At 43.3% G+C, this 72,089-nt stretch overlaps 3 protein-coding genes across 7 annotated transcripts in view; all 3 read left to right on the top strand.

Moving 5' to 3' along the window:
- The first annotated feature begins 5,983 nt into the window (after positions 1-5,983).
- Positions 5,984-35,390, top strand: LOC137363929 (myelin-associated glycoprotein-like). Its single transcript, XM_068027431.1, has 10 exons — positions 5,984-6,198; positions 10,333-10,689; positions 12,924-13,247; positions 15,253-15,513; positions 16,554-16,814; positions 30,296-30,553; positions 31,066-31,356; positions 32,144-32,237; positions 33,026-33,071; positions 34,402-35,390. The coding sequence occupies exons 1-10, from the start codon at positions 6,150-6,152 to the stop codon at positions 34,615-34,617; spliced, it is 2,157 nt and encodes a 718-aa protein (XP_067883532.1). The 5' UTR covers positions 5,984-6,149; the 3' UTR covers positions 34,618-35,390.
- Positions 35,391-46,716: 11,326 nt separating this feature from the next.
- Positions 46,717-56,562, top strand: LOC137363935 (myelin-associated glycoprotein-like). The gene is made up of 7 exons (XM_068027439.1): positions 46,717-46,973; positions 47,612-47,992; positions 48,682-48,939; positions 51,085-51,372; positions 52,182-52,275; positions 53,044-53,131; positions 56,197-56,562. The coding sequence occupies exons 1-7, from the start codon at positions 46,931-46,933 to the stop codon at positions 56,311-56,313; spliced, it is 1,269 nt and encodes a 422-aa protein (XP_067883540.1). The 5' UTR covers positions 46,717-46,930; the 3' UTR covers positions 56,314-56,562.
- A 6,500-nt stretch (positions 56,563-63,062) lies between these two features.
- LOC137363948 (uncharacterized) overlaps positions 63,063-72,089 on the top strand; it is a 15,128-nt gene continuing 6,101 nt past the window's right edge. For all 5 annotated transcript variants that reach the window (XM_068027453.1, XM_068027454.1, XM_068027455.1 and 2 more), the window contains exons 1-3: positions 63,063-63,147; positions 65,434-65,790; positions 66,973-67,281. In XM_068027453.1, coding sequence (XP_067883554.1) covers positions 63,096-63,147; positions 65,434-65,790; positions 66,973-67,281 — 718 coding nt within the window. In that variant the 5' untranslated portion in view covers positions 63,063-63,095. The remainder of the gene's footprint in view (positions 63,148-65,433; positions 65,791-66,972; positions 67,282-72,089) is intronic.

Here is a 72,089-nt window from a genome sequence, read left to right on the forward strand (position 1 = left end):
GTCAATGTAAATTTCTTCTCCAATGCCCTGCTGCCCGGGCAGTGGAACACCTGTCCAGGCGATGACATGGACCACATGTTACCTATGAAGAAACTTACCTTCTATACCTTTCTCTCTGAAATGTTACTTGTCTGCTACTGTGAAACAATCAGTTGGCAAGTAATGGGGCAAAAATTGCTTTTGAAAATCAATGATACTTCTGTAGCCATTGCTTGAAATTATTTATATTTGATGGGAAAATAATGCATTAATAATGCTACGCTGTTTAATGCCTTCAAAATGTTTTTGACACAAACCGACGTTTGTAGAAATACCCAAGCGGCACAGTGGCGCAGTGGTTCGCACCGCAGCCTCACAGCTCCAGCGACCCGGTTTCAATTCTGGGTGCTGCTTGTGTGGAGTTTGCAAGTTCTCCCTGGAAATTTTTTCCGGGTGCTCCGGTTTCCTCCCACAAGCCAAGACTTGTAGTTAGGTAGGTAAATTGGCCATTATAAATTGCCCCTAGTATAGGTAGGTGGTAGGGAAAATATAGGGACAGGTGGGGATGTGGTAGGAGTGTAGGATTAGTATCAATGGGTGGTTGATGGTCGGCACAGATTCGGTAGGCCGAAGGGTCTGTTTCAGTGCTGTATCGCTAAACTAATCCCAGTTCTCTATTCATCCTATGGAACAGAACACCAGCCCTTTGAGATCAGAGAAGTACTGGAACACAAGCTATTAAGTTGACTAATAGCACAGTGGTTAACACTGCAATAGCAGATTAATATGCCCAGATGTTTTAATTCATTACTATGGAAGATTTAGAATTTATACTTGGATGGCTCGTGGTGATTATTCACCGCCTCCCCTCTCCACCACCCCCCCCCCCACGATCCACATATATGAAGAAAAAAACAGTGTGCACAATGGCAATTAACGTCTAGACTAGATACAATAAATGTTGGTTCTTTGCATTTTCATTTTTAATGTTTGCATTTGAAACACTGCATTATCAAAACTAGGATAATCTGAGTATCAGTTAGAATCTCACACATTCAATAATTACAATTAACTAAGTTGGCTCCTGCGTTTTGGCTTATCTCATAAGTCCTAGTAGATCATGCGCACAAGATCCATTGATGTGGTCAATGGCACTCACTTTCAACCATAATTTGGGAGCTTTCATAATGTACATCTACAGCTACAGCTACAGCATGACTTTCTGCAAAAACAATCCCATCATGGAATTCCAGGGTAGATGTTTATTTCTCTTTCAATAACCGGGCAAATCTACTTCTTTTTTTTTTTAAGTTAAGACAAATCATCAACATGCTTACAACCAAGGTGGTCGGAGAAGGGCACTGCAGCTATTATTCCAAGTGTGCACTTGCAAAGTTAAAACAAACAAGTTCATAAATTATATTTTAAGCATGTGTTATGTATAAAATGAGACTTTAGTATTCCTTTACAGCTTAATTTTAATTCGCATAACTGTTACTCAAATCATAGAATTGGGTGGCACAGTAGCACAGTGGTTAACACTGCAACCTCATATATCCAGCGACCCGGCTTCAGTCCTCAGTACTGCGTGTGCGGAGTTTGCAAGTTCTCCCTGTGATGGCGTGGGCTTTTGACGGGTGCTCTGGTTTCCTCCCACAGCCAAAAACTTACAGGTTGATCAGTAAATTGGCCATTGTAAATTGCCCCTAATGTAGGTAACTGGTGGGGATGTGGCCGGGAATATGGGATTAATGTAGTATTAGTATAAATGGGTGGTTGTTGGTCAGCACAGGCTCGGTGGGCCGAAGGGCCTATTTCAGCGCTGTATCTCTAAATAAATATACATTTCAAACCACTTTGGCAACCACCACAACTGAAATATGAATGGACTTTACCATCTACTCCTGGGTTTCCTTTGGGCAGAGAATTAAGTCTTTAATTTGTGTTATTGAATGTCATACTCTAAAGTCATTTTAAATACAATTGTCTGAGAAATGCAATTCACAAAGATTTCCAGACTTAAAACCAGTCTGGAAAAATATATATATAACTATAGTACCAGGGGTTTTAGAATGGTCATCGCGGATTAGAGGGCGACAAATGTTAACCCACTATTCAAAAAACGAGGGAGAGAGAAATCAGGGAACGATAATCCAGTTGGCCTGACACTAGCAGTCGGGAAATGCTAGAATCTATTATTAAGGATATAGTAACAGGGAACTCGGAAAATCATAACATGATTGGTTAGAGTCAACAGGGAGTTATCAAAGAGAAATTAGAATTAGAACATTACAGCGCAGTACAGGCCCTTCGGCCCTCGATGTTACGCCGACCTGTGAAACCATCTGACCTACACTATTCCATTTTCATCCATATGTCTATCCAATGACCACTTAAATGCCCTTAAAGTTGGCGAGTCTACTACTGTTGCAGGCAGGGCGTTCCACGCCCCTACTACTCTCTGAGTAAAGAAACTACCTCTGACATCTGTCCTATATCTATCACCCCTCAACTTCAAGCTATGTCCCCTCGTGTTTGCCATCACCATCCGAGGAATAAGACTCTCACTATCCACCCTATCTAACCCTCTGATTATCTTGTATGTCTCTATTAAGTCACCTCTCCTCCTCCTTCTCTCCAACGAAAACAACCACAAGTCCCTCAGCCATTCCTCGTAAGACCTTCCCTCCATACCAGGCAACATCCTAGTAAATCTCCTCTGCACCCTTTCCAAAGCTTCCACATCCTTCCTATAATGCGGTGACCAGAACTGCATGCAATACTCCAGGTGCAGTCTCACCAGAGATTTGTACAGCTGCAGGATGACCTCGTGACTCCGAAACTTGATCCCCCTACTATTAAAAGCTAGCACACCATATGCCTTCTTAACAGCCCTATTAACCTGGATAGCAACTTTCAGGGATTTATGTACCTGGACACCAAGATCTCTCTGTTCATCTACACTACCAAGAATTTTCCCATTAGCCCAGTACTCTGCATTCCTGTTACTCCTTCCAAAGTGAATCACCTCACACTTTTCCACATTAAACTCCATTTGCCATCTCTCAGCCCAGCTCTGCTGATGTGTTGGACATATCAGTTCCGGTTTATTAAGTTCTGACAAGCCGAACTGATAAGAGGGCTGTGGATATTGTTTAGTTCTATTTTCAAAAAGATTTCGATAAGGTGAAACACAAAACCTTATAACACAAAATTCGGGCCCACGGAATTCGGAGCAAAATATTACTGTGGATTGAGAATTAGTTGACGTACAGAAAGTTAAGAGTCGAAATAAATAGGTCTTTTTGGGTTGCCAGGCCGTAACTGGTAGTGTACCGTAAAGATCATTGCTTGGTCCTCAGGTATTTTAAATCTATATCTTTGACATATGTGAGGGAACCATGAGTTTGGTACCAATATTGCAGATGATACGAAGTTGGGAAAGTAAGCTATGAGAAAGAAGCAAAGAAGAAAATACTAATAACCAGATTATGTGAATGGGCAAGAACGTGACAGATGGAAAATAATGTGAAGTTATTCACTTCGGTTGAAACAATAGAAAAGGAGGTAATTTTAAGCCACTGCGACATTCTGCTATTGACAGGACGCTGGTTGTCCCTGTACACCAGGATTGTCCAGCATATGGCCCATGGGCCGGGATTCTGCGACACAAAGGTTTCCATCCGGCCCGTGGATGTATATCAGAGATGAGAGACTTCCAGACAGGCTTTTCAAGAGTAGGCTATTACAAAAACAAGTCAGAACCCATCGGAAAGCCCCGTAACTGTCGAAGTTGGGAAAGCACTGTTCCTGCTGTCAACGTATAAAAAGAACTGACCAAGCACAAACCCAGATAGTTTTTCCAGTTGCACTCTTAAGCTTCTGTGCTAAGCGCCCCCTCTCCCTGCAATTGTCAGAGAGAGAGAGAGAGATCGAGAGAGACAGGGGGAGAGAGAGAGAGAGAGAGGGAGCAAGAGAGAGGTAGAGAGGGTAGAGAAAGAGATGGGGGAGAGAGCGGGTAAAGAGAGAGGGGAAATAGAGGGGGAGAAAGAGAAAGGTGGAGACAGAGGTGGGGGAGAGAGAATGGGAAGAGAGAGGAGGGAGAGAAAGAGGGCAGAGAGAGGGGGAGAGAAAGAGGTGGGAGGAGAGAGAGATGGAGAGAGAGAGGTGGTGGAGAGGAGTGAGAGGGAACGCCCTGCCTGCAACAGTAGTAGACTCGCCAACTTTCAGGGCATTTAAGTGGTCATTGGATAGACATATGGATGAAAATGGAATAGTGTAGGTCAGATGGTCGGCGCAACATCGAGGGCCGAAGGGCCTGTACTGCGCTGTAATGTTCTAATGTTCTAATATACTCTGGAGTATATCCAGTATACTCTGCATCGCGACATCAAGCGTGCAGACAAACATGGACTACTTGTGCAAGCAAAAAAATGTGCCAGGTGTCTCAGTAAATCAGTATCCAATATAGTGACGAGAAAGTAAGTCTAAGAATTAATATTCTCATTTAAAGCTTCTTCACAAAAGTACACATTTGTAGTTGCTTTGATTCTTAGTAAGATACGTTTTTAATGCCTTTATCTTACCGAAATTGTCGCACCAGCCCCCGATGTAAAACAAAAATTGTAATGTGCCCCACGAGTAAACCCAACCCCCATCCCAGCCAACATAGAAAGGTTGGAATCACAGAAAGTTACCATGTAGGTACAGCAAGCATTTAGGAAGGCCAATGACACCTTAGCCTTTATTATAAATGGATTGGAATATGAGAGTAAAGAAGTCTAACAGCAAGTGTACAGAGCTTTAGTGAGAGTACACCAAGGGTACTGTATACAGCTCTGATTTTCTTAGCGAAGGCAAGATCAAGGTGGCTTAGAGGGAGTGGATCAGATGTTCGCTATACTGATTCTTGTGATGAGTGTTAGGAGAGAATAGAAGGCCTCTATTTAAAAGATTTCATTGTAACATAAAATGCTTAAGGGGCTTGCTAGTGTACATACTGGGAGGATGATTCTCCTGGCCAGTGAGTCTGGAACTTGGGGCTACAGTTTCAGAATAGGGGATCAGCCATTTCAGAGTGAGCTGAGGTGAGAATTACTTTTCAGTATGAGTTGTGAAACTTTGCAACCCTCTATCCCAGATTCTCAGTCGTTGAGCATATTCAAGGCAGGGATCGACATATTTTTGAATGCTAGAGATAAAAGGATATGGGGATAGTGCAGAATGGTGCAGTTGAGGCAAACGATCAGCCGATCTCAGTGAATGACCGAGCAGATTCGAAGGACCAAATGGTCGAGGCCTTCTCCTATTTCTTATGATCTTAGTAACAGATACTGGAAGCCATCGACAGGCTAGGATCTAATCGAGGGTACAGGTGGATTATATACAGTGTGACAGATATCCCGGAGTGAATTACAGGCAGAAGTGTAATCTCAGAGTTGGAGTGGTTTATTTATAGAATAACGTATTTGCAGGAGTGAATTACAGGCCTAATACGCCGTTTCAGTGGTCATCTGTGGAATAACAAATACCCGGAAGTGTGTTCTGAGATGGAATCTAATCGAACAGTTGGTGTGTGTCATGTCAGCAATATTGCTTGCACTGAGTTATTGCGAGACGCTGAGACGCAGCGGTTGGCAATTTGAATATTGGTGGTTTCACAACAAAGAGCACAACTAGAAATAGAGACTTGGCGTGCTTGTGAAAGCGAGTGTACCAGAGGGAATGAAGCTGATTTGTTGCATGTTTTCTAAACTCGGCTTTCAGAATTCCTGACATATCTTTCATAAATCATTTTGAAGATTAATGTAGAAAGAGGATATTCCCTGAGATTTACACATGTGGCACATGACTCAGTGAAAAAGGAAGTCAGAACTGCTTTCTCAGCACTTCGACTGCCAGAACAACAGTGGAAGGGGAATTACAGGCACACTTCTGCATTTCAATCCCCCCTTGGCACATTTCCTCAATAGACGCTGTTGTATGTATGGGGGAAGTTTTGCGGCATTTAGAGGAGGCACCATCAGTTCACGGTCCATAGAGAGTGAACTGACATTGTACAAACTGGTTGACCGTCTGTTACCTCGGACACGTTGGTCATCTCCCCAGCCTGACCCCGTGATATCAAAATCAGGGGCAAGAGAACAAACTCTTGTCGGATTCTGAAATCCATGAACTTCTTGGGAATTGGTTTCTTCGCCGTCCTGCAGTTTGCTGAAGGTAAATTACTGATATTTTCTTCCGAAAAACCAACCGAGCAGAAGTAATGGCGGGGGTGAGGGTGGTGGGGGTGGGGGTTGCAGGGGCAGTGGTACTATTTCAACAGTCCGGTTACAGTTTCATGGTTGGGGTCATTTATCAATTCCCCGCCGTTTATTCGGTGGATTATGGGATGAAAGCCGGTGAAAACTCTCTGGCCTTTGGGAGAAAGTTGCTATCGACTCACTGTGCCGGATAGGGCCTCGCTATTCTCCCTCTCCCAGGTGTGTGTTTCCAAGGTGGATTAAACAACCGCCTCGGCCGAATTTCCCGTTACTTTGTCGATAATCTTTACCCGATTTGGCTGCTTGTTAGACCGCAGTGAATAGTGTTTAATGTGTGTCAGAGGTGGCAGAGCTTGGCGATAGGGTTTAGGTGGAGGTTTTATCGACAGTAGCAATTATTCTTGTCATGCTTTGTACGTTCACCAATATCTGTCTTTTCCAAAACTCACTTGGAGCAAGAGCAAGTTAAAAATAGAACCCCAGGTCTGTGATGTGGGATAAGTCGTTTTAGACTGCACAGTTCCTGTGTAAATTCAAGTTGTTGTTAAAACCGCCATATTTCTTGAAAAATTACTTCCGAACCTTTTTGCACGGTGATTGTCCATCTTTTACTAACATACATCCAGGATTCTTTTAACAGTTACATTTAACATGAAAGAAATAGTCAGGATGAATGCGTGGCTTGAGAGATGGTGCAGGAAGGAGGGGTACAGATTTTTGGGACATTGGAACCGGTTCTGGGGGAGGTGGGACTATTACAAATTGGACGGTCTACACCTGGGCCGGACTGGAACCAATGAACTTGGAGGTGCTTTTGCTAACGCTGTTGGGGAGGGTTTAAACTAATGTGGCAGGGGGATGGGAACCAATTGAGGTCAGTTGACAGTAAGGAGGTAGTAACAAAAGCCTGTAAGGAACTAGATAATGAAGTCAGTGTGACTGAGGGGAAGAGCAGGCAGGGAGCAGATGATGAATATAAAGGGACTGGTGGTCTGAGGTGCATTTGTTTTAATGCAAGAAGTGTAGTAGGTAAGGCAGATGAACTTAGGGCTTGGATTAGTAACTGGGAGTATGATGTTATTGCTATTACTGAGACTTGGTTGAGGGAAGGGCATGATTGGCAACTAAATATCCCAGGATATCGATGCTTCAGGCGGGATAGAGAGGGAGGTAAAAGGGGTGGAGGAGTTGCATTACTGGTCAAAGAGGATATCACAGCTGTGCTGAAGGAGGGCACTATGGAGGACTCGAGCAGTGAGGCAATATGGACAGAACTCAGAAATAGGAAGGGTGCAGTAACAATGTTGACGCTGTACTACAGGCCTCCCAACAGTGAGCGTGAGATAGAGGTACAAATATGTAAACAGATTATGGAAAGATGTAGGAGCAACAGGGTGGTGGTGATAGGAGATTTTAATCTTCCCAACATTGACTGGGATTCGCTTAGTGTTAGAGGTCCAGATGGAGCAGAATTTGTAAGGAGCATCCAGGAGGGTTTTCTAGAGCAGTATGTAAATAGTCCAACTCGGGAAGGGGCCATACTGGACCTGGTGTTGGGGAATGAGCCCGGCCAGGTTGTTGAAGTTTCAGTAGGGGACGACTTTGGGAATAGTGATCACAATTCCGTAAGCTTTAAAATACTCATGGACAAAGACGAGAGTGGTCCTAAAGGAAGAGTGCTAAATTGGGGGAAGGTCAACTATACCAAAATTCGGCAGGAGCTGGGAAATGTAGATTGGGAGCAGCTGTTTGAAGGTAAATCCACATGTGATATGTGGGAGGCTTTTAAAGAGGGGTTGATTAGCGTGCAGGAGAGACATGTTCCTGTGAAAATGAGGGATAGAAATGGCAAGATTAGGGAACCATGGGTGACAGGTGAAATTGTGAGAGTAGCTAAGAGGAAAAAGGAAGCATACATAAGGTCTAGGCGGCTGATGAAAGACGAAGCTTTGAAAGAATATCGGGAATGTAGGACCAATCTGAAACGAGGAATTAAGAGGGCTAAAAGGGGTCATGAAATATCTTTAGCAAACAGGGTTAAGGAAAATCCCAAAGCCTTTTATTCATATATAAGGAGAAAGAGGGTAACTAGAGAAAGGATTGGCCCACTAAAGGACAAAGGAGGAATGTTATGCTTGGACTCAGAGAAAATGGGTGAGATTCTAAACGAGTACTTTGCATCGGTATTCACCGAGGAGAGGGACATGACGGATGTTGAGGTTAGGAACAGATGTTTGATTACTCTAGGTCAAGTCGGCATAAGGAGGGAGGAAGTGTTGGGTATTCTAAAGGGCATTAAGGTGGACTAATCCCCAGGTCCGGATGGGATCTATCCCAGGTTACTGAGGGAAGCGAGAGAGGAAATAGCTGGGGCCTTAACAGATATCTTTGCAGCATCCTTAAACACGGGTGAGGTCCCGGAGGACTGGAGAATTGCTAATGTTGTCCCCTTGTTTAAGAAGGGTAGCAGGGATAATCCAGGTAATTATAGACCGGTGAGCCTGACGTCAGTGGTAGGGAAGCTGCTGGAGAAGATACTGAGGGATAGGATCTATTCCCATTTGGAAGAAAATGGGCTCATCAGTGATAGGCAACATGGTTTTGTGCAGGGAAGGTCATGTCTTACCAACTTAATAGAATTCTTTGAGGAAGTGACAAAGTTGATTGATGAGGGAAGGGCTGTCGATGTCATATACATGGACTTCAGTAAGGCGTTTGATAAGGTTCCCCATGGCAGGCTGATGGAGAAAGTGAAGGCGCTTGGGGTCCAAGGTGTACTAGCTAGATGGATAAAGAACTGGCCGGGAAACAGGAGACAGAGAGTAGCAGTAGAAGGGAGTTTCTCAAAATGGAGACGTGTGACCAGTGGTGTTCCACAGGGATCCGTGCTGGGACCACTGTTGTTTGTGATATACATTAATGATTTGGAGGAAAGTATAGGTGGACTGATTAGCAAATTTGCAGACGACACTAAGATTGGTGGAGTAGCAGATAGTGAAGGGGACTGTCAGAGAATACAGCAGAATATAGATAGATTGGAGAGTTGGGCAGAGAAATGGCAGATGGAGTTCAATCAGGGCAAATGCGAGGTGATGCATTTTGGAAGATCCAATTCAAGAGTGAACTATACAGTAAATGGAAAAGTCCTGGGGAAAATTGATGTACAGAGAGATTTGGGTGTTCAGGTCCACTGTTCCCTGAAGGTGGCAACGCAGGTAAATAGAGTGGTCAAGAAGGCATACGGCATGCTTTCCATCATCGGACGGGGCATTGAGTACAAGAGTTGGCAGGTCATGTTACAGTTGTATAGGACTTTGGTTCGGCCACATTTGGAATACTGCGTACAGTTCTGGTCGCCACATTATCAAAAGGATGTGGATGCTTTGGAGAGGGTGCAGAGGAGGTTCACCAGGATGTTGCCTGGTATGGAGGGCGCTAGCTATGAAGAGAGGTTGAGCAGATTAGGATTATTTTCATTAGAAAGACGCAGGTTGAGGGGGGACCTGATTGAGGTGTACAAAATCATGAGAGGTATAGACAGGGTGGATAGCAAGAGGCTTTTTCCCAGAGTGGGGGTTTCAATTACTAGAGGACACGAGTTCAAAGTGAAAGGGGAAAAGTTTAGAGGGGATATGCGTGGAAAGTTCTTTACGCAGAGGGTGGTGGGCACCTGGAACGCATTGCCAGCGGAGGTGGTAGATGCGGGCACGATGGAGTCTTTTAAGATGTATCTAGACAGATACATGAATGGGCAGGAAGAAAAGAGATACAGAACCTTAGAAAGTAGGCGACATGTTTAGAGAGAGGATCTGGATCGGCGCAGGCTTGGAGGGCCGAAGAGCCTGTTCCTGTGCTGTAATTATCTTTGTTCTTTGTTCTTGTTTATAAAGACAAGGGCGGTCAAATTTCAACTTGCACCTCGACATAAAAGTGGCACATTGGCCACCTGTGAAAGAAACCACAGGAATGGTATTTGTAATGGAAGTTAAAATCGGGCGGGTTGTACGCTCGATGCACAAGTCCAATTTTACACTGGAGTGACACGTTTCTGTCCTTTAAAGCTTTTCATGGTTCAAATTTATTTCTTCAGCTGCTCTTGACAGAAAATGGTCTGTGCAGATGCCTCAAAGACTGTCGGTGTTGATTGGTTCCTGTGTGATAATTCCATGTAATTTTCATCATCCATTGGTTGGCAAGAATTGGATGTGGTTAAAGGGAGGGTCTAATCCCAATGATCCAGGTGTCACCATCATCTACAATGCAAAAGATATACTATCGGTTGACGTTGCTTATCAAACTCGCAGTGGAATGATGTCATCTGAAAATCCAAATGATTGCTCCTTGTGGATATCTGCCATCAGGAATGAAGATCAAGGTGAATATTACATCACAGCAACAGTTGATGGAAAAAGAAGTCCCACTGACCCAGTGTTTCTTTCCGTTGTTGGTGAGTGTTCATTTCTCACGTTTTATTCGGTGATGTTTTCCAATTGAGAAAGTGTAATTTTCAAGATTCGTGCGCCAGTAGCAGGGCCGCTATGTAATTCCCGTTTCTACCTATGCATTGATACTGGTAGGCTTTCTTCCACACTTGCTACAAGATATTGTTTTATGAATCTGAATTCTCTAAATTTCATTCTGAATTACTAATCCTGTAACAAAGATACTACACTACCGCGTGCACTTAATTTCATTCGTTCAGGGAATGTGGGCGTCGCTGGCCAGGCCAGCATTTATTATCCATCCCTAAGTGCCCTTGAGAAGGTTGTGGTGAGCTGCCTTCTTGAACCGCTGCAGTCCGTGTGGTGTAGGTGCATCCACAGTGCTGTTCGGAAGGGAGTTCCAGGATTTTGATACAGGGGCAGTGAAGGAACGGTGATATAGTTCCAAGTCAGGATGGTGTGTGGCTTGAAGGGGAACTTGCAGGTGGTGGTGTTCCCCTGCATCTGCTGCTCTTGTCCTTCCAGGTGGCAGAGGTCACGGGTATGGATGGTGCTGACTAAGAAGACTTGGCGAGTTGATTTAAGTGGCTTCTGCTCACCAAATCAAAGCTTGGTTAGATTGGACAGCAGCGAGAATAAAAAAGAGACTATAACTAATAAAGAAAATAGCAATTGATAGACGTTCAGTTCACATGATATAGCTATTGTAGTGCTGCTACACTTAACGCTCAGACTTTAGATATGCAAAATTGCAATTATACTGACTACGATATAACCACTCTCACCATTTAAGGTTTTCAATTCGAATCATTTCAAAGCTTGAGAATAAGGGTTTAATTGATTCTGTTGCCCCGAATTCCAACAACGTGGCAGTAAGCAGTTAGGAGGATTGGCCTTCTCATCTGATGGCGGATGTCTATGTTGTGCAAAGCAATACGTTCGATTTCAGTCGCAAAGTGTTAACGAGAAATATTGCCGATCAGTTGTAGCAATGATGAGACACAGATTAGTTGGTCCTCTTCACCAACACAGCTATGTGTGCATCCAAGCTAAAATGCGAATCGCCTAAATTGAAATTAGATCGCCATTCCATTACTGTCACTGGGTTAAATACCTGTAACTCCCCCCGAACAGTACTGTAGGTGTATCTACACCACATGGACTGTAGCGGTTCAAGAAGGCAGCTCATAACAACTTTTTTAAGGGCAATTGGGGATGAACAACAAATGCTGGCCTAGCCAACGATACTCACATCACATGAGAATACAAAAAATGCAATAATTTCCCTCTGTCATCGCACCAACCGAGTGATCTTCACAATTTACCTCAAGTTAAGGCAGCTTTGTGAGGTGAGTCCCTCCAATGTAAAAAGGACTCAAATAGCCTTCCTACATTTCACTTATAGCTGCGGAAGGATGGAGTCTTCCCCCCCCCCCCCGAGGTTCCGGGGGTTCGAATGGGCTTGAAGGGTGGACTGGCCTAATAACATTCTTATGTCTCTCTGTTACGCTGAATTAATCATCATTTTGAATTCATTGCACTACGACCTCACCCAATCCCCAGGAATGAAGTCAACAAAATATTGGAGATGTGATATTCCAATGGCTGTATTGTGTGGGTGAGTTTAGAAAGAGAACAGTAAGAGTTGCTGCCACAGCCATGTTGTCACTAAGTTCAGAAACATTGCAGTAACATTACTTCTGATTATCGTGTGTCCATGACCTTCCAAGCAAAGCAGAAATAAAAACAGAAAGTGCTGGAAAATCCCAGCAGGTCTGGCAGCATCTGTGGAGAGAGAAGCAGAGTTAACGTTACAGGTCAGTGACCCTTCTTCAGCACTCAGAGTTCTCCCGCTGCAGTTTCTGCCAGCCCTGCTCAGTTTTTCCAACCCTTTCTGTTTTGATTACAGATTTCCAGAATCCGCAGTATTTTGCATTTATTTATGCAAAGCAGAACGTTTTCCTCGAGTAACTGCACCTAAGGTTGGCACAATATCTTGTTTAGGATTTTTGGTAGGAGTAGAAATCTGCAGCACGCGCCCCACCCCCACTCCAATACCCTACCCCTCCCCCTCCCATCCCCATGCCCCATCCCCTCCTCCGACACACGCAAACACAATCCTTGCACATTGATAAAGTGGATCAAGGCGCTATTTCCCCACATGTCCTATTCATTATTATAGATTAGTACAATTCCATGAAAATAAACAGTAACATGTATTTTACTTCTCATCTTTTAGAAAAGCCCAATATATCAGTATCAGAAGAAATCACTGCTGGAAACTTAGTGACTGTAACATGCTCACTCATTCAGAGCTGTCCTGATGCCAAAATTGATTTAAAGTGGATTAACGGCACCGATTTTGGCGCTGCACTTTCGGACAGTAAATCGAAAGACATCGACACGGGTTTTGATCATCCGGATTGGAAAGGATCACAGGAAGTTTCCGCTGTGCTGACATTCACAGCCTTGCGTCACCATGACGGGAAAATGCTTGGCTGTGAGATTCTGTTGAACGAACACTCACACGGGATTCGGCAAATGGTTACTTTGGACATTCAGTGTAAGTATTGGCTGTCTGCTTGGACGGCGAAAGGCATTTCAGCTTGGGAATGCAAGTACTTTAGCAGGACATTGAAATTCATCCTCTGCATCTGTAGGCAGGAGGAAATAATTAGGAACAAAATAATCTTATTATTGAAAATGCAGCTGCTTGCACTTCCCTGTACTTTGTGTCATTTAGAGCTGTATTCAGGATTCTGCAACCTGACACTAATATATGTGGAAGGCCAATTGCAGTCAGCAGATAGCAATTGCATTACCAGCTGAGTTTTCCTGCCAATTCCACTAAGAATAACGACAAAGGAGCTCTATGAGTAAGTATTCCGATGGATTAATTCAGATAATGATAAGTGCCTAGTGAGAGCAGGAAAAATATGCTTCTCCAACACTGGCTGCAGTCGACAACATAATGGAAGAGCTAGCAGTTTAGCGGCAAATAGTTTAGCACATTGTCTTCAAGGAAACTAACAAAGGCAACATAGCCATAGGCAGCCAAACATGAGTGCTGAAAACGGCAGCCATGGCTGGAGCAGTTGCTTGCAAGCAGTAGTTGATGGTATCATCATGTTATTACCAGAACATTCGTTCCTGTTATTGCAATCAAACTGGCAGGTTCAACTACTCACTAGCACTGTTTGAGAATAGGCATACTTCCAGATTGTTAGGTGCCCTTACCCTGTTGCTAAATTTGAAAGGGATAGAATCTAATATTCTATGGCTATATTGTATTCGATCTGCTAACTTTTTTTTAAGGATGCAACAGAGTTGCGGGAAGAAAGAAAGGAGAGAAGGAGGAAAGTAATAATGATGAACGCAAACTGAATAAACAGTTTGCATTTATATACCACTTTCTGAAGCTTTACAGGACAATATTGAAGTGCCGCACCTATAATGAGTTAAAATGGAAAGACGATTTATTCTGTTGCTTAGCGCTGCGTAATATGCAATACAATCTTAGTTTGACATCCATTGCAGGTTAACTTGTAATTCAAGGTTCACAAACTATCAGAATACTTCAACTTTCAGACTAAAGATGCTTGAGTATTCTGATTTCAGAGTTTGAAAGCTCGCTTCTCTGACCTCTGCTCACAATTAGGAGAAAACTAAGGACATAAGAAAGAAGAGCCATATTGCCCTTCGAACCTACTCAGTCATTTAATCAAGTCATTGATGAACTTCGAAATCAAATCCACTTTCCCGCCTTATCTCAATAACCCTTGTGTCACATTGAGTCAAAACTCTATCGATTTCAGTCTTGAATATATTCAATGACTGAGCCTTCACAGCCCTTGGGGATGGAGAATTCCTAGGAGTCATAACCCTTTGAGTGAAGAAATCTCCCCTCATCTCAGTCCTAAATGGCCGGTCCCTTATATTGATGCTATGCTGCCTAGTTCTAGACATTCCAGCCAGGCGAAACAACCTCTCAGCTTCTGCCGTGTCAAGTCATGTAAGAATTGTATACGTTTCACCAAGAACACTTCCTATTTTTCTTAACTCGAGAATATAGGTTCATTCTTAATTTACTCAGTCTTTCATCACTGGACAGTCTCTCACCCCAGGAACCAATCCACTGAACCTTTGTTGCACCCCATCTAAGGCACATATATACAGTACACTAGATGCGACCTCACCAAAACCCTAGATCATTGTCAGAAGACTTCCTTGCTCTTATGCGGCCACCCCTTGCAATATAGACTAATGCAAAATTTTCCTTCCTAACTGTTTGTTGTACCTGCATGGTAATTTCCTGTGATTCGTGTACAAAGACACCAAATCACTTTGAATCCCAACAGTTCCTCGTCTCTCACCTATTAAAAAAAAAAGATTTATTTTTCCATTCTTCTTACCAAAGTAAAAATTTTCACACTACTTCATTTATTGCTGAATATCACGCGGCAGCTAATGACATCTTGAAAAAATATGTTCATCAAAGCAGTGCAAATGAACGTGCCCATAACCGTCCAAATATATGAACCTTGATCTGCTACACTCCTCTTTTGCAGATCCACCAACGGAGCCTGTACCCACTTCGCCATCTGTGATATTGTTGGGTAGATCTGCATTCATTCGCTGTTCAACAAACAGTAACCCCGAGTCCTGGTTAGAATTGGTAAAGGACGGTATCATTCTTAGCAATTCGTCCTTAAACAATGTTTTGACGGCAGAATTTTCCAGCATTACTTTTGAGGATGAAGGGCAATATTTCTGTTATGCTGCAAATAAACACGGGACATCAGTGAGCTCCATAAACATTACTGTAGAATGTGAGTATAGCATTCTATCAATGCTTGGAAAGAAATATTGCGTTGGTTTTCATATTTTTTTTCAGAAGTGAATGAAAATATATATTGCGAATTACAATATTGCGTCTTATACCAAATGAATTATCAAACGCATGGGTGAAAAAAGAGCGCAGCAGACGCCCATTTTGCACCCGCCTGATTTTGGTTTCTGTTGACTATAATGTAAGGCATGTTCAGAGTGGTGTCCTCTTGCTGGAGTCCCGAAGTAGCTACCTCAAGTTTCACTTTCACCCCCTATAATTTTAATGAATCCTTATTTTCCACTGAGAAGAAAACTAGTAATGTATGCTAGTAGCAGCATGGCAACATAAGTGGCTGCAGCTTTTGGTGTGGTGGTACCTTTTAGTGTAGAGCTGGAACTTGCTCCTGATAGCTTCAGAGAGTTGTAACCGGAGGCCTGAATTCTGAGATGACAGACGGCATGATACTTCAGTTTTATGGAAGTGCGTGCACCCTCTGCACCATGGGGTTTGGGAGCCCAATTGACCCTTCAGCCCTTCATGGCTACTTGCCATATTTATTCACACACAGACATATAATTACCAGTCTTCACATTGCCTGTCAAATTGTTAAGTAGATAACAGGCTCCCTACAACAGAAAGGGCATGTAATGCCATGGGCAAGGTAGCGTTGAATATGTCTGAACAATAGAAATGTCTAAGACTGACAGGAATTAGGACATGATGTCATTCAGAGATCCACGCTGGGGACACTGCGATTTATCACATGTACAAATAAGGAACTGGGGGAAAAGGGGGAAAATTGCACTTCACCTATGACACAGAGCAAGTAAAATTGAATGGGCGTTCCATTTCGCACTCTTGAATGGAATGGAAATCGAGCAGTTGTCAAATGGGGTCCAATTCACGATCACTCATTTTGCACTATCACAAAAGTTCCCGTATTTGCAGATGAAACCAAACTGTGATATATAATGTGAAGGAATACACCGAAATACCATAAGCATAGTTCTTCTTCAAGATTTTATTTCCCTTTGACAGATTCACCCTCAAAACCACAGATCAATTCCTCGTTGACAGTAAGAGAGGGCAGTTCCCTCCTGATATACTGCATCACGCAGAGTAAACCAGAATCTCGATTACAATGGATGAAAGATGGTGCGCCCATTAGCAACTCCTATTCAGGAAACGTTGTGACAAAGATGTTTGCTGACATCAAATATGCGGATGATGGATATTACCAGTGCGAGGCAAGAAATAAACATGGTACTGTGAGCAGTTGGATGAACATCACTGTGGAATGTAAGTCTGAAACCCTATGTTTCTTCTTTGTAACCACGCACGATGACTAATAAGTGTCTTTTCACGATATTCATCTCTGAATCCTTAAGTTCCAATTCATCCATTAAAATATCTGCTCAAAATATTCGTACTAACGATTCAAGCACTCGTGTACTATTAGAACAAACAGCAATTTCTTGGACATATTATCTTTACGAGTCATTGGATTTTCCTTGAAAGAGGAATTATTTCAATAATTACTTGCATTTCTGTTCAATTCCCAACAAAACTTTAGCATTCAGATCTACAAATTAATTTGTCGATTTAACTGACTGAAGGGGGAGAGGGTGAGAAATTAACTCGGTCCAGACATAGAATATTTGCTTCCAGAGAGAGTAGTTACAAGGAGATCATAACAATCTTTGGCAGCGATGTCGGACATCCTCTAGATTGCAACTGATTCAAGAAAGGATAGGAAAGACAGGCAAACAGGGAGGCAACTTATACAAATGCATGGACAATGCATGAGTAAGAATGAACTGTTACTTCAGATGTTTCCAACAGCACGGTGTGCTGAAAGGCATCACAGTGAGGCAGATGTGAATGCGATGTGGAACTCTGCTCCCTTGCACATGAACAGTAACTTTCCCTGCAACGCTTCACAGTGGGTACAGATCTGAATGTAGTGCCGTGGAACAAATCTTTCAACTGGAATACAATGCTCTGTAGGAGGTCATTGAACTATAAGTGCTATACGATACAGAAAACTGAATGACACGACTTTGATACGGAAGAGTAATTATAAGTTTTTAAATATTCGTTCCTGGGATGTGGGCATCGCTGGCGAGGCCAGCATATATTGCCCATCCCTAATTGCCATTGAGAGAGTGGTGGTGAGCTGCCTTCTTGAATCGGTGTAGTCCATGTTGGCTAGGTACAGCTACAGTGCTGTTAGGAAGGGAGTTGCAGGATTTTGACCCAGCAACAGTGAACGAACGGAGATATAGTTCGAAATCAAGATGGTGTGTGGCTTGGAGGGGAAATTGCAGGTGGTGAAGTTCCCAGGCATCTGCTGCCCTTGTCCTTCTAGCTGGTACAGGTCGCGGGTTTGGAAGGTGCTGTCGAAGGAGACTAGGTGCGTTGCTGCAGTACGTCTTGTAAATGGCACACGATGCTGCCACTGTGCGTCGGTGGTGGAGGGAGTGAATGTTTGTAAATGGAGTGCCAAACAAGTGGGCTCCTTTGTCCTGGATGGTGTCGAGCTTCGTGCGTGTTGTTGGAGCTGCACCCATCCAGACAAGTGGAAAGTATTCCATCACACCACTGACTAGTGCCTTGTAGATGGTGGACAGGCTTTGGGGAGTGAGGAGGTGAGTTACCCGCCGCCGTATTCCTTGCCTCTTACCTGCTCTTGTAAACACGGTATTTATATGGCTATTCCAGTTCAGTTTCTGGTCAATGGTAACCCCCAGGATGTTGATAGTGGGGATTCAGTGATCATAAAGTCATTGAATGTCAAGGGGATATATTTAGATTCTCTCTTGTTGGAGATGGTCATTGCTTGCCACTTGTGTGGCGTGAATGTTACGTTCCACTTATCAGCCCAAGCTTGGATATTGTCCAGGTTTTGTTGCATTTCTACATGGACTGCTTCAGTATATGAGGAATTGCGAATGGTGCTGAACACTATGCAATCATCTGTGACCATCCCCACTTCTGTCCTTATGATTGAAAGAAGGTCATGATGAAGCAGCTGAAGGTGGTTGGGCCTAGGACACTACCCTGTGAGATTCCTGCGGTGATAACCTGGGACTGAGATTATTGATCTCCAACAACCACAGCCATCTTCCTTATCGCTTGGTAAGACTCCAAGCAGCAGAGATTTTCCCCACAGATTCCCATTGACGTCAGTTTTGCTCGGGCTCCTTGATGTCATACTCGGTCAAATGCTGCCTTGATGTCAAGGGCAGTCACTCTCACCTCACGTCTTGAGTTCAGCTCTTTTGTCCATGTTTGAACCAAGGCTGTAAAGAGTACAGGAGCTGAGTGGCACTGGCTGAACACAATCTAAGCATCTCTGAGCAGGTTATTGTTGAGCAAGTGCCATTTGATAGCATTGTCGACACCTTCCATCACTTCACTGATAATTGAGAGTAGACTGATGGGCTGGCACTTGGATGGGTTGGACATGTCCTGTGTTTTGTGTACAGGATGTTGATCCTCAAACTAGGGTGTCAACTGACCTGGCGGACAAAAGACACCTGCACGAGATACTTCGTAGAAACACTTTCATTGATACTTAAATCGCTTAGGTACTCGTTATTTCACTTGTGAAACTACTTGTTACTTGTTACAATAAATCACAAGACTCACGGCTTGGACTTAAATACTATCCATTGCGTGGCGAGGTGATCAGTCTCCCTTCGATGGGTTCTCTTCACTGACTCCTGACCTGGTTACCCTCCACGATGGCCCTGCAGTCTTCTTCTTTTCGGGGCTCCTAGCCTCCTCTTTTTATCCAGATGTTCCCAGCCCCGAGAATGTCCTTAGTCATGTACATCCATGACCTGGAGTTAGTGTTAGTTGCAAATCAAACCAAAATACAAGTGCTCTCCTTATACTTGCTTTCTGTCCTCGTCCAGCAGTCTCATCTGCAGCACATCTTATCTCACACACAGCTTATTCAGCGGGGTTCGTTTCTCACAGTTCTCGTGCTTGTGCAAGGCTGGCTATTTTTCCCTTCATGCTCTGCAGATGCTTAGCTGTTAGCCATCCAGCTACAGTCCACCCTTTGATCCATTAAGCATTAGCGAATTGGATCATAAATGCGCCCAGATCATACCCCACCTCGCAACAGCAGATATTCAAGTCCAGGCCGTGTTACATTTACTCATATCTATCATTCGTTCACGTTTTCACACATGCCAGTCTATTTCAACTTCCCTTCCATTTCAACTTTCCAACGTTTCAACGTTATCATATTATACATTTGATCCACCAACATCACAATCATACCAATAATTACCATGTAGGAAGCAATTCGTATCCATGGATGTATCTCTATGTTGGTATCCCAATTCAAAATATCGTCCCAACTGTTGGTTACTTTAATCATTTCAATCTTTTGCCCAGTTTCCTCGGCTTTCTGAATGTCTTTGACAAATGTCTGGTGGGTTTTAGCTAACTGTTTCTTGATCCGTTGCAAATCCTGAGGTAAAAGTCTACTGTTCGTTTTGCAATTTTCAAAATACCTTTCTAAACTCTGTTTAATTTCTTCCGTGACATTAATCATAGTTTCTTCCCTCTTACGTTTACCGACCAGCTCGATTTGGCCTATCCTGGCTGGTAGTTGGCCTTTAAAGCAAAGGGTGGTGCAAGCAGGCAAGTCTGGATGCCATATTTGTATTCCTTTAATGAGGTGGTAACACAATACTCCCCTTTTCCCTTTTAAGTGACCACTTAAAATCAATCTTGTGGGCTCTGGCTTCCAGGGTACAATTCAGATCTCTGTCTGGTCTGAATCCACATAGGGCTTACTCACTGAGGTATATGGGGTAGGTGCAGACAACTATCTTGTCTATTTGGTGGCATTTGGTCAGTGTGGTACCCATCATTTTCCCTTCCTTTTCCACAGTGTAAGGCAGGACATCCTTGTAACTCATCCAGATTCCTAGTTTAATGATACCTATATTTTCCACCTGAGAGACGTTTAGCCCCATCCCACACGTAGCGACTATTGGGAGTCCTAGTACCATGCCCAAAGCCTTGCCCATGGTTCCTCCACAATTCGTATTGAGCCATACCCTGGTCAGATGTCGAAGCTGACAGCCTGATATCACTGAGTGCATTTCCCTAATGGTCAAGCTTTTTTTTAATTGCTTGTCACTTATCAAAGAGGGAACTGTCCCTTGGTTTGCCTACTCAAGGTTTTCCCATAGCTGTTCTAACATCCAACTGCCATAGATACTACACAGAGTTCTATATTGCTGTCTGGCATTGTCGTCCGATTTTCCCCTAAGAATTTGTTTAATAGCTTTAGCCTGCTTCTCCAATATTTTAACTATTTGGATTTCAGCCAGCTTTTCAGCCAACCCATCTTCAGCATCTCGGTTATCATTATCATTCAACTCACATGGGACTTGCTTAATTTTCTGGGTCAAGATTTTGAGTTTACTATCCAAACTTTCTAAATCGAGGATGTTAATAGTGGACATTCCATTCCCACAGGCTGCTGCAACATCATTGACTATACTCCTTTTCCTTCAGCTTTTGATTTCAGGTTCTGACGTCTTCTCATTCCATACCTCACATTCGACTAATCTTTGGGTTAATTGGGTGCAAAAATTCTTAATCTGGGTTGGACACCATTCTGCCACTTGGGTCCATGTTATATTCACTCTGTCCACCAGATGGGGACACGTTTCAGGGTTTCTTGGTGTTTCTATGTTGATTGTATTCATCATTTGGAATATGGCCAGAATGGTAGTGGCAGCGGCTATGGTCGTCAGGGAGGCTGGTTCCAGTAACCATTCCGACTGGATTTTTGTTATTGTGCTTTCACACTTAGACTGTTGAGATGAGTTCAAGGTTTGATCCTGTTTCTTCTGATCTGACGTGGGGTCAGCACATCCGCATTTGGTAAACACTACCCCACCCCACCCCCCACCCCCTAGACGCATACAACTAGTTGAGGTGTTGGCAATTGACAAGGTATTATGGTTCCCAGGCTCATCCTGAATCTGGTCGCCCTGAGCCGACACTTCAATGAACATCAGACTGGGAAATGCTGAGAGATAGTTAATACACACTTGTCTGTTCAATGGGACACTAATGGCTAGTTCAAATTAAATGCCAACACACCTGTTGAATACTGAACCAGGTGCCTCACCATCCAGTTATGGCCCCAGGATTGGCCCATGATATGGATGCTCCTTACTTTCCAATGCATAATTTTCTATAGGGATCAAAGAATATGGGGCAGAAGCGGGAACAGGTTCCTGAGTTGGATGATCAGCTATTATCATAATGAATGGCGAAGCAGACTCGAAGGGCCGAATGGCCTGCTCCTGCTTCTAATTTCTATGTTTCTATCACGAGTTGGTACCACTTTGTGTTCTCCGAATTTTACGACCTTTCCATATAGCTTTTCTCTGAAAGTGCGGGCCGTGTCAGACCTTGGTTCGTTGGTATTTAGCAGTCCACACATCACAAACACGATTAACAGCTTCATTTCGAATCACTTGTAATCTGTAAAACACAAAGTAATTTCAGCTCTTATTTACAGTTTCTTATTATAGCCAAATAACCTGGCTAATTTCAATTTCATCACCCAGGCGATTTAAACGCCTGTTCCCCCATAAGCGAGTCCAGGTCGGGGAGATCGGTATCTGGATAGGCCTTGTTCACCTGTGGACCCGATTCAGGGGTGGTTGTTGTTGTTGGGTCCCTTGAACGTTCCCTATAGCTTGCTCCACTTGCGGCACTTGTGGCAATGGCAGAGGGATAGGGACCGGAGATGATGCTTCGCAAGCGTCCAGCAATACATGTTGCTGGTGGTTATTCTGTTTGCTGACCAATTTTAATTGGTTTACACGATAACATCCGGTCTTCCCAGAGTTCATTAGGACTTTGTACAGCGAGGGACTTGCTTTGCCCACGATGGAGTGGAGGCCGAAATACTTAGGGGACAGAAATGTGCCCGGCTGGTGGACCTGGAGCATAACTTTCTCTCCTATTTCATATTCGACAGGCTTCACCTTGCCGTCGAAATATGCCTCAGTACATTTCTTCTTCCATCCCATTTTGACCGTGGTGGCCGTTTGTGCAGCCTAGACATTGTCCAATAACTGTTGCATGGCTTTCTCATGACTGAGAGCTGTTAGTACAGGATGGGACAGGTCGAGTCCCAGGAGGGTTTCAATTCCTCTCATGGGACGGCCTACCATCAGAACATGGGGGAAAACCTGTTGAGCTTGATCTCAGCATTACGGCAAAGGGTAGGACCACATTCCATGTTGAATTTTTCTGTTGGACGGTCTTCTGGATCATGCCTTTCAAGGTTCTATTTATCTTTTCTACTATACCACTAGATTGCAGATGTTAAGCTATGTGGAATTTCTCATTTATGCCCAAAAGGGCCATTACATTTTGCATGACCTGGGCGGTAAAATGGGTACCCTGGTCGGACTCAACACTGCGCGGGAGTCCCCTTCTGGTAAATACTTGCTGCACCAGTATGTCGGCCGTTATTTTAGCCGCATTAGTTCTAGTGGGGAAGGCTTTGACCCACTTACTGAAAGTGTCAATGATGGCCAGGATGTACTTATATCCCCCCTTGCGTGGTGGCATAGGGCCTATATAATCTATTTGTAAGTTTGCCCAAGATCCATTTACTGTTCTCGTGTGTCGAAGATTTCCCTTGTTGGCATAATGATCAGGATTATTTTGGGCACACACCGAACAATTGTCCACATAGTGATTTACATCCCTGTCAATGTTAGGCCACCAACGCAAGCTTTTAATTCGCTCCATTGTAGTTTCTACTCCTTGGTGCCCCTGGATATCATGGCATTGGTATATTACCTGATTGCGGTCTTGGGTTGGCACCATGTACCGCCCGTCCATAAGGACCAGTATGTCCTAAATGTGTATCTTAGCTCTCCATTTGTTACATGATGCAGGGAATGATCCATCTCGGATTTGTTTTCAATCATTATCCATACCTTGGGCCTGTAAAAGGTCCTCAGCCCTAGTCTGATTGACAGTGACTGTGTTTACTTGCTCATCCACTGGGAGTTGGCTCCCCGTCTCGGGCGCCTTGCTTTACCAATTCGTCTGCTCGTATGCTCCCAGTTGGGGAAGATTTATGGTGTGCTTTCACTTTTATTATACCATATTCTTGTCCTTGGGCTGAATGTATAATGTGTTTTAAGAGGGGCGCAGATGGTAGAGATTTGCCGTCCGCTGATACAAATCCTCTTGCTTCCCACAAGGGCAGGAAATTAGTCAAACTGTTGCATTCATGCATGCTGTCCAAATATAAATCTACTGGTGGGGGAAATCTGCCATGGTGGCTGACCACATACGCTGCCGCTGCTAACTCGGCAGTCTGAGCTCACATTTTAGCTGGCTGTTTTAAAACTATCTCTGCTAGCGGTGTACCTTGATACTCTTCTGAATAGATGCCACATCCTGTTTTGCTCTGTCCATCCTCTACTATGGAGGACCCATAAAGAATTTAGTTTAGCGCCTGATTGCCAGGTTCACATCCCACTCTTTTTTATTTGGCAAATATGGTCCCTTGGGATCATGCACTGTCAAGACCTGTTATTCATTTGGCTTACCGCTATAACTGAGATTGTCAGTGAGAAAAGTGGGTGCTTTGATCCGCTTGACGACAATATGCCGACCCTGCAACATCAGAGTCCGTCGGGCTATACCATTTTGTCTAATGTTACCGTCCATGATCTGTCCATCCAGCAACAGCTGAATGGGTGTCTGCTGTGTGAGGACCATTAAGGGGTCTGTCCAATTATGTACCCAAAATACTGTACCGCCCAGAAAACCGCCAGAAGATGTCACTCACAGGCATAAAACCCTTGCTCTACAGAGGTTTGAAGTCAGGATGCATACGCGACTGGTCTGACTCTCCCTGGCACTCCTGCAAGAGGACCGCTGAGATGGTAGAATCCGTTTTGGCAACCTCCAGAGCACAGGGGCTGGCTGGATTTGACACTTTCAAGGCCAGAGCCTTGGTTCGGGCTTGCTTCAGTTCCAGAATAGCCTGAGTGCGTTGTTCATTCCACAGTCATGGGGCATCTTTCTTTCGGAGCTCTGACAGTGGGGAGGCTTTGGTGGCAAAGCCATCGATATGGTTCCACCAATATCTGACAAGTCCTAAAAAAGATCTGAGGGATTTCACGTTCCTGGGCAGGGGTAATTGCAATATTGCCTCAATACGTTTAGTCTCAATTTCCCGCTTACCATAGTTTACGTAGTTCTTAAGTATGCAACTTGGGATTTCATAATCTGGGCCTTTTAGGGTTAACCTTGAGTACCAAGGAAGTAAGGAGGGCTAACAATTCACTGAGGAGCTGGGGATGTTCCCCTTTAGTGTCTGTTTGGAGGAGGAGATCATCAACCTATTGAATTAAACATTCAGCTCGAGAAAAACTGATGAGTCCCTGCGCTAATGCATGATGAGAGATCGTTGGAGAGTTATGAAATCCTTGAGGCAAAGAGGTCCAAGTGTATTGCTGGCCTTGAAATGTAAAAGCGAATTTGTATTGACACTCCTGTTTCAAAGTAATGGACCAAAATCCATTACTAATATCTAGAACGCTAAAATACCGGGCCTGTGGAGCTTACTTCATCATAGTCTCGGGGTTGGTCAGCGACGAGATCTTATTTAACCACCGGTAATCGATCGCCAGTCACCAAGAACCATCTGGTTACCTAACCGGCCAAATTGGTGAGTTATTTGTTGCTGCTACAGGGCGCAACACTCCCTGCTGTAACAGACTTGTTATCACCTTTACAATTTAGCTCTCTGCTTGCTTGGGAAATCCATATTGTTTCTGTGCCTTTGGATCAGGGCCGTCTGTGACCACTTCATCTATCATCCAACCACAGTCGTGTTTGTGGGTTGCAAAGGCGGATATATGCTTGCCAATAATTTCTTGCATCTCTGGATCGTCAGACATATCCGTAGGTTTAACCCAAAGTTCCCGTTTGTGCAAATTCTTTCGGGGTACACCCCAGTGGAGACATCTACCAGCGCCTCTGCTACTTCACCCAAAAGCCAAATACTGCAATTCACTGGATGAAACGACAAAATACACTTCCTCATTAGGTCAGAGCCGAGGATATGCTCTGCTTCAGGGTGTAGTTTTACTCATATAGCCGGGTGATCGCAGATCAAATTTCCAAGTCTAAATTCTAAGCGGCTAGTTTCAAATCTCTCCTCTGAGTGGCCGGTGAAACCACTCGAAAAGATGGCCCGTTTAGTACACCATGACGGATCTATTCCTTTGGATGTGTTAAGGGTGGTGTCAGAACGTCCAGTATCCCGTAGACATTCGGTGGGGTGCCCCCGACCTCACCTTCCACCAGACGTCGTTCCACACCATCCCATTTGGCGCTACACACCCATACTGCAGAGGTCTGACACCATCATGCACTCGGATTTTGGGAAGGGTACTGAGGCTGCAGAAGGTTGGGACAGTCTGTCTCCATGACTGAGTCCATATGGGCGGATGTCTGTCTCTTTTCCCAAGGTCCCTCCAGTGGTGGAGGTGGTGGGGGAAAATGATTTAGAGCGGGTCCCTGACCTTGGGGATGTCGGTGGATGGTTTCTGGAACTCTCTAACATAATGGCCCATTTTACTGCAATTACAACATTGGCCAGGATAGATATTTTGATTTTGATTTAAGTCTCTACCAACTGGGGCAGCATACGGGGTGAAGGTTACCGGAAATTCTTATTTCCCAGCCCCCCTCGCTCCCCCGACCTTCATTTTTCCATCCAGGGCCTGGCTCTGATTTTTAACCTGGTTCATTCGTCTTTCTTTAGACCCCTGCCTTGCATTCTCCTGTGCCTCCCTTTCCCAGGCGATGGTCATGCGCCTAACTGCCCACTCTTCAGTTTGGCCACTGTCCACTGTGTCAAAAGTTCACATGCTTTTGTATTGCTTTCAGTGGCATGGGAGACGAACGTTCTGACACACCGGGTTCTCTTAGGGGCTTCCAATTCTGCCCAGTTAAGGCCTGGCCCAAGACATCGTTGAAATGGACTCACAATCTACTGGGGAATGCCGTTGGGTGTTCCCCCTTGCGCTGCCTGCACTTACGTAGTAAATCAACGGGGTGCCCTTTGTCATATCCCATAGCGGACAGAATGGCGGTTTTGGTTTCCTCGAAGGTCCCTTCCCCATTAGCTCTATTCTCAGGCAAAGCAATGAGGATCGTTTTCCCCAAACACAGAAGAACTAATTTTTGCTCTTCCCCTGCATCTAAGCCATGTACGTCCCAAGTCTATGACAATGACTAAAGAACTCCTAAGCGTCCTGTCCCGGCTCCAGGGGCGTTATCTTCTTGGCTATTTCCAACAATTGCGCCACAGTAAGGGGAGTACGATAAGAAGTTCTTCCGTTTTCATCAGACGCATCTCTGGTCGTCGTTGTTTTGTTCATTGGTATCGTCTCAGGCGTTGCAGCAGGGACCAGCTACTTGATGATGTATTGTGGTGGTGGATCGACCCAGCCCCAATCACGTTCTCCTTCTCCTTCACGTTATCCATGCCGAAGGACTGATTCATCCAGACTGCCACCATCCACATCGTCATTATCGTTCCCTTGTGTTTCCCGAAAAGCACATATCATACCTCGGTTGGCAGCAAGTTGACATTTTTATCTATCTATTTCTCACTGACACTTACAGTGTTCGACGCCTTTACACTGCCCTTGCCAGTGGGACTGGTGCAGTGTAATTAGGGGCCGCCTGCAAATTGTAACATTTTTCATTTAAGTCGGACACCGCCTTATTAGCTGTCTCTTTCTCCTGCACTGCTCTCTCTCTCTCTGATTCTCCTGGTGCGCCTGTTCAAATTGAGTTTGAAACTGACTCGTATGAGTAACGTACGTTTGTGCTTTACACTCCTCCTCACACGCCCTTTTCCTCAAATTATCTGTCTCCCGCCTGGAGACGTCTAACCGGAGTTTGGTCCCCTCGAGTTCTGCTTTTAACCTACCATTCTCGATTTTCTTTTCACACAATTCCCTCATACAACTGACTATTGCTGTAGCCTTACTAAGCTTAGAGTCGTGCTTCACTTGTTCTTTCGTAGCCTCTTCTCAGTGGTTCTGTCCAATGGGTCACGGAACCTCAAAACTTTTATCAGCATATTTGACCCACTTGGGCCATTTACGCTTTAGATACCCCCGGTGCTCCTTCGCCCACTCAGGACAGGCATCCATCATTTTGCCGTTTGTCTGGCACGTCTTTGGTCGGACATGGTGTGACTTTAAGGTGATCCGAGGGTCGCTAAAATGTTGACCCTCAAACTAGGGTGTCAACAGACGTGGCAGACAAAAGACACATGCGCGAGATACTTCGTATAAACACATTTACTGATACTTAAATCACTTAGCTACTCGTTATTTCACTTGTTAACCTACTTGTTACTTGTTACAGTAAGTCGCAAGACTCACGGCTTGCACTTAAATGCTACCTGTTGCGAGGTGAGTTGATCAGTCTCCCTCTGATGCATTCTGTTCACAGAATCCCGAACTGGTTTCCCTCTACGATGGTCCTGCAGGTCGTCTTCCTTTCGGGGTTCCTAGCCTCGCCTTTTTATACAGTTGTTCCCAGCCTCACGAATGTCCTTAGTCACGTGCATCCATGATTGGAGTCAGTGTTAGTTGCAAAGCTAAACAAAATACATCGTCTGGCCTTGTTCTTGTTTTCTGAACCTTGACTAGCAGTCTCATCCGTAGCATATCCAATTTCACGCACTGCTTATCCGGCATGGTTCATTTCTCACGGTTCTCACCCTTGTGTAAGGATGGCTATTTTTCCCTTCATGCTCTGCAGATGCTTAGCTGTTAGCCATCTGCCTACAAGGAAATGCCTGGTCAATTTTCCACATTGCCGGGTAGGTGCCACTGTTGCAGCTGTACTGGAACTGCTTGGCTAGGGGCACAGCATGTTCGAAAGCACATGTCTTAAGCAGTATTGCCGAAATGTTGTCACGGCCATAGCCTTAGTGATATCCAATGCCTTCAGTCGTTTTTTGATATCACGCGGAGTCCAGTTGGCTGAAGACTGGTATCTGTGATGCTGGGGACTTCAGAAAGAGGTCGAGTTCGATCAGCAACTCGGCACTTCTGGCTGAAGATTGGTGCAAATGCTTCAGCCTTATTTTTGCACAGATGTTCTGGGCTCCTCCATCATTCAGGATGGGATATTTGTGGAGTCATCACCTCTAGTTAGTTGTTTAATTGCCCACCACCATTCACGGCTGCTGCTGATGACAGCCGACAGTGCCTCATGGATGCCCAGTTTGGCATTGCTAGATTTGTTCAACATTTATCCCATTTAGCACGATGGTCATGCCATGCAACACGATGGAAGGTATCCTCAATGTGAAGACCAGTTTTTGTCTCCACCGTGACTGTGCGGTAGTCAAACTACCAATACTGTCATGGAAAGATGCACCTGTATCAGGCAGAGTGATGAGGGTGAGATCAGCTATGTTTTTCCCTCTTGTTAGTTCCCTCACCACCCGCTGCAGACCCAGTCTCGCAGCTGTGTCCATTAGTAATCTGGCCGTTCGGTCAGTCGTTGTGCTACCGAGCCACTCTTGGTGATGGACATTTTGGTCCCCCACCCATGAGACTTCATGGGATCTGGCACGAAGTTGAGGACTCGCAGGGCAACTCCCTCCTGACTGCATACCACTGTGCCTCCACCTTTGTTGGCTCTGTCCGGCCATTGGGATAGGACAGACCCAGGGATGGTAATGGCAGTGTGTCAGAGATTGTCGGTAAGATTCCATGAGGATGATGATGTCAGGCTGTTGCTTGACGAGTCTTTGGGACAGTTCTCCCAACTTGTGTGTAAGCCCCCAGATGTTAGTAAGGAGGACTTTGCAGAGACGGCACGGCTGGGTATGCCATTGTCGTTTCTGCTGCGTAGTTCGATGCTGGGTGATCTGTCCGCTTTCATTCCTTATTGACTTTGTAGCAGTTAGAGACAACTGAGTGGCTTGCTGCAAATACAAATAAGAAATGCTGGAACTACTTAGCAGTTCTGGCAGCATCTGTGGAGAGAGAAGCAGGCTTGTTCAGCCATTTCGGAGGGCATTTAAGAGTCAACCGCATTACTATGGGTCTGGAGTCACATATATCCTCCAGACCAGGTAAGGACAGCAGATATCCTTCTCTAAAGGACATTATTGAACCAAATGGATCTTTATAACAATTGTACTAGCTTTTTAATTCCAGATTGTTATTAATTGAATTCAAATTCTACTTATGCTGTGGTGGCATTCGAACGCATGCCCTAGAGCAATGCCCGAGGTCTCTGGGTCACTAGTCCAGTGACAATACCACTACGTCAGCGTCCGCCGCCCGAACTATGGCAGGAATGGAAAAAAGTAGTCAGCATTCGCAAAGAAATTTGTTGGTAATACATGTTTCAGTTAAACATATTTAATTTACTGAATTGATTTGAAGCCATTAATGACACAACTCCTCAATATTCTGCTCTGGATTCTTTCTAAAAGTACAGCTGCAACAAATCTGGATTCTGTGATTTACATCTAGATCAAACAATGGTGAACAAATTGATTGAACATTTATGGCATTCAAAGTACTGGATCGTTGCACTGTGGCGGGTTGTTTGGTGTTTGCAGAAGTTCTAACAGTCACTACCTCAATGATTATAATGCTAGTGATTTTCATTATAATACATTTTATAATTGTTGAAATCTGGGTCTGTTTCAGATGCACCGTGGAAGCCAATGGTCAATTCTTCTATCGTAGCGTTGGAAGGACAATCTTTATTCATATATTGCAAGGGCCAGGGAAACCCACCAGTGAGTTTAAGCTGGGTGCGAAATGGTGAAGAGATCAACAAATCTTTCTCCAGTGAACTGAAAGTGGTATTTAATAACATTAGTTTGAATGAAGACGGAAACTTTTGGTGCATGGCTGAAAATAGCTTGGGCACTGCAAACAGCTCCATACAGATTTCTGTAGAATGTAAGTATAGCAAAGACGTTCAGCTTAGGGTGAAGTTACTTCATGTTAATACAGCTGCAGCTACCTTCCCTCCATTGGCTTTCAAGTACATTACAGGCTCCGCTCGGTGTAGTTTGCTTGTCTTCCCAGAGCTACGTCTCACCTAGAAATCATTAATATTGACAATGGAAGCCCATGTGAAAGGTGATGGATTCCTCAGAAAACTGAAACCAGAAATTCTCACAAAGTGTTCCCAACACATAGTTGCCAGGTGCATCAATGCGCCATATTTACACAGCCATTAATGAAGAACAATGAGAGGAAATATCACGTATTTACTATTATTGTCGTCAATAGTCACGGGTCAGCTAATGCCTTCCTCAAAGTCTCTTGTCAGAAACTCATGTGTTGGACAAAGCATGCTTAAAATATACTTACAGTGCACATTGTTCTGTGTCAACAGTTATTTTGTCCCCGAGTCAAACCGCTGTTAGTTGAGTTGAGGATGATTTTTGTATTTACCTGTATTGTAGATCCCCCACGGATGGTAGAACCGGCAAACTGCTCCAGATCGCAAAATAACATCAACTGTGTCTGTATAGTGAAGGGAAACCCGCCAGTACAGCATGTTATATGGAGCCTGAATGGTAAAAACATCACAGGGAACAGTCCAGATGTTGGAGTCGCTTCTTCAGTAATGGACGGCAATCTAATACTAAGCAAATTGACACTGAGCAAGGAGCTGGGACTTGACCACAATGTATCTTGTTATGGAGCAAACAAACACGGTGTCACTTTCTCCAGCTTGCAACTCGATTTACCAGGTAACTACTGCTTGTATTTCAGTGAGTAAACTTACAAAGGGATAGATGACATACCGTCTTTTTCACTGATAATCGTCTGCTTTTTGCCTTAAAAATGAAACAACCAAGGCAATAATAATAACTTTGACCAACAGTGTAAAATGCACAAGTCGACGTAGCCAGCCTTTAAAAAGCTCCCTAGAATTTCCTCCTGGAATTTCACACTGTGTGCATGTGACAGGCCAAGCTCCACGGCAGTAACGTGTGTTCAGAAAATATGTCCAGAGATGGCATAAGTGATCCCCAAAAGGAGAGTCAGGTTTATATTTTCATTTAAACTATGGAGCTGAGCGTCACAGGAAAGACCGGCATTTATTGTTCAGCCCTACTTGCCCTTGAGAAGGTGATGCTGGGCCTTCTTCTAGAATGGCTGTAGTTCAGTGTGCTGAAGGTGCTCCCATCGTGCTGTTCGATCAAGAATGAAGGAGCGGAGCGATGTGCCCAATCAGGGTGGTGAACAGAAACTTGGAGGTGATGTTCACATGCAGCTGGAAAACCTTGTCCTTCGCGGTGGCTGGAGGTTGGGGTTTTGGCAGGTCCTGTCGTTATATATGGTATTTAGAAATATTATAGGACATAATACTAAAGCAACAGAATGCTATATATAATCTTACATGATTGTATACAGTTTACAAACTTTAGAGATATTTTTAAATATAGTAAAGTTGCTCTCAAAATGGGAATTACTACTTATTATTGCCAGCTGCAGTTCGATGTTTTCTGTCTAACATCATGTTCTGATATTTAGGAAGACCAGACTATAAATTGATTGTAGGAATCGGAGCAGCAGGTCTGATCACTATTGTTTTGGTTGTCATCTGTGTGGCCATGAAGTTCAGAAAGTAAGTGACGTTTCTCAATTGTAGTTGTTGTTGTAACTTACCTGCAATCAATTAATTCAATGCCTGTTAGTGGGATTCAATTGGGGAAATGCTATGTTAAATTGTCAATAATTAACAGATGATCGATATTTTTCGACCTCCTGCACGCTACAGAGAGGGATGTACCTTTGAGGCAGAATGTAACACAGAACGGATAAAACCTCTTTGTTTTATCTATTACCTGTGCCCTTGCTCAACTGTTTGGTCAGCTGTACAGATGAGAATTGACCTTTGCCCACAGGCCTTTTTAAGTCATTGGTCCAAAGGGAAACAGTGTGAATATTCGCTCACAAATGCTTAACACATTGGTGTGAAATTTTCATTCTGGGCTGGTAGTCATGTTGATTTCACTCAAGTTGCACGTTGCTTCCAATGGTAGAAAAGTCGCTATAAAGCGATTTCGAGTGGTAGCACAAAACGGGCGATAGCCAATAGGCAGCTTTAAATGAAAAAAGAAAGTCGAGTGCAACACGAACTAGTGATTGGCTATCGCCCACTTGAAACTACCGCACAGACACTTTGTACCCCAGTGGAAAGTTAGAAGTTTTCTGCTCGTTTTCGTTTCCAGCGAAATTGTTACTGGGCCAATAGAGCAGATTCAGTTTTCAATGCAAACAATGAAAGAGGAAATCAATCTTCTCTTTGTGCTTTTAACAAAAATGCTATCATTAAGTTTACAGGGAGTGTTAATCAGCAACCAACTCAATGAATACATGCAATTTAAATTTATTTCACTCTGTCTTTATCAGGAGAAAACGCTGTAACGATGTGCTACGATACTCGAGAACAGAGAAGGTAATTAATGAATGGAGCTTCAGTGAAACAGGTCTCACTGATGTGTCCGTGTGAAATTAGTACATTTATGTAGCGCCTTTCGCATCAGCAAGACTTCTCAAAGTGATGTGCAACAAATGGATTGACTAGGACTTTTAAAATTCCTGCTCTGTTTTTTTCAGAGAGAACTCCTTGTGGTCTGAGCTTACACCTGGTCTAAGAGGCTCAATCACAGGTCTTTGCCAAACTAGCAGTGGCTGCTCTATGAATAGCATCGAGACTAAATTGAATAAAACTGCCAGTGCTCCGGTGCCTAATCCCTGTCGAGTGATCCCTTCCCAACTGTTCAACATCCTCGTTTCAGGCACACTTTGAGCATGTAGCCCACTGGCACCCAGTGTGCATGCATTAGCAATATCCACTGGATTCCAGGGAACAATTGAAAACAGTTGGGCGGCATAGTGGTGCAGTGGTTAGCACCGCAGCCTCACAGCTCCAGGGACCCGGGTTCAATTCTGGGTACTGCCTGTGCGGAGTTTGCAAGTTCTCCCTGTGTCTGCGTGGGTTTTCGCCGGGTGCTCCGGTTTCCTCTCACATCCAAAGACTTGCAGGTGATAGGTAAATTGGCCGTTGAAAATTGCCCCTAGTGTAGGGAGGTGATAGGAAATATGGGATTACTGTAGTGTTAGCATAAATGGGTGGTTGTTGGTTGGCACAGACTCGGTGGGCCGAAGGGCCTGTTTCAATGCTGTATCTCTAAATAAATAAATAAAACCCGAGAGCAGAACTGAGGCGGTCGTGTAAAACTGGTCATATCGCATTGCAATGGAATTGAATATGAAGAGGGGTGATGAAGAATATGAACAATCTATCCATTCCTGATAGATTTCTACTCCAATATGTTCTGAACTCTAAGGCTACATTGAAGACCAGTCAGTTTAGTGATGCATCGCAATAGATCTCCTGTGTGAGGATTGTTTGATCGCGTCAAGTCCAGTGGAGCCGCCGTGCCACCTACTGGCAGTAGCCAGAAAATATACCTGCATCTGCACTCGCCAGGATAACGATAATGACATGTAGCTAACACAAAGTGTGCAGACGTAAGGAAGACTTTCCCTCTGTGAATTTTATGTTTCGCAACACTGGTTCTATTCCAATAGAGGCGGAAATTCATCTTGCTCTCTCAGTACTGCGTGTTCTTTATGCATCGCACTACGTGTCATTCAGGCATTTGTGCAACGTGCCCTGTGTATCGACATCAAGTTCAAGTTGTGTAGCTCTAGTATGTGTTCCTTGTGAATGTGTACCGCCTTTTCTGGTGCATCTGTCCCATTTGTTCTTTCTGTTGCAGGCGGAACACGTTGAGAATGAGCCAGACAATGAGGGCAGAGAAGTGATATCCAACTCGACTGAGCAGAACGAAGAAATTCATTACGCCAGTGTGAACTTTGCAGCTATTCATTCAGGGGATGGATATGTGCGTTGCAAGGACATGAGTGAATATGCAAATCTTAAATTTAGCTCAAAAGGACCAGAACATACAGAGACAGCCTTTTCTGAATCGTAATGCTTCGGTTTCTTTCTCGAAAAGAAGGAACTATTAAAAGCAGGAATAACTTGAATCCTTAACTGAGGACGGGTTCCTCCACTGCTTGTCTGGATCTTCAACTTTGTCGATGCGAATCTTCATCGTGAGGTTAAGCACGAGGCCAGTTTGCCCCTAACCTGGTCCTCTCCGCTTTGGATGTTCACATGGCCGCTTTCAGGGAGTAGTGAATAGTGATAAGAAACGATTGATACTTTGGATCAAACCCTGTTCATCACATGGCTCCGTATCTGATCAAACCATCTCATTGACCCAATTCTGTATGGGGCAATTTGAATTATTGCTGATCTCACTTAAAGCTGTGGTAGGATTGTTATACTTGACGCTGCAGGGCAGGGAAAAGCCAAGAGCCCCATTCTGTTATGTATCCAGTGGCAACATTGGTTTAGATGAAAACAACTAACTCATCACAACCTTCTATTGACTGTGAATATTGATTGTCAAAGCTCAAAGCAGAAGGCGTGAAAAATGATCCAACACGTTTCAGCGTCTTCTGAAGAGAAAGAGAGTAAATAAATCTGGGTAAAGGCGGAAAGCATTCACGCTCTATGGGTGGGTTGTGGGTCAGTGCATCCGTCCTTCTTCCATTGGAAAACAGTTTCCTTCTTGGTAATCTCCGAAGTAAAGGTTGAAGATAAGACTATAAAACAAGGATCTGATACAATGTTAGTCTTTGAACACCCATTAACATATTCCATGGTATATCTAAATAAACTGGCGAAATGTTCACTAAACCTCTTTAAATTCCTTTAAAAATTCAAACAAAGCCTGTTAAAGAACAGTAAATATAAAACCAGCCTTTTAACATAGATCAGGAAATAAAATATACACTTCACGAATGTACAAAGAACTAAACGTGTACATTTTCTGGAACTGATTGCCTCGTTTTTTGGCAGAAGATCGAAATCGCTCTTAACAGAAATTGTTGGTGAATATTTCAACTCCTGCTAAATATCATATGGAAATAAGTGTAGTCCATTACATGCTGGGAGGCTTTTCACAGCGTCAAAGCGACAAACAAAATCCCTGATGTATCACCTTTCTGGTTTATACTGTTGGGCGATATACTGGATTTTGGAGCTCATTAAATCAGGATATGGGGATGTTGCTGTCCATTTGTGCAGGAAGTGCCTCCAATTCCTCGTTCGAGCTCAGGCTATCCCACCTTGAAGAGTGGCTGGAGTAATTGCAAGACATATGGGAGTTTTAGAATTGTTTTGAGCAGATGGGCCAGTCTGTAGTCATCCTGCATTTGCAGACAGCTAGGGAAAACAGTAAGTCTGTGGCTATCAGTAAGGGTAATAAGAATCAACGCTACAGGAACCTTGAAGGAATGAGGCCCTCTCAAACCGGTTTTCAGGACTGAATGGTGGTGAGGGTGACAAAACCTTGGATAAATTCTGTCTAAAGTATGTCCACAGCGCTGTGGGGCAAATAACGTACTGGGGTGGGGGGGGGGGGGGGGGGTGGAGGGTACACACAAAAGTGCAGAAATGCTGTTTGGGTTGGGGGGGTCAGATTCCTGGGTCATTGGGACCGGTCCTGCGGCAGGAGGGACATTTTCAAGGTGGACGAGTTGTACCTCAAAGGAGCTGGTACCGATGACCTGGCGGGAAATTAACCAGGACTATGGAAGAGGGTATGAACTCATTTAGATAGGAGAAACAAGGTACACAGACAGAGAATTGGAAGTGACACATAGCACGAGAATAAAGAATAGTTCAGAAATAGGACGCACCAGACAGGAGGCGGGAATGAAGCAGTCGGCAATGGGTTCAGGGTGCACATACGAAATTGTGTGTAGTGGGGTCAATAGAATTGGTGAGCTGCAAGCATCAGTTAAGGGGAGGCGGTGGCGTAGTGGTATTGTCAATGGACCAGTAACCCAAAGATCCAGGGTATGGCTCAGGAGACGTGGGTTCAAATCCCACCACAGCAAAAGGTGGTATTTGAATTCAATTAATAAATATCGAATTAGAAAGCTAGTCTAATGATCGCCATCAAACCACTGTTGATTGTTGTAAAAACCCATCTGGATCACTAATGTCCTTTAGGGAAGGAAATCTGCTGTCCTTACCTGGTCTTACCTTACCTGGTGTGACTCCAGACCCACGCCAATGTGGTTGACTCTTACATGCACTCTGAAATGGCCTCGCAAGCCACTCAGTTGTATCTAACCACTACAAAGTCAATAAAAAGGAATGAAACCGAACGTACCACCCGGTATCGGCCTAGGCACTGTCGCTGGGTCAAAATCCTAGAACTCCCTTCTCAACAACACTGTGGGTGTACACACCCCACATGGACTGCAGTGGTTCAAGAAGGCAGCTTGCCATCTCAAGGGCAATTAGATATGGGCAATAAATGCGGATCTGGCCAGCGACGCCCACATCACATGAATGCATAAAAAAAAAATCGCCACATGGGATTCTGATATCGTGGCGGTAACAGAAAATTGGCTGAAAGAGATGGAGGCATAAAACAGAATATTTCCGACTGCAATGCTTTCAGGAAAGATAGAGAATGATGAAAGGAGGTTGGGGTGCCAGTACTGATCAAAGAAACTATGATCGAACTGGAGAGAGATCAAGCACTTCAGTGACCAAAAATGGTCGATTCGGTTAGAACTCAGGAAAAATAGAGGTGTTCTGACGCCACTGGGTGTGTACCATAGTCCACCAACAATTGGGAAGGTGATAGAGAAGTGGATGTGCAGAATTACAGAACAATGCAGGAAATACAGAATAATGTTCATGGGGAACTTCAATATCCCCATTATAAGCTGGGTTAGTAGCAGTGGAAAGGGCAAAGTGGGACATCAATTTCTGAAATGTGTACAAGAGAAAATCCTTGACCATTACATTTCCAATGCGACGAGTACGTGGTCAGTGCTGTATCTTTCTGGGGCATGAGTAGGGGTCGGGGAACATCTTGCAGTGGGAGCCCCTTGGGGAAACATTACTCATAACATTAGAAAATTCATAATAGTTGTGGGAAAGTGAAGTCAACAATAAGAACACTTAACAAGAGGAGGGTTCATTTAATTAATGAAAAATGGATCTGACCCAGCTGGACTGGAATCAAAAAATCAATAGGCAATTCAGTATTTAAACAATGTAATTCCTCCAAAGAGGAGATGGTACCGATGAAAAGTAGGCACATTCACACGAGAGGGAGAGTAAGGGTATTAGATCTGGATCTCCCTGGACGGCTAAAGATATCGAGGTTTAAGTGAGATGGAAAGGTGAGGCATATGACAATATTAATTTTAATAATACAGTGCAGAATCATGCTGAATATAGAAAGTACAGGAGATGTCGAAGCACAGAATAAGAGAGACAAAGATACAGTAGGAGAATAGATTAACATCTCGCATAAAATGAAACCCAAACGTCCTTTATATCACATAAAGAAGACAAGGGTAGTCAAAAGAAGGGTGGGCCAATAGGGATCAGAAAAGAGATGGTGTGGAGGCTGAGAGCATGGCTGGGGTATTAATTGGTACCATGCATCTGTCGTCATTGGGGAAGAGGATGCTACGAATGTCACAGTAAAGGAGGAGACATCAGCAATATCGGACAGGATGAAAAAGATAAAGAGGACGTTGTGAGAGGTTGTCGGTCTATAAAGTAGATGCATCCCAGGTTTCTAAGGGAAGTAAGGGTGGAAATTGCAGAGGCTCCCGTCACAATTTTACCAAACTTCCTTGGATATGGGGCTGATGTCGGAGGACTTGAGGACTGCAAATGTTACATAACTGTTTAAAGAGGGGCGCGAGATAAACTCAACAACTACAGGCCAGTCAGCCTAACATCAGTGGTGGGGGGACTTTTAAAGACAATAATCTGGCAAAGTTAATTTACATTTGGCAGAGTGTTATTTTGTAAATGAAAGTCAACACGGAATTGTTAAAACCAAATCCTATTTGTTTAACTTGGCAGAGCTCTTTGATGAAGTAAAGGACAGAGATGATGACGGCAGTGTGGTTAATATTATGAATATGGACTACACAATGTTTTTTTATTCGTTTTGTGGGATCTAGGCATCCCTGGCTAGGCCAGCATTTGTAGCCCATCCCTGATTACCCTTGAACTGACTGGCTGGCTAGATAATATTAGAGTCAACTACATTACCGTGGCTTTGGAGTCACATGTAGCCCAGACCAGATATGAACAGCAGATTTCCTTCCCTAGAGGACATTGGAGAACCAGATAGGTTTTGAGCAGCAGTTGACAATGGTTACCACTATACTAGCTTTTAATTCCAGATTTATTAATTGAATTCAAATTTCACCATCTGCCGTGGTGGGATTCGAACCAATGTTACATGGGAGACTGGGTTACGGAATACTAGTTCAATGACATTATTACTACGCCAGTGCGTTTGAAAAAGTACCTACATAATATACATGCTAGCAAAATTAAAGACCATGGGGTTAAAGTGTAAGTGATATTATGGATGCAAAATTGCCAAAGGGACAGAAAAAACGGTGTTAGCGAACTGAAAACTATACAAGGCATATTTTAAGAAGTTTGACGGTGATACGAAACTCTTACATGCAGTAAACAATGAGAAGGCTGGTAACAGATTTCATGAGGATCTAGAGAGACTGGTAAAATGAGCAGACATGATGACATTTAACACAGGGAAATGTGTAGTGGTCCATTTTGCAAGGAAGAATAAGCAGATGTAAATGGATCAAATTGAAAGGGAGTGCAGGAACAGAGCGACTGGGGGTGGGGGACGAAAGAACGCACATTCTTGAAGGTTGCATGACACGTTGAGAATGCTGTTACAATGGGTCTGGGATTCTTGGATTTATTAATAGGGTAATACATTATGAAAGCAAGGACGTTTACCAAACTTTTATAAATCACCAGTTTGGCCTCAGCTGCAGTCTTGTGCTCAATTTTCACCACACACTATATTAAGGACCTCAAAACATTGGAGGGTTACAGCAGAAATTTACCATCATTATCGCACTGATCAGGAACTTCAGTTATGTGGAAAGACTCGAGATGTTCAGATTATTCTCCTTGGAGCAGGGAAGTTTAAGAATGGTTTTGATACAGTAACCAAGGAAAAGTATTTTCACTGACAGAAGGGACAGTAGCTAGAGGACTTGGTTTTAAATTGATTGGCAAAAGAGCTGGAGGTGACATAAGGAACCATTTTGTACACAGCAAGTTGTTATAATCTAGAATGCACTACCAGAAAGGGTGGTGGACGCGGATTTATTGTTAACATTCAAAACTGAATTGGATGAATACTTGAAGGCGAGATAAAATTACAGGACTGTGGGAAAGGAACAAGAAAGTGGGATTAATTCGAGATCTACTGAAGCCTGGCACAGGCGAGAAGGATCGAATGGCCCCCTTCTGTGCTTCATCATTCAACGATTTAATGGACCGTGATAGTTCATACAGTTTTCGGCATTCCTCAGCTGTCAATGACCAATCTGGGATAGTTCAAATATGACAATGTACATCAGTGTGTGGCCCACAGTTAAAGGCTAACAATTATGACTAAACACGCCCGACCAGCGATATGGGCAGTCCCCTTCACTATTTATATAGTTGCAGGACAGGCGCTGGCATTTTAAATTGCAATCTCTAAAAATAAACTTCTACATCAATTTTAGACACCTCCACTCAAAACTCCCACATATGTAGCTATTTATCAACAATTAAACTATGAATGTTTGTGCTGTACAGCTGTGGTTAGTTCAGTAGCCTCTGTCTGCAGACATGTGGGTTTATCACCTTCAGTAAGGAGGGGCACAACACGTATCTGAAATGTCAAAGATAAAAAAAGAATTTGTCAGTTAACATTTTCACAGGGCTGATCCTCCGTTTTCAGAAATTACTTTAACTGGTTATATTGAAGCTCCAGCGATATGAGATCTGCTGAAATTAACTCAGTTATAACTGAGTTGCTGTAATCACCCGTTTCTGATTTTTTTCTGATTGCATTGCTGGATCTGGGAGTCGTGAACGTATCTTTGGGTTTTAGATCAGAGTGCCAGGAAACAATATGGATATTTTTACCTGCAATAGCAAATCCCCTCAAATTGATCAGTGTACACAAATCCGGGATCCATCCAGACTCTCAGTCGTCATTGTCCACCTTCAATTAGACACATTTACGACGATATTAAGTTCAGACCAGTTGGAAGAATAGCAGCCAATGTCACTTCTACCATTGAGCCAAGGTCGATCAATCGATACCTTAATTTATAGATCATATTAAAGCGTTACCTTACATTATTCGCCAGAGTGAAGGACCACAAATGAGCCCCTTCCGCTTTGTAGAACTCAATCCCCCTTTTTCTGTTTCACAAATCTACACCTGACCTCCGTTCCACTTTCATGAGGAAATCTATGGTAATGTCCAGATGTAATAGCCTCACATTACCTTCTTTTGGACATTCTATTCATACTTGTGCTTTTCAACGAAGCAAAAAGAATTCATTGTCCCAGTTAACTCCATACGAACATGGAGAGGGGTATGGTGGCTATGCGAGAGAGATGAAGAGCTTGGACATCCCCGGTATCGAAACCCGTGTTGAAAACCAAAGAGTGCTGCAAAGACAGTACAGCTCAGTTTCTTTCTTTGAGGAAAATATATTCAAATATATTAGTGAATATTTTGGCTAAATAGGTCATCAGAATTGAAAACGAACGATAAGCAAACAAGAAAAGGCTTGACGGGACTACAAAGCTGCACATTACCGAATGGGGATCAATCCCTTATGAACTGCTTCCCAGAAGACTATTAGAAAATATGATATCAACCGGAGCCCTATTGTCTTTTAGTCAGAAGGTTGTGAGTGCAAGTCCCACCAGAAAGACACAAGTGCAAAATCTGGTCGGACACACCCAATGTCGTACTTAGGGAGTGCTGCACTGTTGGAGGTGCCGTTTAGAAATGAAAGATTAAACCGAAACCCTGCCTCATTTCTCAGGTGGGCCCAAACTATCTCTTGGCTGCTATTTTGGAGAAGAACAGAGGTTCTCTCTCGAGTGGCCTGGTCAATGTTTGCATCTCCAGCAACATCACTAAAAATCTGGATATTATCACATTGCTGTTTGTGGGAGCATGCTGTGCGTATGGTGGCTGCCATATTTTCTACATTACAACAGCCATTCCATTTGAGTAAGTACGTGTATGGCTGTGGAGCGCCCAAAAGTCTCGAAAAGAGCTAAATAAATGCAAGTTCTTACTTTATTTCTTCGGGTTCTCCACATAGATGTTGCTGTTTGCGAGGATATTAACAAACCTTTATCATTTTATCCCAAATGTTCCCTCTCTCCTTTTTAAAACATGGTATAAATATATTGAAATAAATGGATCACAAACTCTCTGTTTACTTTCAAATGCTGACCGACTGGTGGTGCATTTCATTTTATGTAGCATTTTCACACAATGGGTGTGTGTATGTGTGTTTTATATATATATATATATGTATATATAAACATATATTTCGAAAAGGATTGCCTATGTTGGGTTGTATTAGTTATTTTCAAACATATCAAAACACATTTGGTTCTTTTTACAGACTCTATGCATTGGGAAAAGGTCTATTCCCACACATAACATATTCCAGCAGTCAACTGCAGCCCAAACCACAATGAGATCAGATATTCTAGTGTGCAATGGACTGGGCCTACAGTATAACCGCTAATGCAGGGTATTTCTGAATGATTCAGAATATGTTGCAGAAACGGGCAGTTGAGCCACCTTAGTTAGTAAATGATTCTTTTACAGGTCTCTCTCACTCCCTATATCCTCATTACGTTCAATTCAACATTTTTCATATAATCTCCCGCTCTAGTTCGATCTTTGCACATGATCTCAAACCAGTGAAGCCCTTCCATACTGCCTTCCCTCAATTCCCTTCCTCTTCTACTCTACAGATATTCAAAGCCCTAGTCTGTCCTCACCTAACGGCTTGATTTGTCTTAGCTTCATCCCTATGCATCCCTTCTTCGCTGAGTTTCTCTATGAAATAATAAAACTTCTGCTTACCTACCCTCATGACAGGCTTTGTTTTCGCAAGTTAATTTATTATTACCTTTTCTTTATCCACTTGCATTTTACCACTTGCTGTTCACTGTAACTTCTCTTTACTCTCTCTCGTTGCCTTCTCCCATTCTCTCTCTCTCTCTCCTTATCTCACTCAATTTACAAATGATGTTTACACAAGGCCGCAATCGGCAAAACACACCCAGCTTGTGTTGGACACTGGGTCAGTATTGAAGAGTTGAAGGTATGTTCAGCTTTCAGCGCAAGCCTTTCAAAGGCGCGAACGTAAATTAGTGCGACTGAGCTGCCTAATGGATCAGAATCGATTTGTAAGTGGAACAGAGGCATATCCGCAGTATCCCAAAAAGGGGTAGTTTTCCAAGGAAATGGGACATTCCTTCTCTTCTGATTGGTCAGTAAGGGTGATGCGTCACCACTCACATTCACATCGAAACATAGGAACATAGAAAATAGAAGCAGAAGTAGGCCATTCGGCCCCTCGAGCCTGTTTCGCCAGTTAACTGCACCATGACTGAGCGTCTACCTCAAAGCTGTTTTCCCGCACTATCCCCATATCCTTTGATACCTTTAATTTGTGGAAATCTAATGATCTCTATCTTGAAAAGACTCAATGACTGAGTCTCCACAGCCCTCTGTGCTGGATAATTCTAAAGATTCACAACCCTCTGAGTGAAGAAATTCATCCTGTTCTCAGTCCTAAATGGCCTACTCTTTATTCTGGGACTGTGTCTCCTGGTTCTAGACTCCCCAGCCAGGGGAAACGTCATTTCTCCATCAACCCTGCTGAACCCTGTAAGAATTTTGTATGTTTCAACGAGATCATCTCTCGTTCTTCCACACTTTAGAGAATACAAGCCCAATCTCTGCAATGTCTCCTCGTAGGACAATCCCGCCATCCCAGTCTGGTGAAGAAATTTGTTACTTTTTTTTGAAAGGTGCATGCACAATCAATCACAAGTTGCAGTAAAGAAAAAAAAATGTTGCTCAATGATAACCTTATTGGCCGGGTTGACTGTGTGTTCCAGTCCTTTTAGTGCCCACTGGTGTTGGAAAGCCTCAATATACCTGTAGATGCCACACGTTCCACCTCTCTGGGCACTCGGGTGTTGATATGGGCGCAGCGAAGGGGCATATAGACCAACTGAGTGGTGCCCTTGACGGCTAGTTGTCTGGACTTGTTAATGAACATCTTGGCAAGGCCCAGGAGCAGACCCCTGAGGAGTTCCTTGACTTTCCGCCTCCATACTACAGCAGGCGGCCATGAAGTGTAGCCAGAAATTGTGGAGCTGTTCCTTCAAATAATGGAAGAAGGGTTGCCAGTATTCTCACTCCAGAAAGCTGTGAAACACAGATTCTTCCAGAGCAGCGTGGCAAACCACGAAACTGTTTAAAACTCTGTTCCACATGATTATTCCGTGCAACCCTCTCCACATCTAGTGAGACCTCACCGGGCGACACTTACCTCCGTCGCACTGCAGTATAAACCACTCTTTATATGATTTGAATTGAAAGTTTTGATCTCCACGTGGAACCTGAGACCTGCGACCAGTAGTTAATAGAAGGTGGACACTGTTTCAAATGAATAAAATGAGATGATGTGGAATTTAAAGTATTTACAGCAGCCAAGAGAGAGGCACAACAACGTCAGGTGTCATTGTTTAGCTGGTCGTTGTAGACATTGATGAATAAGGTTGGAATTCTGTGACAACGAGGTGACGGTGCGCCCCCGGATTCTGGGCTCAATATGATGTACACATCGAGATGGACGCATTCTGCTGAAGCATGGAATTGTGACCTGCAGGCAGGGCCAATTATGTGAGCGGGGGCTCCTTTGGTCGAATGGCGAATGGAGAGGAGGTGAGGGGTATGAGGAGCAGGTAGAGTAGGATGGAAAAGGGGAAGGTTACTGGGATATTTGGACGTGGGGAAGCCCACATACAGAATATTTGTCCTATAAGGTGATCCGATGCAAAACAGGTACTGATTTAATTCCAGAAATTGTTCTAGCATAAAAGACACAGAGCCCCAACTTGTCCAGTATTACCTCAGACCTATAACCTTTCAAATCCGCACAGTTGGGTTTATATCCGTGCTTAAATAATTCAGAATGGGGCTGGGGGGGGGGGAAGAGAAAGTTGGGAGGAGTGGGTAGCAAGCGAAGGAGATGGGGAGGGGACTGGATGTGCTAGGAAATGGAAGAATGGAGCGAGGGAAGAAGGGAAGGGTAGGTGAGGAAGTGGAGCAGAGGAAGGGAGGAAAAAATGAGATGGTGCTGAGAGGCGTGGGCTGGAAAAGGAAAAAGATTTAATAAAGATGGAATAGGCTGTGACTGATCAGGTGGAGAGCACGAGCAGATCACATGACAGAAGTGTAATAGCGTAAAGCAAAAGTAGAAATGATGAGACCACTGGGAATATTCACAACAAATATTCCCTGTGTCAACTTCTTTCCCCAGAGAGTTGTGACAATGTGAAACTCGTTGGCACAAATAGTACTTGAGGCGTAGCGTATCGATGCATTTAAAGGGAAGCTACGTAAGTAAATGGTAGAGAAAGGAATCTAAGGTTATGCTGATCTGCTGAAATGAAAAGGAGCAGGAAGAGGCTCATGGGGAGAATAAACACCGGTAAAGGCCAGTTGATCAGAATGGCCAGTTTCAGTGTCACAAATTCAATGTAATTGTACATCGTCACTAACACAAAGAGGGAACCTTCCCACTATAGTATACAGACATCCTGCATTCAGTATGGACTGCAATAGTTGCCAATGACCTTGCTGGTTTGGTCCAGATGAGAACAGCGGGTCTGGTATCACACCAGGATGCAGGTCACGAGGTAGATTTCATTCATTACGCACTGGATTTATCCATTCAATTGAAATGGAAGTGACAAACCAATGCAACCGGGTCTGAGGAGCTTCTGGTTTGAGAACTGAGGCATTTCGACTCCTGACAACGTACAAGATGTCAATGTTTCATTCAGTCAATTTCTTTATAAAATGCAAATAGAATACAAGTTCTCCATGACACGGATGATTTCTGTTCTTGCCCTTGCTAGCTTCAAAATTGAAATATAGTTCATTGGGGTTTTTGAAATCTCTCCCCACGGGCTATTGCAGCTTGCATACCTAGTTCTGTCTCAGCATCAGTTGTATTTGATATTTCTGTCCTTTTCACCATTAATAACTGGAGATCACATTTGAAATGACACTGATATTCTTTCTAATGAAATCGCACATGTTTTCCATTTTGGACATTCAAATAACCTTTAGTGCAAAAGATGACGACCAACGGGCCAAATGGAATTTGTGTAGAATGTACCTTTTCTCATTGGTCTTTGGTTTCTACTCCACGAGAAAAGGAATGCAATGACTATTTGTTCTGAGACTGAGATATGGTGTGGAATGTGCACAATTCAGCACAAAAGGGATAGGAGACAGCCTGTCCAAACTTTCCTCAGAAGACAACCCGCCCATTCCAGGTATTAGCCCAGTAAACCATTTTGTACATGCCTGACCTCAAACCGAGACTTGAAAGAGAAGCCCTGTAACAAATAGAGTAAAATTTCGGTTAATTTCGCAAAATTTGGTGAGCTCAATTGTGAATATACTGAGTTATATTAATGAGAAAACAGGCCGTTTACCACAATGAATACTGTTAATGTCAAACATCTCCTATCTCTGACGTCATAAATGGGTACCAGAGCACAAATTAACCAAGGTCTCGAAACCACACGGCTACCAACTGCACAAAATTAACTGTGGTCACAAGTCTACAACTTTCATCTAGGATTAGCTGCCAGAAAGCTAAAAGTGAGCAAAATGGGAGTTAGAGCTGTCTGCAAGCGTGGGCGGTGCCCTACTAATGCAGATTCCAATTTGCAATGTTCGTATATAACGGCACATTTTGAATGTTTGTGTTTGACATAGACAGATATATGCTATTTCTGTATTAAATATTATTTTGCAACTGTTAGATAAAGCGTGCCATCACATTCAATAAGAGTCGGTGACAGACGTTGCATGTGTAAAATATGCTGCAGTCCACCTCACCAGCCAGACAAGCTGCATGGGTAAGCACAGTACTGAATCCCTGACTTCTCCCAGACTCTGATGATGACTAACAAAGGAATACACGAAGTGACTGGAAAGGAGAATGCGGAAATTGAATGAACTTCATTACAAAACTGGTTCGTCATTTTGACAGGGAAATCGACAATTGTTTCCAGCCATGTGGATTTGCGTGTTTGTTTCCCTCATGACACTAGCAGAAGGTAACTTTCTTATGGTTGTAGTAATTTCCACAACACTTTATTTATATCTTTTGGTAAGTGAACAGGACAGTGCATAATAGAATTGATTTGTGGTAACTGATTTAAAACTGGTGAGCAGGAATTACATGAGTGATTAACGCATGATTTACACATGTTTTATTGCCGTTTGTTACCTATTCAAACAATATTTGAATATTGATCTTTTAAATTAAATTTAATTAGTATTGCAGTGCACATTTATAAAATGCCAATACATATTTATTGAGTAATTCAAGTGAGCAGCAATGGATATTGAACGTTCATTTTAATTAACTGTAATTTTAATGTATATATAAGAAGGATTTGAATTGGACATTCACGTGCTTTTCAGTGAACATGAATTCAGTTTCTAGATGAGAATTAGATTTGCATATGATTAGCCCATAAAGAGTGATCGAATAGGTCTTCCAATAAACATTTCTATAGGTGCGGTTGGTATTTAATTAGTATTTAACTTGATGTGAAAATGCATTGAATGAGACATGAATTACAATTGCGATGGGTGATTATTTCTCAATTAAAAAATGTTTTTATAGCTATTAAAGATGTTGCAGAGGATTTTGAATGCATTTTTAAAAGTTGTGTATTTTTGTTCTCAGTTATTTGCAGGGTTCAGTTCTCTGTGGTGATGCCAGAAGTTGTGTCGGCAGCGTTGGGTTCAGATGCAGAGATCCCGTGTACATTTAATAATATAGACTATATCACCAACCTGCACGGCAGGTGGTTAAAGAAGGGCCCTGGTCCTGATAATCCCCGTGGCATCACCATCTATGATTCGAAAAACTCATCCAGGCAGCACTCTAACTATCGTGGGCGAGCTGAGCTCAAGGGCAACCTTGCAAAAGGGCAATGCTCCCTCCAGATAAAGGATATTAGGAAGAGTGATGTGGGTACCTATCAATTCATCGTGGAAATTTTCTCCAGCTGGATTTATTCTACGTATCGCACTCACTGTTATGAAGTCCGTCTTTCTGTTTTAAGTGAGTTTTGATTTTGTTTCTTTGGTACATTGTCTTCCCAATGCTTCAATCTGAATGAACCAAGCATAAAGTGGACAAATGTTGTTATTTCCTCGGCTGAACTTTTAAGGGCAGTTGAAACTGAGGGTAGCGAGTTTCTGATGACAAACGCAATGGGTCATATTCTAAACACAGAGATATATCGGAATTCCAGCAGTAAAACAGGTCATTCGGCCCAACCAGTCCGTGATGCTGTTTATCCTCCATATGAGCAAGACTCCGAATCTCACTGGCTGTCCTGTTCCCACGTCAGTGCTGCCGAGTCCAGGAGATTGGTTTGTGTGATTGTTATTTTCATTCTAAGAACGTGCAGCAACGCTTTGAGTTTAGTTGGTAATCAATGGTTATAGCAAATGATATGGCGAAATATGATCTAAAGCTAGTCACTTCGATAACATCAGATCTCATCTCTGGTTGGGCTTCAGAACTGGCCTGAATTTGTGACTAGTATTAATGTACCGATCCCAATAAGCAGAAAAACAGGGGCAAATGCCCAAACAAACTACGTTTTAATTGTACATTTAAACTCTGAGACAGTAAACAATTGAAGATTGTAATTCAGACACGACCTGCTACCCAATATAATGACTACATTAGGAGTTAAATCATGCTGAATCGTCATTCATATTTTACCTTTATGCCTGTTTTAGGTGGACTGGAAAAACCAAGCGTTAATTCCTCTATAGTAGTGGTGGAAGGCAGCTCCTCATTATTATACTGCACGGCCAGGGCAAAACCACCGCTCAGTTTAAGATGGGTGAAAAATGGTGAAGAGTTGAGCAGATCTTCCACTGGCGAACTAAAGCAGTTTATCCACAACATCAGTTCTGAAGATGATGGTGAATATTGGTGTGTGGCTAAAAATAACCAGGGCACAGTAAACAGCTCCACACAGATTTCTGTGCAGTGTAAGTCTGCATGCATTTCTGAATTGGATATTTGCCTTACATTTCATGAGTTCTGCTTTAATTTACAGCTTCCATGTGCACACTTGCTGGAAGGCTCCAATGAGAATAAGGCGAGGACAGTGAAAATTTCGGGACCCTTCCTGCAGACAGAGCGCAAACCAACCTGTATGGCTTCAATAATGGAAATTGACCTGGCCATCTCAGTGAGAAAGCTAGGAGTGGAACATAGCTCAATATCTAATACATTCACCGGGCAGTACCTTTATGAGGTTGGGACAGAAGCATATTTACTCCGCATTGAATAGTTCACAAGTAATGCTGGTGGTCTGAAGTAAACAATCATCCATTCCTCAGAATTTACCTCCTGCATTTTGATGAGCATAAATTTTCCGAATACTATCTGATGAAGTGGTGAAAACCCAACCTCTGGTATATGTCATTGAGTTATTAGAGCACGAAGGGAGGAAATTCGGCCCATCGAGTCCATGCCGGCTCTTTGTAGAGCAATCTTGTCAGCCCCATTCCTCTAATCTATCCCTGTAGCTCTGTAAGTTTATTTCTTTCAAGTGTCTATCCAATTTTGAATCCATTCATCTTCTCCTCTTCCCTCACCCTGTAGGCAGCGAGTTCCAGGTCATTACCACTCGCTACGTAAATCGTTCTTCCTCACCCCCATGCACCTCGCCCAAAATTTTAAATATGCTTCCTCTAGTCCTTGTACCATCAACTAATGGGCACAGCTTTAGTTTGTCTACTGTATCTAAACCTCTCACCATCTTGTACACATCTATTAAATCTCCTCTCAATCACCTTTGCTCCAAGGAGAACAACCCCAGCTTCTCCAAACTAACATTGTACCTAAAATCCCCCATCCCTGGAGCCATTCCAGTAAATCTCCTCTGCAGACTCCGAAGGATCCTCACATCCTTCCTAAAGTGTACTGACCAGAAGTGGATGCAAACTCTAGTCCTGGGCTAATCTGAGCTTTATAAAGGTTTGGCATAATTTCCCTACTTTTGTACTCAATACCAGAGTTTAGAAAGCCCAAGATCCTTTATGCTCTGTTAAATACTCTCTCAATATGTTCTGCCACTTTTAAAGATCGATGCACATGAATCCCCAGGTCACGCGATCGCTGTACACAATTGAGAACTGTTCCATTTCGTCCATATCGCCACTCCCTATCCCTTCTGCCAAAGTGCACTGCCTCACACTTCTCTGTGTTAAATTCCATCTGCCACTTGTCTATCCATTCTGCTCGCCTATCTGCGTCCTATTGCAGATGACTGGTATCATCCTCACTGTCTGCCATACCTTCCAATTTGGTATCATTGGCAAATTTTGAAATTTCACTCTATATTACAATATCAAAGTCATATGTATATAGAATAAAGCGGTTGTCCGCGCATTGAACCTGGGGATCATCACTGTCTACCATCCTCCAGTCTGAAAAACAACCATTTACCACGACTCGCTGTTTTCTGTGCTTCAGCTCTTTTTTTTAAATCCAGGCTGACACTGGCCCTCCTATTCCATGAGCCTCAATTTTGTTAACCAGCCTTTTATGTGGCACTTTGTTGAACACTTTCTTGATATCCAAAAAGACAACATCTGTTGCTTACCCCTCAACAATCTTGTCTGCTCCCTTTACAAATCCGTGCTGGCTGTTCTTTATGAACTCAAAACATCCACAAGATATGTGTCAATGTTGAGTTAGTCATGTAATATTCAGAGTGTCGACTTTTTGAACTGGAGTCTGTTAGCTGACAAAGGAATATGCTTAAAAGACCAAACCTAGGGAAGCTATAAAATTAATTGACCTTTTAAAACACTGGCAGGTAAGACACATTGGTGGGCATATTATAGATAATTAGCATTCTGCAATTCGCCCATCTGATGAATCTGATAACATCTGTCAAGAGAAGGGTGGGACGAACATTCATTGCATTCGATATGAAATGGTGTCTAAGTGCTAGCCTCTTAGAAGTGAAAATATAATAAGCCATTACTGTTGCAGTATCGGCTGTTTCCTATTTAAAAGAAAAATCTACCAGGACCATTATGGATAGTTCAACAACTAAGTTAATTGTACTTAGACACTGCAACTGTTAGATGTAATCATTTCTTCTTGCTTTTTTTTTACAGATAAACCCATAATTATAGCCGGTCCAAACTGCACCAGCTCTGCATATTGGACTAATTGTACCTGCAGGATCAGAGCTAATCCACCTGCAAACATTACGTGGGGCCTCAACGGGAGAATCATCACTAAAATGAGATCAGATGTGGAAATCAGCTCCTGGGTCATGAACAGGTACCTGCTACAGAGCTCCCTGAGACTGGATCAACCAACTGAAACTGGAAACCTCATTTCATGTGTTGCAACCAACAAGCACGGAGATTGTGTCAGCAAATACCAGCTCCACTCTGAGGGTACATGTTTAATTCTATTGAATACTATGAAGCCGTTGTCAATTACTATGCAGTCACTAACTCAACAGTATGCGTGTCAGAAAAAAAAACAGCTCTATTCAAGGGGTCAATTCTGAATCTATCTCTAATTAATACAAGATGCATTTTTCACCAATGGACAATGACCAACTGAATGGAGTGATCAGCATTACCCATGTTAAATTTCAGTCTTCTGAAAGGTGCTGAATTTATATTTGTCAAGTAAGATGAAGTTATCTGGACACAAGACATAACCAATCATCTATATATATATATATATATATATATATATATAGAATGAAAATAAACCCTTTCAAAGGTCTGATTTCTTTTCGCAATCTGATACCGCATTGTGTACAAACTACATGCTCACTTCCACCTTGTTCAGGCCCATCTGACTATGTAAAACTCGTTTCTATTAATCTAAATAAATTGACTTATCTGCATAGATTATAGCTTTTTCGGGTGCATCTGTTATGTTCGCTGGCATGTATTCTGATGTGATAATACTCGCTCATTTGCCAAATATACAACGTCAGTGTGCGCTCAATTTTCCTGATGTGAATTGTACACCAGGACTTATATTGAATCTTCTATTCTTTAATTCATATTTGCCCCAAGGCACAACACAGAATACATTCACTCAATGCAAGATTCGGCACTGAGGTTTGAAAGGAGCTCGGTGGTTCCAAGATCAAGGAAATTTGCTTTCCATGCTCAGGAATGTTATTACAAGATGAATGTTTTAACTCCAATGTCCTAAAATGCAACAATATTTCCCAACATTTTAGGAAAGAAGTCCTGGACACCTGTATTCGTAACAGGGGGAGCAGCCGCTGGGCTTATTGTTCTAATCGCAGTCGTGGTGAAGGTGATGAGACAAAGGTATGTGAGTTTCCTGACTGCATACAATGGTGCTTTAAAGATGACCCTACATCAGAAAGGCTGTAAATCAAAAACTAATGTAACTAACCATCCATGTGAACAGCGAGCATCTGCCTGAACTAGTGAGGAATGCAGAAGGGACAGCTGCCCCCTGACCAGTGACTTCTATCCTTCAGCAACAATCACAGAATAATATTATTTGGTGATTAAATGGACTGATTGTACATTCTTCCTCTTCCGTTATTGGGGTTTGTTTCCCTGTGTACAAAGTGGATATTTTAAGTCTCATGTAGCACGAGACGACAGAAGAAGCAAATTACAGGATAAATAATATTATAATACATCTTTCAGAGATACAAAATAAGGGATTTATTCCGCATTTCAAATCCAATGGATTGAAGGCATCTACGTAGTAATAGGGAGGAATGTATTTGCACGGTGAAACTCGGCCATCTGCTATTTAAAAAGGTATTCGGATATTATTGAACCTCCCATGTCCTTTCGTTAGCATAATCAAATTTCACCTAGACCAAACAGCACCACACCATGAGCAAGTGCCATTGATATAGCAGCAAGGTCCATTTGAACTGTTAGCAGTTGAAATTGTAAATATTTGCTTTCGAATCTGGTCTTTGCTAATAATGAGAAGTAAGAAGCACAAGAATTTCGTGACCTCCTGTTGCCCTTCATCTAACAGGCATGTTATGCATGAAGCAAACATGCCATCTAATTATGAGCAACATGTCATTTGTATTTGCTATTCTCCAGGAAGAAAGTCAGAGAGGCGACATCTGTCATGGACTGGTCCGGTGATGCGGTGATTTACAGTACGGTGCTGAATGCATTAAACACTGAGGTAAGTGATGCCGAGAAGCAGTGACAATTGCAGAATAATTGACATGTTTTCAAGCAGCAACTGAAATATCAGGCAAAACCCAGCAGATAAATTATAGTTTCAGAATTTTGGTGGCCTTTCTAAGCAGGAGTAGCCTCAAGTTGATCGTCTGACTGTGGATGTATGGTAATACAGTGGTTATGTTATTAGCTTGATAACCCGTAAGCCTCAACTAATGAATCATCTGTAAGGGTTCAAATCCCACTACTTAGGAACTTTCAATGCCATTCATTTAATAAATCTCCAGTAAAAAGCTAACATCAGTAACGCTGACCACAAAACGATCAGAATGTCGTAAAAACTCATCTGGCTCATGAATGGCCTGAAGGGAAGGAAATCCTTAGCCAGTCTGACCTATAACTGAATCCAGATCTACTGCAATGCAGCTGATTGCTCTCTGAAATGTTAAAGCAATCCATTAAGTTATATTGAAGTCGGCCGCTCAGCGCTATCTCCGCCAGGGCAAATGCCAATTGGCAATAAACAGTTGCTTGTCTTGCCAATGACGCCCACCTGTTATGAAAATGTAAAAAAACAGTTGACAGATTCTGCATGAAGTGGGCTGGGGAATGGTCTTCGGAAGTAGTTTCCAGTTCACGTTCCTTCTGAAACCATACTTCTTCAATAAGAGCAAAAGCAAAATCCGGCGGGTGCTTGAAATCTGAAATGAAAGCGGGGAATATTCAGCAGGTCACACAGCGTCTGAGGAGAGAGGGACAAAGTTAATGGTTCATGTCGATCACCTTTCGTCAGAACTGAAAACAGTGGGAGACATAACAGGTTTTAAGCAAGTATAGTGGAATTGGAGGACGGAACAGAAAGGAAGCAGTGTAATAGGGTGGAAGACAGCAGAGATTACCGGACAAAATGGATGATGCTGCAATGGGACAATTAAAAAAAGCAAACGATCAGTTTGAGGACGTGTAAATGGCAATAGCAGAATCCTCACCAACTGCAGCTGTCCGAAAAGAAAATTATCAGATCACACTCACTGCTCCCATTTTTTCAGGCACCAGCTGTTGGTAATGTTTCTGCTTATTGTCATTTCCAAATCCTCTCGAGCCATCTTTTGTTGTTGTCCCATTACCATTCGCTTTTACCTTGCACCATCATCCTTTTTGCCATTTAACCTGCCCTTCCTTCCACACTATCACAAACCTTCCCTTTTGTTCTTTCCTACGCTCTGTCCCGTTCCCTGCCTCTGTACTGACTTTATATTGTTCCATTTCGTTCCCACATGCTCAGTTTCCGTTTCACCTTGGCTACTTGCTCTTTTCAGGTATTAGCACAGCCCCAGCCCCTCCGAACCATAGTCCCAGCACCTTCAGGCAGTCTGACCTGACGGTAAAGGGGACAAAGGATCGGTCAGCCCAGTTCCCAAAGAACATGGCCTCGCTCTTGCCGTGGCTAACTTTGGTTCCCGAGGCCAGTTCGATATGGCCACAGATGCTCATCAATCTGCGAACAGACAGCGGATCCAAGCACAAAGCGGTGACATTGTCCATGTGCAGGGAGGCTTTGACCTGAATACCTCTGTTGCATGGGATTGTTGTCCCTCTTATGCCCGCATCCTTCCTGATGGACTCAGCAAAATGTTTGATGCAGCAAACAAATAACACGAGGCAGAGAGGACAGAGAGGATCGTTCCCTCCGCGACACCCTGGTCCACTCCTCCATTACCCCCACCACCTCGTCCCCGTCCCAGGGCACCTTCCCTTGCAATCGCAGGAGGTGTAATACCTGCCCATTTACCTCCTCTCTCCTCACTATCCCAGGCCCCAAACACTCCTTTCAGGTGAAGCAGCGATTTACTTGTACTTCTTTCAATGTAGTATACTGTATTCGCTGCTCACAGTGTGGTCTCCTCTACATTGGGGAGATCAAGCGCAGACTGGGTGACCGCTTTGCGGAACATCTCCGCTCAGTCCACAAGCAGGACCCTGAGCTTCCGGTTGCTTGCCATTTCAACACTCCCCCCTGCTCTCATGCTCACATCTCTGTCCTGGGATTGCTGCAGTGTTCCAGTGAACATCAACGCAAGCTCGAGGAACAGCATCTCATCTACCGATTAGGCACACTACAGCCTGCCGGACTGAACATTGAGTTCAATAATTTCAGAGCATGACAGCCCCCCACTTTACTTTCATTTTTAGTCATTTTTAGTTATTTTTTCTTCTTTTTTTTTCTTCCTTTTTTTTTGCATTCCTTTTTCCATTTTTTACAATGTTTTTTTTGCATTTATTTCATTTCATCTTAGTTTGTTCAGTTTGCTTACCCAATGTTTTTTTCAGGTTGTTTTTCTTCAGGTTTGCACTTGCTGATGTTCAATATTCAGTATATTCACACCTAATCTGTACTAATGCTTTGTCTTTCAACACACCATTAACATATTGTTTGCCTTTGCTCCGTGACCTTTTGGTCAGCTATGTGGCCTGGTCCAATCTGCACCTTCTCCTTCGTTATCTCTTGCCCAACCCCCACCTCACTTGTTTATAATCTGTGACTTTTCTAATATTTGTCAGTTCCGAAGAAGGGTCACTGACCCGAAACGTTAACTCTGCTTCTCTTTCCACAGATGCTGCCAGACCTGCTGAGTGAATCCAGCATTTCTTGTTTTTGTTGCAGAGAGGACAGCCCTGTCTGACTTCAGCTTCGATCGGGAAACTTTCCGATTCTCATCCAATAATTGAGATGACACTATATATGTTTGTGTAGAGCAGTTTGATCCAATTGCGGATTCCATCCCCAAACCCTATATTGGAAAGCACGTCCAGCATGTAGGTGTACGATATCCTGTCAAAGCCCTTCTCCTCGTCCAAGCCGATGATGCAGGTGTCCACCTACCGCATTGCACCAACCCCCCCCCCCCGCACCACGCCCCATTTCGTGCACAGGCGATCGTATCCCTGAGAATTTAACACAGAGTAAATTCTTACTTTTGCTATGGTGTAGCGAGCATAATCACATGGCGTTTAGCTCCATGTCTGCAAAAGTTCCACATCTAACACAAGTTCCTTTCATTGCAGAGTGACGAACAGTACACAGACGCTCGTCTTGTCACCCCACAATCGGTAAAACCAGCTCAAAGTGAAGAGATAGTGTACACAACTGTCACTATCTCAAACTTGCGCAAGCATAAATGATATGTTCAAAATGAGGAATTGTGTGAACATACAGCAGATAAACCTGCAAATGCTAACAGAAGTAATACTTTCAGCATGGATGGTCTTGACACTGACAAAACCTGAGGACACCTGATAATATGAAGTAAAACAGACGCCATTGCACTGTATTTTGGACTATGAACATTTATATTCCAAAAATATGCTCTATTCATAATTGTTTTCAACAATTACGGAACAGTTTGTACAAATACATTAAAAAAAATTCAAATTGGCCATTTCATAAAGTGCAATAAAGATCAGTTTCTTTCAATACGGTACATGAGGTGCCTCACTACTCTTGCCATTCCAGGTTATATTTACAATGTACATATGCAGAAATCCTGATGCCAAAACTAATTTCAAATCTGTAACCAACACATGATTTTCAGTACTTATGAACCACACATACATCTGTACCTTCATTGTGATCAGAATCCAAATCATAAGCACCAACGCTGTTACTACTGAGAGTACAATTGTCCAGGAAAATGCCCCTAAAATATTCAAAAAGATCTTGCTGTTCATTATTGTTCTAAGATTACAACATGGGGGTAATATCAATCTTATCCGTGCGTATAGGCACCTTTCCTACCTTTTGACATCATAAAAGTAGGAGTCTGAATTGCTCCATCTGTTCTTCAAACCTCGGGTCTCTGACCCACGTGCAGCACCTTATCAAATGTGTTTTGGAAGTATATAGAGATAACGCTTATAGACATTCCCTGACCTTTTTGTCAGTCACAGGTTCAAAATAAAATCTTAGTCAGACATGGGCAGCACTTCCATCCATACTGACTCTCATTATCAGCCTGTACTTGTTCAGATGCTCATCCACTCTGTCCCTGATGATAAATTCCAGTAACTTCCCTCCAATTGAAATTAACCTGACAGATCAGGAGTTTTCTGGCATCTTCGTTCTTGCTGTCTTCAAAATGGAATTACATGTGAAATTATCCAGGGGGTATGGGGCCGAATTCGCGAACCTTAAATCCCTGCTGGTGTCCCTGTCTCGCTCAGTTACTGCCCCTCTCACCATCTGCACCTGCTGGTGTCCCTGTCTCACTGCAGTTCTTGCCCCTCTCACCATCTCCATCTGCTCATGTCCTGGTCTCAGTGTACTCAGTTACTGTCCCTCTCGCCATCTCCATCTGTTGGTGTCCCTGTCTCACTGCAGTTTCTGCCGCGATCACCATCTGCACCTGCTGGTGTCCCTGTCTCACTGCAGTTATGCCCATCTCACCATCTCCATCTGCTCGTGTCCCTGTCTCACTGAAACCAGGGAAGTGTCATCTCAGCATGTTAATCAGGAGGACTTGGTGAACTGGCTATGCATTTGTTGTGGTCTCTGATGCCTCGGTCGATGCCAGGCGCTCCTCCTGGCTTTATTCGTTGAGGGTGTTTTTTTTCTGCAGTGGCTTCATACGACTGAGTGGTTTTCTAGGCCATTAGGTCGACAATGTTCTGGAGGATACCTTGCATAAGGGCCGCAGGAGGAGATATTAATGAACAAGACGGAATTGTAATGAGACTCCAGCAGCTTTATGGTCAACATTACTGGTATTAATTTATATAAATATTTAATTCATTTAGTTAAACTCCTCAACTGCCACGGTGGGGTTCGAACTGAATCTTTGGATCAGTAGTGTAGGCCTCCAGCTAATTAATACAGCAACATAATCACTCGGCTGCCATAGACCTGCCTATCGTTCAAGGCAATTCTCTAGTTTGTCTACTTTAGTCTCATTCTCAGTTCTTTGTCACATTCGTTCTTCTCAGTCCTTTCACCCTATCCAGTAATATGCAAGGAGAGATGAAGACAGAATTTGAATTAATGAAGGGCTTTTCATGTCTTCCGCACTTTTCAGTCAATGAAAGAACTTGTGATGTGCAGTCACTGTTGTGAGTGAGGGAGTTGGCCCGAAAGGGTCATGTTGAGAGAAAGTGATTTTCACCTGTGTTGAAGTGCAAGGGAACTGAATAAAATGGACTCTTTTCACACCTATCATACAACATTAAACGCGGGATCGGTCCATATTTCCCTTGCCCTTAGTGTAAAGATGCTCTCTCAGATTTCCCAAGTTGTGTGCTCTGTTTAGTAAATGGCAGCCTTGTATCTTCCTGATATATCAGCTCTGAGGAACTATAAAGTGGTCTGATAACTGTCGTTTCCTAATTCGTGGATGATGTCGCAATTGCATGCAGGCAGCATTCCAAAAAAAACGGAAGATTACTTGCATGTACTGGAAGGAATTGACATCTTGAGTCATTGTATTTTTCCAAGCACATTTACCGCAATGCTTCTCTTATAAATAACATACTTTAACTGAATCTCAGGATAATAGTAATTTTAAGCTTCAGAATGAAGTTTACACGGTAGCATAATAAAAGGCTTTCTTAAATCCCAACTCCAGACAATGACCTTCATTGAGGTCACCAACCTATATTCAGTGTAATAGTGTTAAACAGCCAGTGTTAAAACTGTCTAGTATTGAGCTGTACAACAATTAGACAAGGTCTCCCGAGTGTTAGGCCGGAGTTACGGCCCCACAGGGCTGCTCCTGTTGGTGACTCTCTGCCCATCTCTGCAATAACTCATCACGGCAATTTTCTTGAGTCGTGGCCATCGTAATGTAGAGAATTGGACACATACTCCAATTTCCTCCACTGACTGCTGTGTGGTATTTGTGATAGAGCATAAAACATAGGCGATCAACACTTGGCTTTGGCCGGCATCCAGCCAGATAGGTGGCAAAAATGGAGGCAGACCTCTGGTTCAGACTCATGCTAGACATATACCAGTGGAGCCCTATCTAATTTACCCTGGGTGACCATATTTCAGAAGCAATGACTGATATCCTTCTACTAACATGGGCCATGTTCTGGAACTTGTCAAGTAATTGTTTTGAAAATTGCCCTGAGTATATGTGACATGAATCCTTGTTTATGCTACAAGGTCTCTCTGTTTTCCAGTCAAAATAGTTTCCATTGGTTGATTAATGAAATGTATAATCAAGCCCGGATTTGCATACCTGACAAAGAAATAAATCATTTGTATTTACTTAGCGTGCTTCACGTTCACCTGATGTCCTGTGTCGGAACGGCTGGCGTCGTGATAATATTACTGGGCTAGCAATTCAGAGGCCCCAAATAATGCTCGGTGGACCCGAGTTCTAAGCCCACGAAGCAGCTAGAATCATAGAGTCGTACAGCATAGAAACAGGCCCTTCGGCCCACCACGTCCATGCCGACCATAATGCCTATCTAAACTAATCCCACCTGCCTGCATTAATTCCATATCCCTCTATGCCTTGCTCATTCAAGTACCTGTCCAGATGCCTCTTAAATGTTGCTACTATTCCTGCCTCCACCATCTCCTCAGGCAGCTCATTCCAGATACCCACGACTCTTTGTCTGAAAAATGTACCCATTTGATCCCCTTGAAACATTCTCCCTCTCACCTTAAATCTATGCTCTCTAGTTTTAGTCACCCCTACCATGGGAAACAGACTCTGGCTATCTACTCTATCTATCCCTCTCATAATTTTATACACCTCTATCATGTCCCCTCTCAGCCTCCTTCGCTCCAGGGAAAACAGACCCAGCCTACCCATTCTCTCTTTATAACTCAAGCCATCCAAACCAGGCAACATCCTTGTGATTTGGGTGAATTTAATTAAATTAATCAATAAATATGTTGATTGTGAAACTCCGAATTGTTGCAACAACGCATGTCGTTCACTAATGCCCTTTAGGGAAGGAAATCCACCGATCTGGCCAACATGTGACTTCAGACCCACAGCAATGTGTTTGCCTCTCAGCTGCCCTGTGACATGGCCTAGGAGCCCATTCGGTTATAGATAACTGCGACATAAACGTTGTAAAAGAATAAAACCGGATGGAACACACGACATTGACCTGGGCACCGAAACGATAACTACATACCCCACACACGACCCTGCAAAGCCCTGCAAAGGGACTTGTGCCAAAATTGGGAGAGCTGTCTAGTCAAACAACAGCCTGCAATAGTTATACTTACAAACTCAGAGCCAACAGCTACAGCACTGACATCCAACCTACAATGTGGAAAATTGCTCAGGTGAGTCCAGTCCATAAAAAGCTGGATAAATTCATTGAGGTCAATTACTGTCCCACCAGTTTACAAAGTGTTGGAAGCTGTTGTCGACAGTGCTATCAAGCGACACTTACTCGGCAATAAACTGCTCACTGATGCTCACTTTGGATTCCGCAAGTGTCACTCCGCTTTTGGTCTCAGTACAATTTCGGACAAAAATCATCAAAAGAGGCGAGGTAAGAGTGACTGCCCTTGACATCAAGGCAGCACCTTCAACATTCACTCTCTCCACCACCGGCACACAGTTGCAGCAGTGTGCACCATCTACAAGATACACTGCAGCAACTCGCCAACGCTCTGTCAGCAGCATCTTACAAATCCACGATCTCTATCACCTAGAAGGACAAGGGCAACAGATGCATGGGAACACCACTACCAGGAAGTTCCCCTCCAAGCCAAACATCATCCTGATGTGGAACTCTATTGTCGTTCCTTCACCATTGCTGGGTCAACACACGGAACTCCCTCCTGAACAGCACGGTGAGTTGAACTACGCCACATGGACTGCAGCTTTTCAACATGGACTGCAGCTCACTACTGCCTTCTCAAAGGCAGTTATGGATGGGTAACAAATGTTGGCATTGCCAGCGATGCCCACATCCCTCGAAAGTTTTAAAAAATCGCTTTTGGAAGTGCAGTTGCTGTTGTAATGCAGGAAACACGGCAGCCAATTTATGCACAGCAAGCGCCCACAAACAGCATGTGATAATGTCTAAATAATCTGTTTTAGTGACGTTCAGTGACAGATAAAATAAAATGTTGATCTAGAAGAACTCGTCTGTTCTTCTTCGAAATCATGCCATGGGATATTTTATGTCAATCTGTGAGCACAGATGGGGCCTCAGTTTAAAGTTTCATCTGTAAGATAGCTCTTCGACATTGCAGCACATCCTCAATCTTAAACTCAGGTTGTTCTTTCCTTAACTGAAGTCTCTGGACTGAGACTTGAATCCACCAACTTCTGGCACAGAGATAAGAGTGTTACTCATTGCTCCATGGGTGACATTACCCTGTGACCTTTGAACATCTTTGTGGAAGAGGTTGGGTCGCTAGAAGATGATGCCAAGAAAGTTGGGTGAGTTTCTCCATTCCATGAATTACGTAGTTCATATTTCAACCACGGTGCTTAGGTGGTAACATATTGGCATGGTTAGATAATTAGTTAGTTAACAGAAAACAGCGAGTAGGGATAAATGTGTCATTTTATGGTTGGCCAGTTTTTAGTTGTGGAGTTCCACAATGATCAGTGCTGTGGCCTCAACTGTTTAAAATCTATATCAATGACTTGGATGAAAGAACCGAATGTACGGTAGCTAAAGTTGCTGATGACGCAAAGGTAGGTAGGAAAGTAAGCTGTCAAAGGGGCATAAAGAGTCGACAAAGGGATTTGGATAAGTGAGTGCAAAGTTTGTCAGGTGGAGTACAATGTGGGAACATGTGAACTTGTCCACTTTGGCAGGAACAATAGAAAAGCAGCATATGACTTGAATGGAGGGAGACTGCAGAACTGTACGTTACAGAGGGATCCTCATATATGAATTACAAAATATTAGTATGCAGGTACAGAAAGTGATTCGGAAGGCAAATGGAATGTGAGCAATTATTCCAAGGGGATGGAGTATAAAAGTGGGGAAGTGTTGCTGCAGCTGTACAGGGCATTGGTTAGACTGCAGCTGGAGTACTGTGTACCATTTTAGTCTCCTTACTTAAGAAAGGATATCACTGCATTAGAAGCAGTTCAGAGACGGTTCAGTCGACTGATTCCTGGGATGAAGCGGTGATCTTATGAAGAAAGGCTAAGCAGCTTGGTCCTTTACCCATTGTAATTTAGAAGAATGAGCGGTGATCTTATTGAAACATATGAGTTCCTGAGGGACGTGACAGAGTGGATGTGAGAGGATGTTTCCCCTTGTGGGGGAGTCTATAACTAGGGGATGCAGTTTAAAATTAGGGGTCTTCCATTCAAGACTTAAATGAGGATTTTTGTTTTTTAGGGTCGTTAATCTTTGCAATTCTCTTCCCCAGAGAGCAGTGAAGGCTGACTCATTGAATACATTCAAGGCTGAATTAGATAGAGTTTTAATCGGAAAGGGAGTCAAGGGTCCTGGGGAGCAGACAGGAAAGTGGATTTCAGGCCGCAACCAGATCAGCCATTACCTTATTCAATGGTGGAGCAGGCTCGAGTGGCCGAATGACCTACTCCTGTTCTTAATTCTTGTGTTCTTATGGTAGAGAACAAAGGCTCCAGCCGCAGGTTCTCGGATAAAACGGCCTTTTTGAGTTTATTCTTCTTATTCCTGTTGAAGATTGTCATAGCCGAGGAATTATTCGGTGTGAATTTTTCCCACACCATGTGATGCCAAAGCTAAGTGTTGGGAAGTAAATATCGGCTCAGGTGGGAATGCAAAATGCGTGACATCGCACCGGGTACCCCAGTTAAATTTCAGCCTTTGGATGTGGAAATTACTGCCTCTGGATTTTACCTAGTCACTGAGGAAATTCTAACCAATAATCACATGGTCAAGTCTGTTTAATTTCCCAGAAACGGAAACGAGAACAGCTTCTTGTTTTGCTAACTGATACACTTGGCTATTTTTCTGCGTTTAGTCCACACTCAACAGCCAACAGTATGAAGAGTCTTATTCTTGGCCTTTCCGTTTTTCTCCACGTTCTAAATTCAGGTAACCTTTACAACTAATTTGACATTTATTTTTATTTTTGTTGTGGCACCCAATGGGGGCGAAATTCGATTTGAGCGACTAATTTCTATTGACATCAGAGGGTGCAATACTGGACAGGAGAACGGGTGCCGAATACAATACCGCCCGTTTTGCCTCACCGCCTCTGTCAAATTTCATCCCCATCATGTTCGGTATTAACCAACATGTAATACAATGGATGGAATTCCTCTCTTTGCGACTTCAAACTCAAGTAAGAGTGAAAATGTGAGTTTGATAATACTGTGGGGCTATGTAGATGGTGTCCTTTAATACACCGAGAGGCAAATACCTTTCAACACCCCACACTCACCTAGACCCCTTGATTACTAGTTTTATTTCATTAAGTATATTATCAACGGCTGCTAACTAATATGTGGATGCATTGAATCAAAGGGAACTGGATAATTATTTGAAGAGAATAAATTTGCAGCGCTAAAGGGAAAAGGCAGGAAAGTGAAACTAGATCAGTCGCTCTTGTACAGAGCTGGCATAGACACAACGGGTTGAATGGCCTCCTTCTGTGCTGAAATCATTCTATGATTCTATTCCCCCTAGTCATGGCCATCCGTTCCCATCATGGATTTCACAAGCAGCACACTGGGCTAAGTGACTCAAGTCCGGGAGGCTCTGCAATATTTACTGAAAAAGAAACTGATTGTGTCAAGGAAGTGGAAGGTCTGGGAGTTGCTTTAATTTCATTGTAAGTTTTAGGTCAATCAGAATTACACTTTAAGTTGGGAAATCAGATCTAAATGGGACTTACCGTTCAGATGAGCTACAAACCGACACGGCTCCGAGGGTGCTTTCACAGGCTTCACAGGCTTTATTGCGTTTTCCACAATAAGCACAAAATCGTGATACTTAACAAAGGGCAGTTGTCAGCATTTGTATTCACGATGGAATACCGGTCCTCAACCTTTGGCTAACTTTGGCGCCTTGCCTTTTGATTGAAGTCTACCTTCTGTCTTATTCTGGATGATGCTGCACACTTTTGGGGTCTTACAATTTCTAAATTTATGTACCTTTCCCCGCTTAGTTCTGTGCCATATTTGGTGAAACCTGTTTCTGTTCATCTGATTAGTCAGTCATTACCTAAATTCCCTTCCATGATGGTTCTTTAAGCCATGTTTAGGTCATTGTCATTGTCATTCAAGGGCTGCAACTTGGTGTGTCCTTGCTGTGTATTCATCCACAGTGACCACTCCATGAGATTGATATGTGCTTGCCCTGCTTCACAGCTATTTCGCTGGACATGTTTACAGTCTTTTCTGATTAAAACGCTAACAGGATCCCTGGGGTAATCCACAGTCTAACGACGTTTAAATAAACGGTCTTTGCATGGTCTGGATTAACACTTCCCATTGCTTCTCCGCATGTCATGAATTGTACGGAACTTTAGCTCACATCATGCTTTGTCGTAATGTTACATATGAAATACAATTTTAACTGTTATACTTAAGGATAAGACAACAAGGTCTAACAGTGCTATAATAAAATCAACTCAATCCTACAGCAGTTTTACGGAAGTGACATTTTCAGCCAATGTCAAATTTGCTCTGGGAATTTGGATCTTTCCACAAAAAGGGCAGCACTTTGCAGGCGGGCCGGCGCATTGATCCAAATATGTGAGAACAAAAAAAAAATCAAAGGCCTCTCCCTGGAAGGCAGAGTCGGTGTCAGGCCTACTGTGAAAAATTTGAAAGCTGGGAATTATTGTGTCAAGTTTAACCAGTCACGTTTACTCCTGTTTGTTCGACATTAATTCACTCACTATTTTAACTAAACGTTCAACTGTTTTCTAAGTTTTTAATAGTTTAATGATTCAGTTTAGTTGTTGGACAGAGTAATGCCATATCAATGGGCTTAGCGCAGCTGCTACAACATAGATTGCTGTAAAAAAAAATGAGAGTTGCAGGCAGGCCAGGGGAGCATTGGAATTGTCCAGTATGGAGAGAACAGATGCATGGTTGAGTTTTTTAGTAGCTGTTAAGCTAAGGCTGGAGCAGGGTCAGGCGATGTTGCTGTGGTGGACGTTATGGTAGACTTGTTGATGGTGATGATATTGACTCGGAAGCTCGGCTTGGAGTTAAGTAGGGCGCCATGATTGTGAATGTTCTGATTCAGCCTTTGACGGTGGCGGGGGACAGAGATAGAGCCGTTCGTTTGGGAATGGATTTAAGGAGTAAAGCTGAATACTTATCCAGACGTGTCCCGTCCTGTTTAGTAACATATTTTGTTCCGACATAGGTACCACTGAGGATGGACGTGGTGTAGATAGTACAGAACTGGCTCTTTCCAACGGATCAAGCCTGGTTTTACTGCCTTGTTCCTCCTCGCTTCCCCATGGAGTTAAAGAGATCCAGTGGATATTTGAACCTGCCTCGGGAAACCATGGGACTAGACTTTGCACAATCGATAAGAAGAAGCATCAGTGTAACTCCACGACATACTCGAATATAAAACTGGCAGAGCCAAAGGATTTCACCATGGGGAATTATTCTCTTTACTTTAACGCGACAATGGAATATACTGGAAATTATTACTGTTTCTTGTATCCAGAAGACCTAATTCAGAGGATGGAAATTCGTCTGATAGTGATTAATGGTAAGTTACTGAAACCATGTCATTGTCCAGTTATATCTCTGACACAAACTGCTCCATCATTTTTCCTATTTGTACCAATGTTCTGTTAGACTCTAATTTATTAAATACCAGATGTTTGTTCATTAGTTTCGTGGAAAAGAGTAGCATTAAAACAGTGCCACTGGCCAGAGTTATTGCACACATCTAAAACCCTTTCTAAACCCTAAATGTAAACACTAAATTTTGTGGAAATATATTTACAAAGCTTTGGTTAGTCGCCAACTGGAGTATTGTGTCCAGTTCTGTTCATTACACTTCAAGAAGGATGTGTGGGCTCTTGAGAGGGTGAAGAGGAGATTTATCAGAATGATTCCAGCGATGAGGGATTTTCTGCAAGGTTAAGTTGAAAAAGTTGAGTTTGTTCTCCTTAGAACAAAGCAGATTGAAGGGAGATTTAATAGAACTGTATACGATGATGACAGGCTTAGATATGCTCGATGAGAAAAAAACTGCCCCCATTAACTCATGGTACAAGGACTAGGGGACACAGATTGAATGTTTTGGGCAAGAGATGCAGGGCGAATATGAGAAAGCACTTTATTACACAACATGTGGTAATGACCTGGAACTGACTGCCCACAAGGGTGGTGGAAGTAGGGACAATCAATGATTTCAATAGGATGTTGGATGGTCACCTGAGAGAAATAGTCTTGCAGGGCTACTGGGATCCAAACGGGGAATAGGACTAACAGCAGAGATTCGTGGAGAGACTGCATGGACTGTATGGGCGAATGACCTCCTTCCGTTCTCGAAATGACTCTGTGCTCCCATGGGAAATCAGTTGCATTTCTGGAACCTTCCCCTCAGCACTTCTGCTCGAAACTCACTGGGGTAGAAATTGACTTCGAGGGGATTGACTCTTGGCTGGCGAGCATGTGAGCAGGCCACAAAACACATCCCATTGAAGAGATGCAAATGCTCTTTAAGGTCGTCAGTGATTTGGTTTCTCTCTCCAACTAAAAACACAGGCAATACCGCTGAACAGTGCATGCACGTGAATCATTCGAATGAGGTTGGGCTTTGGACCATAAGGTGTGGCAGGCCCAGCAGCTGCACTGGCCCACTGTGCGTGACCGAATTTCCAGGCCACAGTATAATCCATGGCGCATTCTATCAGTTTAACTGGTTCTCCTCTTCCCACAGTGTCTGTGACTCCGGCCCGTGCGATTCCCCTGGAGAGCTCCGTGTTCCTGACCTGTGAGATTTCTGACCTGTCTTATTTTAACAGCATTGATTGGAGCACTGACAGCAACGTAATAACTGGGAAAGAGATTGAAATTCAGTGGAAGTTGAACAACGAGCTGATTCATCAAGACCAGCGGCGGAAGTTTGATTTCAGGAGTTTGAATATCAGCAATGTTCAACGAGGTGATGCCGGACGTTACACGTATACTGTCAGATACAAGAATGGAAAGTCATTTTGCTCTTATAACTCTCTCTTGGAGATATCAGGTTAGCCAGAATCTTAAACTTCCATTTGCGTGTGATGTTTGACATCAATTTGGTCCCAAAATCAAAGAATCATAGAAATGTTATATATAGCACAGGAGACCATTGGGCACATCGTGTGTGTGCCAGCTCTCAGCAAGATCAACTCAATTCGACCCATTTCCCCACTTTTTTTTGTTCCTATCCTCCTGCGTTTTCTAGTCTCCTTTCATAGGATGGAGGCTTCGTTGGCTAGGCCAGCATTTATTGCCCATCCATATTTGCCCTTGAGAATGTGGTGATGAGCTGCCTTACTGAACCACTGCAGTCCATGTAGTGTAGGTACACCCACAGTTCTATAAGGAAGAGAGATCCAGGATATTGACACAGTAATGGAGAAGGAAGGCCGTTAGAGTTCCAAGGCAGGATGGTGTGTGGCTTGTAACGGAACTTGCAAGTGGTGGTGTTCGCACTAAAGGCCTGGTAAGGTCAGGAAAGAAAGACGACTGAACTGGACTCGTCCCGTCTCCTACCATTTTTATCCCGCGCCTGATCCAACCTAACCCGACTCGATCATTTGAATGTTCACTTTACCTACCTTTCGATTTTCACTTTTTCAGTTTGTGCAGATAAGCAACAAAATCTGTAACTGGACTTGAAAGGTTGTTTAAAAAGATGAAGATTGGAGCCACAAAGTCAGTGATTGTTTGGTCACTAGTTAAACAGAAACTCTTGGAGTTGTGCCCAGACAGGTTGTGCCACACAGTACCAGTATTGCTTACAATAAACACAATTGCCCGAAGGCTCAGTACTGTATGTGTGTCGACTAGAGTCCTGACAGTGATCATTGTATTTTTTTTCATATGAATGTGTTATATGCTATAATCATTATTCACTCTGGACCTTCCTGGTCTATGCATCTCAGCTGCTCACTGGATAAACTCGCAGTAAGTATTTCAACCTGTAAAGCAGGAGTCTAGGTAATGTATAATTATATATTCTGAGCCTTCGGGCAATTGCTGTGTTTATTTTAAGCAATACTGGGTACAGTGTGGCACAACCTGTCTGGGCACAACTCCATGAGTTTCTGTTTCAGACGTGATCAAACAATCACTGACTTCGTGGCTCCGATCTTCATCTTTTTTAAACAGCCTTTTAAGTCCAAATGCAGGTTTTGTTGCTTTTCTGCACAAACTGAAAACGTGAAAAAAAGAAAGTAGGGCAAAGTGAACATTCTGGTTTTCGGGTCGGGCACGGAAAGAAAAGTGAAAAAACTCGGGCCGGGTCAGGCTTGGGTCAGGTCGGGTTCAGGTTAAAAATGAATTGACTTGGGCCGGGTCGGGTTTCAGTCGGATGTAGTTCTGTCGGGGTCGGGTCGGGTTTCCTTTGCAGACCCGAGCAAGCCTTTACTGCAAGTGCAGATCTGCAGTACTGTTTGTTTAAAGACTTCTGCTGGTTGACCAGCATACACACCACCAGCAGCTCGCACGCATCTGCTTCCCTCCTCCTTCTAGGTGATGGAGGTCACAAGTTCAGAAGGTGCTGCCGAAGCTGGCTTGGTGAGTAGCTGCAGTGCATCTTGTAGATGGTACACACTGCTGCAATTGTGTGTCAGTGGTTGTAGAGGGAGTGAATGTTAAAGGTGGTAGGTGGGGTGTCGATCAATTATCTCTTCAGATAATGATCCAATATCCTTTTGAAAGCAGGATGGAATCTGCCTCCAGCGGACTCTGGTTCAGTGCATTCCATATCCTAACCAGTCATTGCATAAAACAGCCGATTGTTGCCATTTTTTTCTGTCATTGGACTTAAATCTGTGTCCTCTGATTGTTGACCATTCTGCCAATGGGAACAGTTCCTCCTGATCGACTCTGTCCAGACTCCTCATAAGTCTAATCACTTCTTTCGGGCGGCACAGTGGGGGCAGTGGTTAGCACGGAAGCTTCACAGCTCCAATGACCCGAGTTCGGTTCTGTGTACTGCCTGTGTGAAGTTTGCCAGTTCTCCCTGTGACCTCGTGGGTTTCTACCAGGTGTTTTGATTTCCTCCCACAGCCTGAAACTTGCAGGTTGATAGGTAAAGTGGCCATTATAAAATCCCCTTAATGCAGGGAGGAGAATTGCATGGATGTGATAGGGAATATGGGATTAATGCAGTTAAAATGGGTGGTTGATGGTAAGCGCAGACACTTTGGGCTGAAGGGCCTGTTTCAGTGCTCTCTGACTTGTATCAAATCTGCTCTCAACTTTCTTTGTTCAGAATAGCCTCCAGTTCTCTGTAAAATCTTCTCGGTTTGTATGACTAACCACCCCGATGGAAGTTTGTAAAAAGACAAATATAATAATTTGTGACTCCCAAATTTCCATGGGGCTGCCCTTTTTAGGTAACATCTGACACAGGTCAGTCTAGTAAAGCGGTCGGCAAAATTGATGGAAACCTTGGAGATAAGTTTCAAGGACAACTACAAAAAATTATTCTCTATTGTCACCCGCAAAAATCATTTTGAGAAACCTGCTCTTGCTGGTCCAGGCGTGGTAAACCCGAGGAAGTGCATTTGCAGTGAACAATTTGATCTTACTGTGGTCAATAAATGGATTTGGGAGGAGGGATAGAGTTATGCCCCGCTTTGTACAACTACATGGTCAAAGCTTTGAAATCAACCTGTTTATCACAAAACGCCAAGGCGATTATAGATGAGAAAAAATCATTCTGATTTAAACTATTAAAAATTCTACAAAGCCCCACTCACGTCCCATTCAGCTTATTTAAATGAATCTCAATTTTAAAAAGTTTGCACTGTCTTTCTGTTGTGACCATAGACTTCATAGCACCAGCCTAGTTCTGCTTCCAGGTAAATGTGATCCACGAGTTGTGAGTTGTCGGAAGGATTAGGATAAATGGGTGGTTGATGGTCAGCACAGACCCTTTGCGCCGAACGGCCTCATTGCCGAATGGCAATGATGTCGCCAATTAAAGATCAAGGGTAGATGGATGGTCTTCTTGGAGTATATGATGTAAACGCTATGTTGCATTTGTCTGATCAAGTCCTGATGTTGTTCAGACTGTTGCAGGCAGACATGGATTGTTTCATTATTGGAACTAAATACTGTAAAATCGACAGTGAAAACGCCCACTCCTGACTTCATTACAGAGTGAAAATAATTAATGAAGTGGCTGAAAATAGACCACGGAGGTTGCTTTGAGAAATCCCCGCACTGATATCCCGGGCTGTGATGATTGACCTTTGACAGATTCCATCAACCTGCTGTGTGTCTGGTGGAATTCCAACAACTGGACCAATTCCTTTTGATTCCCATTGGGATTCTTTTTGCAGGATACTTTTGTGCCATTCTCGGTCCAATGTTGCCTGTTCTAAAAGGCAGGTCATGTCACCAGTTTCAGCGTGCTCACCATAACCAGTCTGTAGGTAACATTGGTAACATCAGATCTTCTGTCCCACAGCTGTGAAATCCGTTTCCTGGGAGACATTGAAAACACCAACAGGAAGATAAATTGATATAAATTGCAACCCACAATGACCACAGCAGATTGCAGTTTCTCATCCCATCAGACCCCACAATTGTCCACCTTTCTGTGGTACGGCCTGTCTTGGAACCAGATAGTGAGATTCGGGTTCACCCTTTCAAAGCAAAATGGAGCAATAGCAAATAGATTCATCTTTCGATTCTTCAGATGTAGAATGCACAATTACCGCCTATCCACAGTCATCCAGAGAGTAATAATAGACAGCCACGTACTTTAGCACTGGAAGCTAATCTGGGCAAAGTCCTCCCTGAATGACACGCTTCAACCATGTTGCCGGTTATGCCACACAGATAGCTTCAATCAGTATAGTGCCAATTTTCATCACGGGTGTCTATTTCCTTGAAATTCCTTTCCTCCTCTTAATGTTTCCTGCAGAACTTACACCGACGTCCATCATTACAGGGAATTCACCAACTGGAACATTAGGTGAAATCCTCGTTTTCTCTTTGCTTTATGTTGCCTTTTGCTAATTGTACCTGGCAGTGAAAATCCTGACGGTCTTTGAGGTGGGGGACATTACCCGTGATAAATGATGCAGAACGAACAATATTGAATTCACTTCTATTTTGCAACCAGCCAGGTGTCCCCTTTTATTGACTTTAATGGTAAAGAAAATCAAGAGTTGTGTGCAATGGGCAGCTAATTCCATGTAGACCGTTTTACACCCTATCCCACACGGAAAGCTATCTCCAACATGCCTTGAATAATTATATGACTGAGGCCCAATTCAAACTGACAGCAGGCCGCTCTCTTTGTGTATGTGCCACTCATCCAGAGCTAGATCTGGGCCCAGAAATGGCGGAGACTAAACTGTACCCCAGTGACTTCTCATTTAACCGGTCACAAAGACATCTTCAATCTTCAATTTGAACGTAAAAAGCAGAACCAAAACCCTGACAAAACAATAAAGTTAACAGTTATGAAATGTGCTTACATACCTGCAAAAATTAACTAGTACACGCATTATATCCATTTAACGACTGCCTGTGTGGAGTTTGCAAGTTCTCCCTGTGTCTGCGTGGGTTTTCTCCGGGTGCTCCGGTTTCCTCCCACAAGCCAAAAGCCTTGCAGGTTGATAGGTAAATTGGCCATTAAAAATTGTCACTAGTATAGGTAGGTGGTAGGGAAATATAAAGACAGGTGGGGATGTTTGGTAGGCATATGGGATAAGTGTAGGATTAATATGAATGGGAGGTTGATGTTCAGCACAGACTCGGTGGGTCGAAGGGCCTGTTTCAGTGCTGTATCTCTAATCTAATAAACATTAGATAGGAACAGTTAGTTGA

The sequence above is a fragment of the Heterodontus francisci genome, unplaced genomic scaffold, assembly GCF_036365525.1.
Source record: "Heterodontus francisci isolate sHetFra1 unplaced genomic scaffold, sHetFra1.hap1 HAP1_SCAFFOLD_534, whole genome shotgun sequence".
NCBI classification, from domain to species: domain Eukaryota; kingdom Metazoa; phylum Chordata; class Chondrichthyes; order Heterodontiformes; family Heterodontidae; genus Heterodontus; species Heterodontus francisci.

Coding starts and splice junctions, on each gene's coding strand:
- LOC137363929 (XM_068027431.1), top strand. CDS start 6,150: ATGAACTTCTTGGGAATTGGTTTCTTCGCCGTCCTGCAGTTTGCTGAA. Junction 15,514..16,553: donor CATAAACATTACTGTAGAAT/GTGAGTATAGCA, acceptor TCCCTTTGACAG/ATTCACCCTCAAAACCACAG. Junction 30,554..31,065: donor CATACAGATTTCTGTAGAAT/GTAAGTATAGCA, acceptor CCTGTATTGTAG/ATCCCCCACGGATGGTAGAA.
- LOC137363935 (XM_068027439.1), top strand. CDS start 46,931: ATGTGGATTTGCGTGTTTGTTTCCCTCATGACACTAGCAGAAG. Junction 52,276..53,043: donor GTGAAGGTGATGAGACAAAG/GTATGTGAGTTT, acceptor GCTATTCTCCAG/GAAGAAAGTCAGAGAGGCGA. Junction 53,132..56,196: donor TGAATGCATTAAACACTGAG/GTAAGTGATGCC, acceptor CTTTCATTGCAG/AGTGACGAACAGTACACAGA.